General features: G+C 40.0%; 1 protein-coding gene across 1 annotated transcript; it reads right to left on the bottom strand.

Annotated features, from left to right (window-relative positions):
- Positions 1–24,641: 24,641 nt before the first annotated feature.
- TXLNB (taxilin beta) lies at positions 24,642–62,972 on the bottom strand (the record flags this gene model as incomplete). The annotated part of the gene is made up of 10 exons (XM_084257920.1): positions 62,852–62,972; positions 60,184–60,636; positions 56,845–56,936; positions 51,444–51,614; positions 36,653–36,847; positions 34,744–34,863; positions 33,045–33,119; positions 27,930–28,022; positions 26,629–26,724; positions 24,642–25,388 (listed from the first exon to the last, which is right to left on the bottom strand). The coding sequence occupies exons 2-10, from the start codon at positions 60,620–60,622 to the stop codon at positions 24,642–24,644; spliced, it is 2,028 nt and encodes a 675-aa protein (XP_084114046.1). The 5' UTR covers positions 60,623–60,636; positions 62,852–62,972.
- Positions 62,973–72,089: the final 9,117 nt, after the last annotated feature.

Raw genomic sequence — 72,089 nt, 5'->3', positions numbered from 1 at the left:
TAACATTAATGACTTTTTTAGTTGATGATACCTTATGAGCTTTCATTGGACTTAATACAGGATAATTTTTTTGAGTGATTTTGTTAGCTGACAGTACTAATTGGATTTTTGTAGAGTTACAGTGTAGTGGAGGGTGAACCTTGATTTTTTTACTTCTGGTTTATTTATTCAACTCATCAAAATTTCAGGAAGCCTCTAGAGTCACAGTTCTTGTAAATATACTTGATTGTTTAATACCAGCTGAGGATGGTTAACTGAGAACATTCAGAAAGTCAGCTTCTTAAAACTTTTAACCAAGTGTCAGTGTCTTTAGGAAGCCTAACTGATCACCCTGTTTAAATCGCAGACCTTCAGGTAATCCTTGAACTATTTTTAAAATAGCATTTAACATTCCTTACACTTTTTTTTTTTTAAAGATTTATTTATTTTACAAGCACTGGGATACAGGCCAGAGGCATAGGAGGGCGACAGAATTCACAGGAGACAGAGCAGGGAGCAGAACAGGCAGAAGGACCTAAGACACTGCCAAGGGGAGCAGCGGGTGAGACAGGAGAGGTCTGCTGCACCATGTGGGAATCTCCCTGGCCAGCTGGGAATTGAACCAGCGCTGCAGAGGCTGTGGACAGCTTCACAGCACTACACTCAACCCCCTGCGCCACTGGGGAGGCCCCTCCTTACACTTTTTTTCTTGCACTATTTTTAAATAACATTTATCACCTTCTATCTTATTTATTATACTGATTGTTTTATTGTATGTCTCTCCTCATGAACATCTAAGCACCGTAGGGGAGGTAGATCTCTATTTCGCATATATATATATATATATATAATATTCGCATATATCACACATAGTAGATACCGAGGAAATAGTTATGGAATGAATAGGTGACTATAATACATAGTGATCACTCTACGCTAGTGTGAAGTTCACTGGTGATGTCTATATATTAAAACAAGTAGTCCTCGTCATACTTAAATTGATAGCTTTTTTTTTTTTTTTTTTTAAATTTCAAAAGGACAGGGCTTCCCTGGTGGCCTAGGGGTTGAGTCTCAGGGCTATCACAGCTAAGAACTGTCTGATCCCTGGTCAGGGAGCGAATCCACTTGGCACAGCAGTCCTCTCCTGTCTCACCCGCTGCTCCCCTCAGCAGTGTATTCCGGTCAATCTGTCTGTGCTGCTTCCCACTGTTTCTGGTGAATCCTTTCACCCCCTGCACCTCTGGCCTGCACCCCAGTTCTTCCAAGCAGAAATTTTTTTTAAAAGGACAGGTTTATTAGGGAAAGAAGAAAGACACCTGCATAGTCATAGGTGGGTAGGACAGCTGCATTTTATTTTTTAAATTTTTTAAAGATTTATTTATACAAGAACTGGGGTACAGGCCAGATTCACAGGAGGGTGAGAGGATTCACCAGAGACAGAGCGGGGAACCAAACAGGCAGACCGATGAAATACACTGCTGAATTCCACTCCTAGGTATTTACCCAAAGGACACAGAAACATCAATTCCAAAGAACACCTGCACCCCTATGTTTATAGCAGCACTGTTTATAGCAGCTTAGCTATTGCTAAGCTTTGGAAACAACCCAAATGCCCAAAAATAGATGACTGGATCAAGAAGATGTGGTACATATATACCATGGAATATTACTCAGCATTCAAAAAAGATAAACACATGCAATTTGCAGCAACATGGATGGCGCTGGAAGGGATCATGCTCAGCGAAATAAGCCAAAAAGAAAAAGAAAAATACCGGATGGTCTCACTCATAGCAGGAATCTAGAAAACTTAAACAAGGGACCAGGAAAATGAATAACTATAAGAAAGTGAAAATCAAAATCAACAAAAAACTATGAACCAGAGACACTTTTAGGGGGGCGGGGGCGGGAGGGGAGGGATTGGGGTCAGAATGGGGGGGCTGCAATTGTATGGGGAATATAACAATAAAATTTATTAAAAAAAAAAAAAAAGAAATACACTGCTGAGGGGAGCAGCGGGTGAGACAGGAGAGGTCTGCTGCGCCATGTGGGACCCTTGCCAGCCGGCCGGGATTGAACCGGCGCTGCAGAGGCTGCGGACAGCTTCATAGCGCGTCGCTCAACCACCTGCGCCACCAGGGGAGGCCCGACAGCTGCATTTTAAATTGATAACGACATTTAATACAGTGATTACTCCCTCTTCCAGGACACCAACATGGTCCGGTTTTCCCTTGTGCCCTACTGACCAACTCCTTCCTACTCCCTCCTTCACTGCTCTTCAACTCCCCCAGCCTCTTAACAAAGGAGGACTCCCGTGCTCAGGAGTGAGGACGCCTAACATTAGATAAGTTTCAGGTGTCCATCGTTGAGAACGTGTGTATATAATACTACGTTCACTGTCGAAAGCCTAACTAGAGACTTCACTTCCATTCTCTTCCCTCCCCGCTATTTACCTTCCTCCTTCCCTACTGGTAATAACTGTTGGCCCGCCGGCGCTTGAGTTTATTTTTGTTTTATTTTGCTCATTGTAGGGTAAGGAAAAATGTCAGGCTTTTCTGCCCTCCCGCCATCAGGATAGATGATGGATCCTTGTGGTCCTGAATGCATGCCTGATGGCGGACACCTGGAGTAGGGTGTGGGCATAGGTAGATGGGATTCACCTGGGCGGAGACTGGGCTTTTAAGGGCGGCGTCACGAGGATGCCAGCAGAAGCCAAGAAGCCAAGAGAGAAGCAAAGAAGCAGAAGGAGAGAATGCCAGTGAGCCCAGATAGAATGAAGACCCCAGCACCCCTGCCTGCCGTGTACCTGGTAATCCCAATAAAAGCCTGCAAAACCACTGAGGACCCTGACTCCTCCTTTACCTAGTCTGCTGGATCCTGGAAAACCTGCTCAGTGCCCATTCCTGACCTCTACACTCATCTATTTGCTTTCTCTGTATACCACATACGAGTGAAAGCATACTGTTTGTCTTGCGCCGTCAGGCTTATTTCACCAAGCGTGATTCCCTCTGGGTTCACCCATGTTGTTGCAAATGGCAGGATTTCATCTTTTTCAAAATAGCTGAATCATATTCCATTGTGTTCATAGTCTACAACTCTCTTCTCATCATTTTTGTTCACACAGTGCACAGGGCTCCTTTTTCTCCACACTCCCCCTCACCCTTGTTTCTGGTCTCTTTGATCTGGGTCCTTTTCACTGGAGTGAGGTGGTATCTCATTATGGTTTTGATTTGTATTTCTCTGATGATGAGCAATTTTTTTTCTTGTGCCTTTGCCCATCTGTTCATCTTCTTTGGAGAGGTATCTATTAAGCATTTCTGCCCATTTTTTTTTTTTTTTTGATTGAGGTAGTTTTCTTTTCGTTAAACTGTATGAACCCTGTCTATATTTTGGATATTAGCCCCTTGTTAGATGTATGATGTACAAATGTTTTCTCCTACCCAGTAGAGTGTCTTGATTTTAGTGATAGTTTCTTTCACTCTGCAGAAGGCTTTCAGTCTGGTGTAGCGTGTAGATCCATTTGTTTATTTTTGCTTTTGCTTCCCTTGCCATTGCGTCTCCAAGACATCCCTGAAGGCAGTGTCATACTTAGGTTTTCTTCTGTGTGCTAATGATTTCAGGTCTGACATCCAAGTCTTATTCCACTTTGACTTAATTTTTGTATATGGCCTCAGAGAGTGGTCTACTTTCATTTCTGTGCATATGGCTGTCGCACTGACTTTGATCTTAACCATAGAATGGGAGACCAAGTGTTAAAGACGATTGGTCAGAAAGATAGGAGTCTAGGGGCCTTCCTGGTGGCTCAGGTGGTTGAGTGCAGCGCTGTGAGGCTGTCCTCAGCCTCTGCAGTGCCAGTTCAATCGCCACTGGCCTCGGAGCAACCCACATGGCGCAGCAGACCTCTCCTGTCTCACCCGCTGCTCCCCTCAGCAGTGTATTTCAGTCAGTCTGCCTGTTCTGTTCCCCACTCTGTCTCTGGTGAATCCTCTCGCCCTTCTGCACATCTGGCCTGTACCCTGGCTCTTGTATAAATAAAATAAAATCTTAATTAAAAAAAAAAAGAAAGATAGGAGTCTGGTTTCCAAGGATCACAGAACTGGCATCTCAGTCCTAAGGTGCTCCATCAACACTTGTGATAAAGTGAGATAAGTAAGCTTCTGTGCTGGTTATTTTCCTTTTGCAGCCCTCTCTCCAAGATCCATTTCTCCAGAGTCTTCTATGACCTGTGCTCCTGGAGGCTCCCTTACCCTCTGGCTTTCACTTGGGTTTGGCCAATGAGGATGTTGGCAGGGGATCAGTGTGGAAGATGAGGATGATTTTTTTTTCTGTTCTCTCCCTGCCTGCCTTGTTCAGGTTCTAGCAGAGGCTCCGTTCCCCTGTGACCATCGCTCCGGCCTGGTGACCCTTGTCCCTGGCTTCAACTCTTGATGGGCTCCACTAACATGTCCTTCCTCTGTCCTTCAACTTAAAAGTGGTGATATCTCCCCACTGTTACTGAGTCCTGGGCACTTCACCTCCTTTTATGGGCTTCCCTAACTCTTTCCATACCTATATAACAGTGACTTCCTAAAATTTTGCTTCAGTTAGACCCTTTTGAATGTGCCATCTGTTTCATGCTGGGATCACTGACTGGTGGAGTTTCATATTTAGGTTCCCTGTGCAGCTAAATTTCATCCTGACTAAAACACCCTGCAGGGGTCATGTTGTTTGAAAAATATCAGTATATATTTAGACCTAGAGTCACACTGAGTTCACCAAAATGATCACATTGTTAGCTTGAACTTCACCTTGATTTTTTTTTTTTTTTTGTAAAATACATGATTTCATTTGACTCTGTCCAAATCCTCCTGTTTTAGGTCTCTCACTAATTCATTTCTCCTAGCCTCAACCATATCTGGCACTCTAGGCCCATGACCACTCTGATTTCTTTTTTTTATTTTAATTTTTAAAAAAAATTTAAAAGATTTATTTATTACACTAGCACTGTGTACAGTCAGAAGTGCGGGAGGGTGAGAGAATTCACCAGAGCGGGGAACAGAACAGGCAGACTGACGAAGTACACTACTGAGGGGAGCAGCAGGCGTGGCAGGAGAGGTTTGCGTGCCATGTGGGATGCTCGGCCGGCAGCCAGGGATCGAACCGGCACTGCAGAGGCTGCTGGAAGCTTCGCGGCCCAGCGCTCAACCGCTGCGCCACCAGGGGAGGCCCACTCTGATTTCTTGCTAAGAGTTTTCTACCTGATCTCCTTTTACCAGTCCATCGGCCACACTGGCTTATTGACCTTCTTGTGAGCATCAGCCCTGAGTTAAGTCCTGGGGTCCAATGGTGAGCAAGACAGATGGGCCCATCTATCATGGAGCTGTCATCTGTCAGAGAGGCCAACATGAGATAGATGCTTACTCACGTGATCCGCCCTACATAGGAGAGGGATTGGCCCCTGCAGGAACTCACAGAGGAGAGATGACCCAGACTGGAGGATATTGACAGGGCAGTGGGAGATGACATTTAGGTAAGTACATAAGAAAAGATTGTGTAAAAACTTGGTGATGTAAAAGTAGAGAAGGGATGAGGAAGAGTAAGTACATGTGTCCCTGAAATTGAGAGAAGTCTGATATAGCTAGAAAAAAAAAGTGTTAGAGGTAAGACTGGAGTGGTTATTTTGGTGAATTATTAGAAGATGGCAGTTTGAACAAAAGGCAAGTTTAAGTGTTTAAGAAATAAATTTCTCTTTGTTGTGATCAATGGCGAGTATGGAAGATGAGTTAGGAGGGAAGGGAGGCTATTGGCCATATAGTGAGCAGGGAAGTGGAGAGAATGGATATTTAGGATGTAATGTCAATAGGGCATTGATTAGGTTTGGTGGGAAGAGATATAAATAACTATTGGGTTTTTAGTTTTCTTTCTTTTACTGTTAGAGGATTTACCAAGTGTCAGACACTGCAATCCAGCCTAGAACTCATGGCCTGGTGTTTCAATTTGGGTATTAGAAATATTCTCCTATTCCTTGTAAACTGTTTGACAAACCACAACTCACATGGCCTGCGCAACTGCTGGAGAACCCCCTTACCTGTGCATTTGGGGACATTTCACCTTCCTCCTGTCCATTCTATATCCAGAGATATGTTTTTGTTTTTTTTTTAAATCAGTTTCTTTCCTCTATTATTCATATCAGGTCTTATTTTTTTTTTAAACTTCCTCTCTATTCTTTTTAGACCTATCCCAAACATTCTTCCTCACTTGCTTCACAGGTGACAACCTTGCCTTTTACATCACATTGAAATTAAAAAATGAAAAAATCCTTTAACTTCTTGTCAATAAGTTACCTAACTTCACAGTATCTGTAACTTTCTCCCTTCTTTCCTATCATAACCTCTCAAATGTTATTAATTTTTCTACCTCTGTCTCAGAGAATCTGAGGCCTGATTCTTCCATAGTTCTGTCTATGGACTCCTCGGGGTTAATTTATTCATTAATTGGTTGGCCATGTGAAAGAAGAACTAGAAAACAGATGTATGACCCTCTTCTCAAACTGGCCAACTCACACTCCCTGAGATAAATCTTGCACAGCCACTGAAGGGAGGAGTGACACATGTGCTCCAGCATAAATCACCAGGGAAAAACAAATGTTTCCTACTCAGCCCAGCCATCCGCTTCCCACAGTTCCCACACCATAATCACTGTTTTTGCTCTCCCAATGGTGATACCTAGCCTTAATTTCATGATTGTCTTTGAATTGAAATGACAGGATATAAAATTACCACTTGTAAATTTCTCAATTGTATCTAGTTATACAGCTCGGTTTAGAAGCCCGTCCACTACCGACTTCAGCAGTAATGAAATTGGCAAAGGTCATATCCACATGTTTTGCGGTTATACAATTTTATTTTATTAAGCTAACCCAGGACCATTTCAGTCATGCAAATTGTGTTTAGCTGAAACAGCCCTGGATTGCTCCGTCACTTTTATGAAATCTTGCAAGTTGTAAAAATTGGACATTTTAGCAATTTCAAACCTCAAGTGACCATTTGGGTCCTTTCATACTTTGTTTTTACTTAGGTGAAAACAGTAGGACTTAAGCCAACGAATTCGGTTGTTCTTTTTTTTTTTAAGATTATTTTAAAATGTATGTGCGTATCTGGGCCTCCCCGGTGGCGCAGCGGTTGAGCGCTGGGTTGCGAAGCTGCCTGCAGCCTCTGCAGCCTGTTCGATCCCCGGCTGCTCCCCGGCCACCGGAGGAGGGTCCCACATGGCGCGCAGACCTCTCCTGCCGCCCGCTGCTCCCCTCAGCAGTGTACTTCGGTCCTTCTGCCTGCTCTGCTCCCCGCTCTGGCTCTGGTGAATTCTCTCACCCTCCCGCGCTTCTGACTGTACCCAGTGCATGTATAAACCAAACAAACAAATAATAAATAAATAAGACATGCCTCTAGAAAATTAAAAAAAAGAAAAAAAAATAAAATGTATGTGTGTATCTATATATAGGTCTTCAAGACTTAGAGTTTTCATTGAACTCCAGAATATGATCTTCATGTAGTATATAATAAAGGCTAGGCTGATTGCCTTGAGAGCTTTATACTGTTAATTTTAAATCTGAAGCATTCTTCCCTGGAATTTACATATACCATCAGTAAAGACCCTTTCTCCTTCTTTCACAGCATAATTCAAAAAATTGTTTGATTTGTCTGTCCTTACCACTCACCTAGCTCAACCTACTTCTATCCTTACCAATCCAAGAGGAAATTGTTCTAATGGAGAAAGCCAATGGCCCATTATTACTGAATTCAATAAAGGTTTTCATTCCTTAGCTTAACTTTCTCAGCAGCATTTGAGGAGGCTGCCCACTCCCTTTTTCTGGAAAGACTTTCTTTCCTTGGTTTCCATGACAATGCACACTTTTGATTTTATTTCTACCTCTCCTGATGCTTTGTACTCTTTCTTTACCCATCTCTTAAGTCTTTTACTACACACCCTCTCCTAGAGAGGAGTGAGAAATCGCACAGCAGTATGACAATGCTCTACAAAGACATTCTCACCCACCAATGTTACCTTTCTATATCATTCTAATTTTCTCAACGAAAGGCTAAAGGTGACTGACAGATTACTGACAGTGATGCAAGGTCATTTACTAAGAAAGTTCTGCAAAGATAGTCCAGTTCCACCTTTAGAATGGGGAGGTGCTTTGTTACTCATTATATCCATCTTGGGATTTTAATTGCAATTGATGCAAAGGCAAAAAATCTCATTTAACATCTTGTTAGACATATTTATCTTAAAAAATGTTCTCATTGAAGTCTTGCTTTTTATTACAAACTGTTCTTTGCTATAAACTTTATTTTTTAAAAAGATTTATTTATTTATTTATGCATACAAGGGCTGGGGTACAGGCCAGATGTGGGGGGGTGAGAGGATTCACCAGAGACAGAGTAGAGAGCAGAACAGGCAGATGTACTGAAATATACTGCTGAGGGGAGCAGTGGGCGAATCAGGAGAGGTCTGCTATGCCATGTGGGTAGCTCCCTGGCTGCCGGGGAGTGAACTTGTGCTGCAGTGGCTGCGGACAACTTCATAGGTTGTGTTTTAACCCCTTGCACCACCAGGAAGGCACTACTCTAAATTTTAAATGTATCTTTATCCCCTTTGACAAGTTAGAAAGCTTGGTGAAGCAATATTTTCATTCATGTCTTAGTTCTTACATTTTTCTTGATGGACATGGAAATATGTCTTTGACTGGGTACATTATTAAACAAGAAAGTAGTAATAGATATTTCCAGCATCAAGATGAATGAAAAAACAGATCAGGGTCAATTCACCTCATTATGTTTCTGAAATGGTTGTCAGACAGGTGGTTCAGGACTGTGTTTAAAGACATTGTGAATATTTGCTTCAACAAGAGATTTGACAAGGACTTTCATGAGACTCTTGTAAATGTGTTAAAAAATAATGTCTTGGATACTAAGACACTTGTGACTGAGTGATGGTGTGCAAAATGTAGATTAATAACTGGTGTCTAAATGGAAGGAGGTTTCCAGTGTTGTTCTGTGTGCATGTATATGCACTCACATATGTGTGTGTGTTTCCTCGGGTGTAAGGCAGTCTAGGCAATAGGTAAGTGTGGGCTGTGGAACTAGGTAGTCCTGGGTTTAGGTGAGAAGCTGTATACAGAGTCCCGGCATGCACAGCTATTGGGAGTAGTAATGTTAGCTATATTTAGTACTCTTACCTCACTATCTGTTTTTTAAACATATAGCCAGTATGCTTAGCCAAGTCATAGGTGACATGTTAAGCATTAAGAGATACTAAATTCTTTAAATGACAAAATCAGTTTGGGAATGATCTTAACAGACTGTAATGACATGAGGTGATATTTGCCAAACATCAGTGTGAAATGTGCTCAGTGGTCCCCAAAGCCAAATGCATAAGATTGAAACGACATATTTACAGAGACCATTCAACATGGATCAGGATGTGATAGAAATACAAGCTTCAAAAATGTATTCTGCACTATGTATCCACTAAAGATACATAGCTAAATAAAATGAAATTAAAGTTTAGAAAAACAATTTCTCAATTTCAGTAACCACATTCGCAACACTCCATAGTCAAAGGTACATGTGAGTAGGGCAGTGCCTGTATAGAACTTTCCATCACTGCAGAAAGGTGTGGGGGCAGTGCTGGTCCAACATGCAGATAGCAGTCATTTCTTTCTCCAGGGCACTGGTCACCCACACCAATGAAAGGGTTTAGTAAGATCTGGGTAGCACATTTCTGATGGACATAGACTAAATGATTATGTCAGATTAGAGAGCCTCGCGATCTAAAGAAATAGAACACCATCTCTTCTTATGAAATGAATTGAAGGACCTGGGTGATTAGGTAGAAGAGACAGTGCCTCCTCTATGCTAAACACCAAGGTTGTCATGCGGAAGAGTTAGATGCCCTTATGGCCCAAGGGGAAGGCCAGGACTAAATAGTGAAAGTTACAGGAAACAGGAGTTTTTATGTCAGGCAACCCCAACAATTTGGAGGGATCTGGAGTCAGATAGTGGTTAAATCCCGTGTTCCTTGTTAGGTGATCCTGGGAAGTTTACTGGATCTCTCTAAGCCTCATTTTCTTTATCTGTAGAACAGGATCAGATTAATATGTTCCTCACACATTACTGAAGTGAAAAAACAATATTATAGATGCAAAAATGGAGTATCTAACAAATGTCTGCTCTCATTATTGTGTTGTATTCTGGCTTGAACGAACTCCTTGGAGTTGGTAAGTTGCCATCACTAGAGGTGTTTAATGTGTTGACATTTTGGCTGGGAGTAGAGAGGGCTGATGTTCTAAGTGAGAGGTTAACTTAGAATTTTAAGCTTCCTTTTCATATAAGAACCAATGGTTTCATGTTTGTTGCTGCCAAGGCTATCTGAGCCTTGAACATTTTTGATTTGTTTAGGGTAAGTTAATGGTAATTTGTTAACATTGGGTGATGGAGTAGGGGGCAGAGACGAGGAGGGAAAGAGAGGTGAATGAAAGTTGGGGCTCTATTTCTGTATCCTGTCCAGTACTTAGTAGTGTATACATTTCAAGAAGAGCCATGAAGACTTTTTGACAAGACTGCAGATGTTTTGACAAGAATGAGGGTTGGAATGGTCTGAGTTTTGTGGGAGGTACTAAGAGGTGTCCAGGGTGCCTATTCTTCCAGCCACTCATCTAATGGCTAAATTTGTGGCAGCTGACTGCAACTCTAAGTGCCCTTCTACACTGAACTCAATGATGAAAGTTAAGGAATAAGGCAGGTAAGATAAGCCTGTCATGTCAGTAGTTGAATAATTGGATGAAAACATATTTTCAAAACTACTTTGTATAGAATCTTGCAAAAAGATAGGAGTGGGCATGGAGGGGAAACATGATAATTGAATATGAGTGAAAATATAAGCTAACATAAATAATATGTAACACTTAAGTTATTGCCCAACTGGACTGTATTGAAAAGTAAAATTATAGCAAAATACCAGAAACTTTAGCAGGGGCTCCCATATAATTTTCACAGTAGAAGGTTAAGAGATTTTAGTTTAGTTTGTAAGTATTGCATTCTGTCTTAAAGCCATGAATCCAACGCGGCACTTCTTTGTGTGTTTCCTGTCATTTGTGCTTACGTGGTTGCCTCAGAGGAGGAGGCCCACCTGGATGGCTCCTAGAATATGCACAATGTCCTCTGTGCATAGTAGCTGAAGCTCATGGTTACTCAGTAGGGAAGGGGCCCCCTTAGGTGCTCAGTTTCTTCTCCTCAGTGATGAAATCACTGCAAATATATGTTGAGATTTTACTTGATAGGGTGTTAACTTACTGACTTGCGTAAGAATGTCAGTACATATTTAAAATAAGATTTTCTCATGTCATTAGACAGTAAACTCATTGAAAAATGTGCTTTATTATTCACTGTCAGAAATGTGAGTTCATAAATACAGGGGAAGGAATGTGACACTTTGAGGGCTGATATGGTAAGATCGAGAGAGATATAAAGCAGATACTTAGGGCATCCACAAAGCAGTTCTTCTGAGAACAAAATTCCAAATATTTTTCAATTGGTGACTCAAAAAAAAATCCAACCAACTGAAGAAACAAAAAACCCAAACCCCATCAAAAATATCATCATGGCTTCTTTTTTTTTTAATTTTTTTTTATAGAAGCATGTTTTATTTATTTGTTTTTGTTTGTTTGTTTTGTTTATACATGCACTGGGTACAGTCAGAAGCGCAGGAGGTTGAGAGAATTCACCAAAGCCAGAGCGGGGAGCAGAGCAGGCAGAAGGACCGAAGCACACTGCTGAGGGGAGCAGCAGGGGCAGGAGAGGTCTGCGCGCCATGTGGGACCCTCCTCCGGTGGCGGGGGAGCAGCCGGGGATCGAACCGGCGCCGCAGAGGCCGCGGGCAGCTTCGCAACCCAGCGCTCAACCTCTGCGCCACCAGGGAGGACCCATCATGGCTTCTTAATCTGAGGTTAGTGGCAGCATTGCTAGGACCTAGCAAAATATGGGAAATCCTCAAATGCCTTTCTTTGAGACATGCTCCCTGTGGAATAAATTGTGGCTGAGTTTCTTGAGTGTGTTTTGTCAGCTGTGTAATACAGGTAGAGATTTATCATCTTTCTATTGTTTTCTAGAGCAGATCAGTCACTCTCACCTCCCAGTGCCTCACCCAGTGTCTTACTAACTGCATTCTGTGTTCAACTCTGCCTTTTCCTGGCTTGCCCAATTGTCCCTGAAGTGGATGACAGTCTGGATCCCAAATGCCATTCGGTTTCATTTGTTCAGAACAGGATAAACTTCCTTGAGACTTTTCCAGCCAATAACCAGAGTTGACAGAAGATGAGCCCTACTTAACAGCTGCACAAAGGTGGTTTTCAGTGGCATTGCTGGGTGACCAGCAGGCCGGGCTGGACTAGATGCCGGTCATGCCTCCAACGCTTCGGTAGGTGGCGCTCCTGTTCTCTCTGTGCTGGAGCCGGCAGCCGCGCAGAGATTGTGGGTTTGGACAGGCAGGAACGCATGCAGGCAATTCAAAGCCGCTTTTTTTGGGCAAGTGGCAGCAAAAACTCATTATCAGTGTGGTGGCAGCTGCTGCTGTCTGTCGGCTTGCAGAAGTTGCAATATAGTCCTTGGGAATCCGATTGTGAGACTGGACACGTCAAGAAGAGAAGCCGCTGTACTCAAATAAGCAGGTTAGGAGTGAGTTATCTGGTTCCCCACAGACGTGTCCCCAGCAGCTCCCAGGCTGAGATCAAGACACGGGGCAGGCCCTTCTCTCCTGTATCTCTGGTCTAGAAAAATCTCATCAAAGCGGGCCACTCTCTAAAGTTACATCTTGGAACGAACTTGTGAAAATCTACAGTATTTCGACCTGGTGATAGAATTATTTTAAGAAAAACCACACACCTATTTGTTGGCTTTTTTTTTCTGGTCAATTTTGTTTTCTAACGTTCTGTTTATTGCTGGTCTGAGAGCATTGACCTTTGATAGACGATGCAGCAGAAAAAATGTGGTTAAAATCACCCTTCATTTCTCAACCAGTGCTGTGGACTGAATGCTACTTTCCTTTAAAATTCATGTGTTGAAATTCTAATCCCCAACGTGATGGCATTATGAGGTGGGGCATTTGGGAAAGGATTTGGTCATGAGATGATTTATGAGTCCGGATGAGTGGTATTAATGTGCTTATAAAAGCCGCTCCAGAGAGCTTTCTTGCTGCTTCAGACACCTGAGGATACAGTGAGTTGTTGATCATCTAGCAACTGGAGGGCAGGCTCTTGCCAGACACTGAATCTGCATTGGTCTTGGACTTGCCAACCTCTAGTACTATGAGAAATTAATTTCTGTCTATAGGCCATCTACTCTATATTTTTTTGTGATAGCTGTCCCAATGGACCAAGCAGCACAATGCCCCCTCCTTCTAACTAATTTGAACATATAAACTCTTATACAAAATTATGGGAAGCCTCAAGCCACTGTGATTTGATTTTTGTTAATAATTTAGTTTATGGGATGAATAGCTGCTCTGTCAGTAAATCCTTGCTCTCCTTCAAGAGAGTAGAATTGGTAGATGTGTCTCTTTAAATTTTAGAAGGTTGGGAAGCAGTTCTGTAGAGAGATAATTCCATTCATGTCTGACAAATGCTTGGCATACACGCCACCACCACCCCTCTTTATAGGGTGAGTATTCTTAATTTATCACAGAACACTTTCCTGCTGGACTAGTTGTAACCTTAGACTCTGGCACAAGGGATAAAACTTGTTTATCTGGTTTCCACCATGGTTGATTTTTTTAAAAAAATATTTTCATTATATTAGATATAAACAAAGGTCAAAATATGCTAAAACAACTATACTGATCCTTCATAGTTCATGTTTTAAAAAAAAATAGACGCTTAAAGGAGCCAAAATTACAGGAAATCTTGTAGTTTTAGAGCTCAAAGGAAATCTCCAGATGATGAAGTTGATGTTCAGAAACCTGGGTGGAATCACTTGTTGTAGAGTAAACTTCCTTTCAAGAATGACTAGAAAAACTGAAGAAAATGCTACCATATCTGCTTGAAGGCCATTGAAGAACTTCCTAAACAGGAAAAACTTGAAGGTCCAAGGTTCTCAATAAAAGAAAACAAACAAACAAGAAAACAAAACAGAGAAATGAAATGTCAAACTAGTTACCCCTCGAGGCACTTACAAGCAATCAAATGGTGACGGAGAGGCTGATAAACTAAGCAGCTTTATGAACATCAGGAACAAAAATTAGAGTTTAGAGCTAGCTGATGATTTAGGGCCCTGGCCAACACTCTAGGCGTTTCGTTGGAACTCAACCAAAGAGATGGATCTTTAAAAGGTGGAAGCCCAATTTAAAAATCACCTCAATTTATGATTGGGTCAGATAACTGCTCTACCTTAACTGCCTGCTGGAAGCAAAAATAAACTCTCTTCAGGAAGATAACACTATCCAGAGCTTAAATTTTCTCAAAATTTTCTTTAATAACTTATGCCCTCCATTCAAACAAAAATAAACTATATGCCTCAAGGAAAAAATTCTGTAACCAAGGGGGGAAAATCCTTAAGAGATCCAGAAATTGCAATTGTCAAGAATTCATGTTAAAATGCTTGTGACTAGTAGGTTTGAGAATTTAAGTGAGATAGGGAATTGCGCTAAAAGCTATACCTGGAAACTGTATAAATCAAATAGTAATTTGAGTCATTCTTAGGTAGTTTTAAACAGATATGCTAGATAAAAATGAAAAGTTGGGGCCTCCCCGGTGGTGCAGCAGCTGAGTGCTGGGTTGCGAAGCTGTCTGCAGCCTCTGCAGTGCTAGTTCGATCCCCGGCCACCAGGCCAGGGTCCCACATGGCGCGCAGACCTCTCCTGCCGCCTGCTGCTCCCCTCAGCAGTGTACCTCGGTCCTTCTGCCTGCTCTGCTCCCCACTCTGGCTCTGGTGAATTCTCTCACCCTCCTGCGCTTCTGACTGTACCCAGTGCTTGTATAAATAAATAAATCTTTAAAAAAAAAATGAAAAGTTGAAAATCAGTGATCTAAGCATTTATCTTAAAAGACTGGAAAAAGAACAGCAAATTAAACATCAAGAAATTAACACAAATTAATATAACAGAAAATGAAATGTATAATAGAGCAAGTACAATTAAAATCCCAAAATTAATGGTTCTGTGAACAATTTAAAATAATTGACAGCACTCTAATAAAATTAATAAAAGATGTAGGGAGAAGGCATAAATTACTGCTATCAAAAGTGAAAAATACTAGTTATTTATTTTTTTTAAAGATTTATTTATACAAGAACTGGGGTACAGGCCAGATGTGCAGGAGGGTGAGAGGATTCACCAGAGACAGAGAGGGGAACAGAACAGGCAGACTGATAAAATATACTGCTGAGGGGAGCAGCGGGGGGAGACAGGAGAAGTCTGCTTGCCATGTGGGTTGCTCTGAGGCCGGCGGGGATCAGACCAGCACTACAGAGGCTGCGGACAGCTTCATAGCGCTGTGATCAACCATCTGCACCACCAGGGAGGCCCAATACTACGGTTATTAAATGCTATATTTTTCAAAAAATTAATCCATTGTGCCCAAATTTCCAAGTTTATTGGCACAAATTGTTCATAACATCTTAAATTTGATAAATTCTGTAGTATTTTTCACTTTTATGACAAAAGTCAAAAAGCCAACATAGTGTTCAGTGCTTATTTTGCAACAGCTGTTGCAGAGGCAGCCCACACCTGAGCTGTGAGGGGCACTGCTTCCCACCAACTACTTCAACGGGTGTGTACTTATTGTATTATTTCTGCTTTTATTATATCTTAGTGTGATTTTAGATTTTTATGTGCTATTTGGAATGATTCAGTAGATTATTTTTTTGGGAAATGCTAAAGAAATTTTCCATATAAATTAACTGTAATTGCTTCACTTTATGCCTTTTTAACTTAAAAAGTTTACATAGAAAGACTACTTTTGGATAGCAGGGGAATCCTGTACTATCAAATTATCCTTCAAAAGAATTCCTAGAGGGCCTCCCTGATGGTGCAGGGGTTAAGTCTCAGCACTATGAAGCTATCAGCAGCCACTGCAGCATGAGTTTGCTCAGGGAGCTACCCACATGGCACAGCAGACCTCTCCTGTCTCACCCGTTGCTCCCCTCAGCAGTGTATTTCAATAGATCTACCTGTTCTGCTCCTCACTCTGTCTCTGGTGAATCCTCTCACCCCCCTCACCTCTGGCCTGTACCCCAGTTCTTATATGCATAAATAAATCTTTAAAAACAAAACAAACAAAAACAAAGGAATTTCTGCAAAGGAACAAGAAAAAGATAGACAAACCAGTACTGCACCAACAGTTATGAGTATACCTATTTGCCCTTATCCTTACAAATATATGCTGTTATCAATATTTAAATTTTTGTCAATCTAAAATTGATTGATTGATGTGATAGTATCTCACTTTCCCCTCCTATTTGCCTGGTGTGCTGTGGTCATTGCAGTTTTTCTTCTATGAACTGCCTATCATATTCCAAGCAGGTGGCATACAAATGGGAGACAACTTTAATACAGGTGTTGTTCAGGATCTCTGTATGTGATGATAATAAAAAGACTAGTGTGCTAGTCTTTATTGCTATTTTGAAATTCTCTGTAAGTAATGCTCCCTGCCCCTGGTCCTCCGTGCCTGGGTGGGCTGCTCCCTACTTTATTTTGAGTTCTCTTTCTTTTTTACTCTATGGTTTTCGTTTGTTTTCTGGCCACTAATATTTCATTGTATTCATTGTGATTGTCTTCTCTCATTCTGTTCTTTTAGTTTTATTTATGCTTGATTGTTTTGTTCCCTTGAGCTTTTGAAGACCTTCAGTTAACTTGTATGGTAGGCAATTCATTTGTTATAAAGAGCTCTCTCTTTCCTTCCTTTGGGTATTGCTTTAAATTACTCACAGACTGAATTGGATGGCTTCTGGATCAGTTTCTAATAATGGCCAAAGGAGCAGTCAGATGTTCCAGCTATGATCGCAGAGCTAGTCAATACCAGATATTTTTGGGATAAATTGTATTACAGCAAAAAATTTCCTTGCACAAATTGTGAGTCATAGACTTCACTGATTGGCTGGGAGCATCTGTAATCAACTTGGATTTTTTGCTACCTCTGACTCATTGATTAAAGCATAAAGGGGTTGGAAATTTCTCTTTGGTTTCTAGCTGAGAGAACAATTTCTTGATATCAGGGACTTGGTTTTAACTGGATGATAGTTGAGCAGAGATAGAGAAGACTCTAATTCTCCCTCCAGGATGCCTCCTTTGTTAGAAATAGTGGCTGTGTGAGGAGCTGTGCTCACTTACAAAAGACCTGGGTTAAGTGTGCTACCACTTGTATTCCCTGTTCCAGCTGTGGCTAGTCTTCGTGAAGAGATACTGGGAATTTCTCAAGACATGTCCATCACCTCACATGAGGATGGGAGTTGAGACATGGGTGGCTGCCACCTTGGACTTGTGGATGTGAAATAATTTCATGAATCATTCCCACTCCATTTTCAGCCTCACCCAACTGCTTGTTTGCTCAGAAGGCAGATTGTCACTGTAAGCAAAAGAGGATTAGTTGTGCAAACACATCTGCAACAAGACATCATTCCACACAACTCAAACCACAACTGCAGGATTCTGGCCTTTCAGTTTCAGTCCCATCATGCTCTCACTGTATACCTGCACACAACTACACACACTTGCATAGACGCACGTCAGTATAGTCTGCATAAATACAGTCACACACAATTACAAACATTCACCTAGAACTACTTACATACAACATGCTCACAAAAACTATACACAGATACTGGCATGTATTAAACCTAAGGATGCGTGTGCACTCACACACGTATATGTCCACACACACAAACCACACAATTCATAATCTTCTCTACCAGGATCACAAAATCTCCACTAGGGGATGTGGTTATCATTTGTAATAAAAGTTCTTCTAGAGGTCTCCTTCCTGTTATTTGGCTGTTGAATGTTGTGGAGCAAGTGGGACTCTTTAGCATCTTTTGTAGCCCTTTCTTAGCTGCTGAGCCCCCAATGCAGGTGGTGAGGTGGGTCCTCAGTCCAAGTCAGGTGAGCAGGTGCCCTGATCCTGAGGTTATGGAATCTAGGTGTGGGTGGTCCTGAAATCTTTTGTTTCATCTGTAACCTCTGTCATCTCAGGGGCCAGCACTGAACCTCCCACTAAAAGACCTTTAATAATTGTTGAATAAATCAAGGAATTCTGATTTTACTATCAATCCTTCCATGGTCTTTTAAATTTAAATATAATTTAAAAAGTACTATCTTGTCCCTTTCGCTTACCTCAAGATCATAGAGTGCCCAAGGTCAAATGCAATTCTCTTAGAATGAATTCCTCCCTGGAGAGTGGAAAACCTTGCATAACTTCCTAAATTTCTTGAGGATTTGATCAGAGACACCAAAACCCTCAGTTATCATCTAGTCCAAGTTTCTCTTGTTATAGATGAGTGACCTGAAGTTCAGTGACATTAAATAATTTCTCTGAAGTCACCCAGCAGCATTGGAACTAGATACTCAGCCTGATTTCTGAACTGGTACTGTCCTTCATTTTTATCTTGATTAACTTGAGTGATTTTATTCAGGGAGTAACTAACTCCTTGATAAGAATGTTAAGAAAACAAGTGAATTGGACTTGAATTTTTTTTCCTCCCGCAGTATTACAACAATCCGGTTGGGTTGAGCATTTGCTGTATTTAATAAATCTAACCTAGGTTACCATGATATTCCCCTCAGCTGACATATGTTTAACTTCATGACTTTGGATGTGATGAAAGGCACCTGCTGTACAGATTCTATACATTTGAACTCTGACTTTGAAATTTTCTTAGTATAGGGATTTCTGAATCCTCCATAGCTGGTTGCATCTGTCTGGTAGACATATTAGAGCAATCTTAAGTTCAAATGATTTTTTGGCCTTGCCTCACTTAGTAGATGTGTTATTGCTAATACTGGTGACCATCATTTCACTATGGACCGCTAACTCATTAATTTTTAAGAGTTTTAGAACATTGACTGTTATGTAACCAGTGCTGTGATTTATGGTACTATATGCTTTCTGTCACTTCATAAATAAGAGTGAATTTTTCTGTTTTTTTTTTTTTTGTAGTTACTGCACTTGTGTTTCTCTAGAGTTGGTTTTTGATTTCTTTTTTTGAGCTGTGTTAAGTTTAGATATATCACTCTATCCATTCCAGTAGGTTTATTGGAAGTCTGTATATATGTGGTGGATGCTTAAATGCAATGCATGGCACAATAGTGTATCAATATGCTCTGTGTTTGTATTACATGGCCCATGTTTATCCTATAGATAATATAGCATGCTTCCATGCTGATATACTAAAGTCTAAAAATTTGAACATACAGTGTAAACTCTCAAATCTGGCAGTTATACATAGTTATTATTCTCACTTGTCTCCTAATGACAAATTGACATGATGTTAACTTAAAAAAGAGATAATGTAAAATTACTGTGCTCTTTGTGGTTAAGATAGAGTGATGAAGTTATGAGTCATTTTTCTCTGGTCTCTATTTCCTAAACGTTGGTAGTGTAATTTTATTATTTTCATATTGAAAGTCATTCATTTATCATTTTAAAAGAAAGGGGAGCAAGAAGGACAACAAAGCATGGACACCCTGTTGTAAAAATTCCCGAGGGGGAAGTTGTGCCGTGGAAGGAATCAGTGTAATTATGGCTCTTGCTCACCACTGCCATGTTGCTTTGCTTTCACAAGAGAATCCACCAATATATGTACCTCTCCCCTTGGTACCCTCAATAGTCTGTAAGTTTTATCTTTTTACTTTTTCTTTTATATAATAGCTATCAGATTGAATCTGATAAAGACCCACATCTCTTCTCTGTCCCTTTTCCTCTCTTAATGTAAAATCTTCTTGCTTGGCTTCTATGTTTTTCTGTGTTACTTGATATAACCTGCCATTAATTGACTGTCAACTCTGAAATGATGAGTTTTACACCTACGTGTGTTTTAATTATGACATGAGGCAGTTGGATATCACAGTAGTTCACTTCAAAAAAATTCAAAGTTGATAAATGTTGGTGTTTGTTAATAGAATCTGAAGCATTAAAATCCAGCAGGAAGAGAACTTGCACTTGGATTTAGTGAACGTAAAAGGACAGAATTAAATCCAGGTCAAATTTTATATGTGTGCGTGTGTTTGTGTGTGAATGTGTGTGCAATCACAACATGAAACAGCAACTAGCATTTGTAGAACTTCTATTAGAGTATTCCACCAATGAGACCGCTTCAGGTAATGAGGATACAGCTTAAGGTCTAGAAAAAACTTTTATTACCATAATTTATAAATACTTCTGTGAAATGCCCTCATGGTTCATACAACATTAACTTTAATGTTCAGTTTCTAAAAATGAGAAAAAATTTAACCTCTATGCCCTACTTGCCTCCTAAATCCTAATTGTCAGTTTATGATAGGAACAAATTTTAGGAACCAGAGTCATCATTTTTATTTCATATCTCCTTTTGTTAAATTCTTTACATTTTAAATGATTTTAATTTTCCCTAGATACTGGATTTAAGTACTGGTTAGAGGAGAAGGGACAGAGGCAATTTACTTAAATGATTTCTGTCCTGTAATTTTTTAGTCTTATTGAAAAGCAGCCTCGTTTTCCTTCCAATGAACACATATATGCTTTTGTTATAGATTATATATTTTTGTCATCTCAAAAAAAGACCCATTTAAAAGATGTATATAGATACACATTTTGCAAAGAGGAGTTAAAAAATCTTAAGAGCAGAGTTTGATCTTTTTCTCCACTTGAGATAAGCAATCCTCTTCTCAAAGCATGCTGGGAAATGGCTCATTCAAGGAGGTCCTCTGGGATCAATGTGGATGGGGAAGAGAGAATAACCAAGAGATCCAAGATACTGCAGGTCTTGTTAGAGAAAATTCTTGGAGCAGTTAATAGAAGTGGGTAGAGGAGAAATGAGCTGACATCTTCTACACTCCTCTTGACTCTACACCCCTTCAGAATATTCCAGAGAGGACACATGTCAGAGGAACCTGTGACAGCACAGTTTCCTGTGAGGCCAGCATGTTCGTAGGAGACCAGAGGTAGAGGGGACAGAGGGTCTGGGTTTTGCTCTTCTGTTAGCCCTGGACAGTCATATTCTCTCTATCCCTTTCTCCCTCCTTCTCTTACTCTCAAAATACAGACACACCCCCCTCCCCCAAGACTTTCAGTGTTTATTCCATGTATATTTTACTCAGAGACCAAGAATTCAATCAACAATAGAATAAAAAAATCACAATCTTTTAAAGTATTGTTGAGACATAGAAGTAATAAAAGTAAAAATAAATATGAATGAAAATAAAATAAAGCCACTACTAGAGCACTTGTGAAGAGGAGGGCCTTTTCAATAGAGGCACACATTTAGAATATAGCAACAGCTCTAGGGGTTCTGGAAAGTAAATTTGGCATCTCTAGAAAGAGTCCTATGAACTTGATAAAGAAGAGAAATTCTTGCTTCCTTCATATCTTCTGAGTTATAGTTATAATTAGTAAGCCTAAATATTAACACAAATGACTATATTAAAACATTCTTTGGATATTAAAATAATCCCCCCACAGCCTATATTAAGCTTTGCAAATTTCAGACAAATTCATGTATCTGAAACTCTGCCCAAGAGATCCATGGCAGTGAGTAATATGTTGCTATACGAGCTTTTTAGATGGGAAAAAAAAAAAAAACCCAAAGAACTTTGGGTGTTAAAATACTTGAATTATTGCATTTCGGCTCCTCTCCCATCTGTCTCGTTAAACATTCAGCCTGAACTACTGTGATTATCTGCTCTTCTTCCATTCTTGGAAGTTTGGCCTCTGTAAACAGGGGGAGAGGAGACCTTGCTGAATTGTTATGGTGACTATTTGGCTCTGAATTAAATGAATGTTTAAATCACTAAGATTGCCATTAATGTTGAATTTGGCTAGGAAGCCTGAAGTTATAATATTTTAAGCCTCCAAAAATATGTAGGTTCTCAAATAGTGATAGGGCACTTACCTATTTTTTTCCCATGGCTAGCATTTTTTATTACCCTGTCTCCTTCAAATTTGATGCAGTTTACAATTCTTGCAGCATATGGTTGCTGCCTACAAGCACTTTGTGTGCCCTGGCAGACAGCCACGTGCGGCACTGAAGAATGATTTTCTTGGGTGAGTGGTAGGGAATCTTGCTTTTATCCATTTTTCTACTTGGAGTTCGACTTTTAAGATAAGGCAGAGCCTTAGATCTTTTTTTCCTTCCTTCCCTTTTTCCTCCTTTTCTCCTTCCCTCCCGCTCCCTCCTTGTTTCTTTGTTGCATTTTTCCTTTCCCCAGATAGTCATTTATGCTGTCGGCATTACTAGAGCTTGTTGTCAAGCCATGATAATGTAATCATCATGTAGGCATCCCCAGGTGTTTCTAGCTTTTGCTTTCTGCATTCTCACCTATTTTTCAAGTCATTTTGAGTAGGGACCCATTAGTTCTTTGTTTTGTGCTTCTGGTTGTAGAGAATTCCTCAAAGCAGAAAATGTATTGCCTTGTAAGCCTCATCATTCATATTGAGACCCTGTGTGTATTTCTGTTTTGGAAAAATAATAGCTTTTACTAAGCAATAATTGAAACAATGGCTGGGTGTAATTCCAGTTACAAATGAGGGGTTTGGAAAGAAGGAACACTGAATACTCTGAGTGTGGGGGGAAGAGGAGGGGAGGCAGTGACTGCAGAGGTAGTGGGGAACACTCTGGAGAGTGTGGAAGGATCAGGGAGGGAACTGAGGAGCTGGCAGGGCCAGGCAATGCTGTCTCTGACCTGTAGCACAAGAGGCAGGGCCTATCACATGCCCTATCCTCCATCCGCTTGCTCCCTTTCCACTTCCCTGTAGGAAGCTATGGATAGGCTACTTCACTATTTGAGGGGTTGCAAGTGGGCTGAGTTTAGGGGGAGAAACAGTGGGAAGAAGTGAGCAGTCTACAGCTGTGACTCTTCCTTCTCCTGTTAGGGCCTTTTGTGGGCATCTTTGGGTCCCGGCTCTTTGCACAGACTTACAATGTAGCCCAACTTCTGTTCTCTCATTTGATCAATTGGTTTAATTTTATTGCTTTACCATTGAGTTACTTATTTTTGCCCAATATTTGTGGCCTAAATACTTGTATTCTGAACCAATTTCTGATTCACAGAGATTTAGTCTGCTATAATCCCAAGCATAAGAGATAACTTTCTGATTATTATCTAAATATTTTGCATAAAGAGAAACCTAAAGTGGTGTGGGAGAGAGTAGGCCACCCAAACTATACCACTTTGGCATGTAGATTGCTTTGAGCTGAAGGCAATTAGGACCTGCAGACTCAGGAAAGCTTTTCTCCACCTCTTCCTTAACTGTCTAAAATGATTTGGATCCCTGTAGCAGGAAGAGAGCAATCACAAATAATATGAGCTCGATGTGGTAGGCAATCACAAATAATATGAGCTTGATGTAGTAGATAGGGGGTGGGGGGGGAGTAACTTAACAAGGTCTGTTTGTTCAAAGTCCTTTCTGTGTCCCTTTGTCTCGGCAAGGCAAGGCAAACATTTGCTAATCAAATATTTGCTCTTCCTATCTTCCTGTAAATTGTCTTCCTCCTCTTGAAGCCACAGAACCCTATCTATTTCTCCCTGGCCCAGGATGGTATATGACACGTAGTCATATAGTATTAACATGTGCTTAACCACTTATATGTATATATTCACATGTATGTGTGTATACCCACACATAAGCACATATACCCATATGCACATATACATACACAGTTCTCCCTTTTCCACAGGGGGATATTTCTCAGACCGCCACTGGGTGCCTGAAACCAAAGAGTACCAAACTTTTTATATATTATGATTTTTTTATACATATGTATGTACCTATGATAAAGTTTAATTATAAATCAGGTACAATAAAATATTGACAATAATAGCAGAGGAATTATAACAATATAGTGTAATGAAAGTTTGTGAATGTGGTCTCTCAAACTATCTTATTGTACATCATATTTTCAGACAGTATTTGAAGTGGATTAACTAAAACTCTGGAAAGTGAAACAGCAGATAAGGAGTGACTACTGTATACATACACATATACACATATATGAATATATAGTGTATGTAAGACTTCAGTGGAATCTGGACATTCATTACTTACTATGAAACTTATTAAACTATATAGGGAAATAAATAGGACATCATGTTTTCAGTATTTATGTATTGTAGTGGAAGTCTTCAAACAGTAAATCTTAGTGTGCAGCAAGAAAATGAATTAAGTACTATCTTAATGGCAAATTAATATAAATTTGCTATCCATGTTTTGTTGCCATTTGGGAAAATTATACTATCAACTGGTGTTAATGAGAAAAGCTCCAAATCAGCTATAAATTGAGAATAAATAGCAAAGGCTGAATGTGCTCTGCATAACGTTTAAAATGTCTTGATTCTAATTTAGTCTCTTCCATTAGACATTCCTAGCCCTAAATGCCTCTTTCAGAGGACCATCTGTTGTGACGAAGAAGCAACTTCAGGAAGGGCAGCCTCCCAAGGTAGGCTGAGGCTTAGTCTACTTCCAGATGGGTGTCGACCACTTTGGGCAGTTGGGGAAGAGTTGAGGATGCTGTTGGTGGCCCCTCTGCTGCTGCTGGGGCTTGCCTATGGGGCTCACATCTAGGTACCCCACCTGGAATCTGCTCTCCTGCCAGGGGTTGTAGAACAGAACCATTGGCCTCCATCACCTGTTGGGGGGCCTTGGCTGGGGACTGTGGGGTTTGACTGGAAGCTTCTGCCCCTGGCTTTTGGGTCTGCTGATCACCCTGTGCTCCATGGATTTCTCCTTGGGACTCCTCTGGGGGCCTAGTGGCCTCATTGCCTCCTTGAGCCTCAGCCTGAGAAGTTGGGGGAGAGAGGGGGTCCTCTGAATGGCATGAAGGGCTCACAGGGGGTTGTTCCTGCTCCCTGACGGCAGAGTCACCACCCCTTAAAGGACTGCTGAGTTCCAGCTGGAGTCCTTTGGACTGGCCTGGGGTAGGCTCTGGAGACTGAATCACCATGAAGGCTGTGGCTAGACTTTTTACAGCATTGTGGACACTGCTGGCTTCCTTCATATCAACCTCTTCACCCATGGGAACTGTCGACTCTGCCTCTTCCTCGGAGGTAGGCTGACTTTGGTCGTCCTGTTCGGGCAATTTTGCTTCTCTAATTTTTTTGTAGAGTTCATTTCTCTCTTGTTGTAAAGCTCGGCAGAGGTTCTCTAACCTCCCAATTTTCATCACGAAGCACTCGTATTCTTTAGCTCTCAATGCTTTCTGTGATTTGAAAACACACAAACACACAGATAACACAACATGAGAAGCAAAATTGCCAGGATGCTCTCAGGAGACAAACAGAACCATTTGTTCAGGAATTTATCTACCAGGCTGTGGGCCTGGCCACAGAGGGGTGACTCATGTGTCAGGGACACCACTGCTTTTTTTCATTGTGTTCTTTACTCTGGTTAGAATTTTAATCATTCTGGTAGAATTTAGGAATGAAAAATGGCAAAGCTTCCCTCTGCTTCAGTCCAGGGCCTTTAAAATGTTAAAGTAGATGAATTTTCTGCTTCCAAGATTTAGAAGGCATAAGCAAAAGCTTGTGGCAAAATGAATGAGATGGCCTGGGACTTGGCTGTCAGTAATGCCTTATATTTTGTAGATTAACTGCCAGATGCTGATCCAGCAACCGTTTGATCTATGTTGATGAATAATAAGCACATCTCTTTGGAATATGTTGCAATTTGGGATGAATTATTAGAACAGTAATTATAAGCAGAGAAACTCACCGTGCACTAATTCATGATGCTGGCTGCTCACAATGCTCAATTCTCCTTTTTTCCCCCTCAAGAAATGGCAATGTGTTTGAGCGTGAAAACATTCCTATTTGTCTTCTTCCTTCACTTCCTGTCCCCCTCTGTGCTATGTCGTGCCCTTTAAGACTTTTTCCCATTTGTTTATGTGGAGAGAATTTCACCTGTCAGCTCTGCCTCCCATATCAAGGCTCATGTGTCTTTTTCTTCATACTCTCAAAATCTGGTCAGAGTCTGACATAATATCTGTATTTAAATGCCTCTGGGAGGAATTAAATGCTGTCTCTCACATCTGTAAGATAGAACATATCCTAGGAGGTTGGTGTCTTGGTGTCCTGGTGTCTTTTCTCAGGAGGTGCAAATCAACTACTTAATTTATCTTATAACTGTGATGTGCAAGTCAGACCCTTGTCCTTCCCTTAAGGAATTCACAGTCCAGCAGGCATGGAGCTGCTTTGGGGACAGCTTTGGAATCAACAAATAGACATGTGACATAGGGAAACAAAGTTCTTTATGAGCCTGCACTTGATTGTAAATGACTTTTTCCTTAATTATGTTTTTATTACAATTTCATCTATCACTTCCCAGAAAAATTCAGTTCTTTCTCAAAGGTAATCGTTTGTGCTTTTAAGTTAACATTATTTCCTAAATATGACTGCCTTGGCTAGACAGGGGAAAGGAAGCTAAGAGACAGGCTTTCTTACCTCCTCAATCATGTCCAGCAGAGCTTTGTTGCAGTTCTCAAATCGGGCTTTCCACATGGCCGTGTCCTTCTCCAGCTTCTTCATTTTTTTAGTTGTCTACAGAAATCAGAGTGTTCTAATGTTATTCCTGAAGAGTTACTATATCTAAGAAACTATTAGTTTCATTTGTGACATCAAGAAAAGTCTTGTGTTACCAGTTGCTGAAACAAACAAAAGTTCGATGTCAAGGAAAAAGACTGAGTGGGGAGACTCAAGATTTATTTCTGAATCATCTAGGTCAGTGGTGAACAGGCTGATCTACAGCAGAGCTATGCAGGAAAAAGGAAACTACTCATTGCCATGTTGCTTTGTCGTTGCTTTTTCCTTCATTTAGCATGAAAATGAACTTTATTGCCTCCCAAGAAGATAGTGTGCAATTTAGATTATTTACTTTATTGATAGAAGGCTAACAGTGAGAAAACTGGCCAGTCTTTTTAGCCATTAAAATGTTGATACTCTGGGCACATCTGAGAAGAAATCACACAAAGGCAGTTTCTGTTTTCTTGTTCTTCACATTTGTAGAGTGCAGTAGGGTTCATGAAATGTGATCACATATGTTATTCATTTCATCCTTGAAACAGTCCTGCAAGAAAGGTTCCATTTTCACCTCTACTTTATCAATGGGGGTACTGAGGTCAGAAAGGAGGAGTCACCTTTAGGCACTCTGTTTTGCTTCTGCTTTTTCCATTCCCATTGGAGGCGTCTATGTTCATGGGTTCTACCAACCTTTATATCAGTTCCCTGAATCCCAGAATGCAGAGCCCACATATAAGGAGGGTTGACCATAAATTGTATTTGGATTTTCAACCCTGTATATAGGAGGGCAGGCAGCTTTAACATCCGAGCTAGTCAGGGGTTGACTGTACATCATGCCACATATCTTTCCTTCTAAGGAACCTGTAAAATGGTATTTTCTACTCTGACATTCTACTTTTGCTTATTTGCATAAAGTTATCTAGATTAGATATTTTTTGATTTCAGTATAAACATGATGTTAAATTTTTTGGTTTGTTTAGAAAGAGTTATCCACACACTAGAAAGAAGAAAGTATTTTTCCTCTGAATAAGAATGTATCCTAGTGCTTTTGGACTCTTCCTAAGAACAATCTAACAGATACTTACCAATAAAAAAATACAGCCCAAATCTCATTTGCACCTATAATGTTTCATTACTTCATGAAGTGTACTGAAATATCTTAGAGAAAAATGAACCCAAAAGAGAATTGTCTATCAAAGTAGAAAATGTCAATATTTCATACTCACTTTATCCATTTCCTGTTTGAAAGTGGCAAACACCTCATTGCTTTTTGTCAGGGTGCCCTGGAATTCTTCAAACCTCCCAGAGTAGAGAGTAAGCTGTAAACAGGGAAACTTTTAGAAAGCTTCTGGAACAAAGCATTATGTCATTGTTCATCATTTGAGACGAAAAATGATTTAAGGGAATTCTCAATACAATGTTAATAATATTCACTGCTTTATTTACTATGAAATCAACCTAGGCCAGTGACTACTGTTTTCTCTCACACTATTATGCTGGCCTGAGGCACGGCTGACTCAGGTGTCATAGTTCCTCTCTCCTTCTGGAGCAGGAAGGGACCCAGGGGCCGTCCACAGTACCTCTCCTGCCAGGGGCAGAAATAGAAACAAACCATTCTAGGTTTAGTAATAACAATAATTGCCCCAACATGTCACTTTTAAAAGGATTGATCAACACACACACATTCTTTTGACTGAGCACTAAAATTTAATTGCCAACACTCAGCATATAGGAAACAGAAATGTGTCCGGAATTATCCGAGCAAACTTGTGAGGTTTGGTTGGGAACAAATTCAATTATAATAGTGGTTGCAGAGGAATCGCCTCTCATCCTGTATAAATAAGATGAGGACATCTACGTTTAAAGACTATGATTACCCATCGTTAACAATTTACTCACTGATATTTCCCCTTGGGCAGCATTTTATGTCTGCATTGTCAGAAATTGCTGACTTTCCATGTCTTCTATCATCTTCATCCTTATTGATCCAATGAACACTCTATTTGTAGTGACAATTGTATCCCATTGATCATCTCTGACATTTACTCTGTTGCCTTGGTTTGTATAATTGAAAGTCAGGCATCTCTCTCCTACGTGGGAATCAAGCCCCAAACTGGCAAGCTGTTGTTTTATTACTAAAAAGTGACTTCGATCTAGGGAAACATGACCTGTCCTTGACATTTCCCTTGCTGAGAACAAGAAATGGAGACTAGCATCTTCCTCTCCTCCCATAACTTTAAAGACATTGTAAAACCAAAGAAAATGTTTCCATGGTATACAAAATAATTTGTGATAGGCTAGTTTTCAAAGTTTAAAATTTAAAAAAATTATAATGTTGATACTTTCCAAGAGGAACTTGTTTAAACATTATTATATATGGGGATTTGAGGTGTTTCTATTATTCTGAGTGACCGATTATTAGATTTTGAAAGCACCTTGAAGACAACAAAGATAGACCAAGGAGGGTCATTGCAGAGAAAGCCTCATGTGACAGCAGGGCAATGGAGAAGGCAGTATTAATTCAGCTCAGGGCCATCCTTCTGTAGCTCTGGGAGTTCTCTGCATTCATGAACTAGAGCTGAACAGGATCTCAAGATCATCTTTTATAGTGGTCCTTAAATTCTTCTATAATTATACAGAAGACTATATATATTTAAGACTATAGACTATGCGTGTGTGTATGACTCCCTGTATCTTATATTTTGTGATATCAGTCATTACCTATGAAATAATATGGAACTTCCTTGACTAACGATAAGGTTATATTCTGATAAACCCACCTTAAGCTGAAAATACATTTAATACACCTAACCTATCAAACACACAGCTTTGCCTAGCCCACCTTCAAACAGGCTCATAAAACTTACATATTCTACAACTGGGCAAAATTCCCTAACACAGAACCTATTTTATAACAAAGTGTTGGCTATCTCATGTAATTTATTGAATGTTGTGCTGAAAGTGAAAACCAGAATGTTTTATGAGTTCTCATCATTAATGTAACAGTGGTAAGCACACCAAGCCTGAGGAATGTTGGAAGAATTGAACTGAGATTAATCGCTGGGGGGTGCATCACTGGTTTCTCTCTCTTTTGATGAGGCTAAAGTCCAGAAGGCTGTTTCCCTTCATGATTTCAAGGCTGACTCGAGCTGTGGCTCGCAACCACTGCCAGCATCATCAGAGATCACTCTACATAGCTTTAGCCCAGGAAAATATCAAAATTCAAATTTCTCTGTGCAATTTCTACTGAATGCACACCTCTTTTGCACCATTGCATAGTTGAAAATAGTTAATTGAACCATTATAAGTTGGGGGCCATATAAATTCATATTAGTTCATATGCTAATTAATTGTAAGAATTTTTATTAACATTATTGTTGTCACTAGACTGTGAGTTCAATTAGGCAGGAATTTTTGTGTCTTTTACTAATTGCTATATCTTCAACACTCAGAATCATGCTTAGCACTGAGTGGAGACTCCATAAATATTGGTTGAATTAATTATGGTTATTATGGACCAGGCACTGAGCTAAGTGCGTTGCATACCTAATTTGAAAACAAACTGCATTTATTACATATTCATTTTCCTTTTAAAAATTAAACAGGAATAATTACCATCCATAGTTGCTGAGTGAGAACTGGTATGTCAAAGTCCCCCTACATTTAGATTGTAACTCCTGCCTTATATGCTGCTATGATCTGGAAATGCTGGAAGGAAATGGGCTTGTCAAGGTTGGAGAACTTCAGCTTGGGATCATTGCTCCATCACAGAATTCTTATTTTATTAGCAAGGAAATTTAGGCCGAGGGAGGTGAAGGTGAACTGCACAGGGCCAGGCGGCTTCTCAGCAGAAGAGCCAGAACTCTGACCCTGACACCTGGGCAGATTCTAATATTGAGGGATAAAGGAGGAATGTTCGCAAATCTAGAAACCCTGGTAGTTGCTTTTTCCAGTTTGAGGGCCTAGAGGTGGGAACATTGCTCACACCTGTGTGTTTCTATTACACAGACCATTAAAGGCTTTGTGATGCTGACTGAATGAATCACTAATGATATTAATCTATTCTCAAGTTCATGATCTTCATTTATCATAGAGGGGTAGAGACTGATTGTAATGGATGATGTGAACAATGAATAGCTTCAAGTATTGTCTATTGTACCCCTCAAGATTCTGCTTTGTAAATTGGACAGAAACCAGAATCCCTGGCTTGATTCTCTGGACACCCCCAGTTAGGAGGCCATGCCTCTTTCTTCCCACCTCTGCCTTTGCTAGAAAAGCCACCTATCCAATGCTATGATGGGTTCTGTGATTGCCTAAAGAATGACCTTGAATCTATAACTCTAAAATTTAGTCTTGTCACTCTGGGTCCTTTGGTTCTATGAATAGTCAAAAACATTATGGTTTCAACTTCTATGTTGTTCATATTTTAAAACATTTAATATATCACTGGGGGGAAATAATCCATCACTGCAATCAGTACCCAGATCCAAACAGTATGCTTTAGAAAGCCTAAATATCCGTGTTATGTGTATTTTTGACTATGCAGTAGTATAATTTATGATTTTAAGTTTCTTATTTTTCTCTTCAATTTGTTTTACAATGAACAAATATTCACTGAATGTTTTCATTCATACATTTCATTCATACATTGAACATTTACAAGGAAATTACCCACATCTTAAGTTAATGCTGCCCAGCTTGGAAGCCTTCTGGTATTTTCACCTGCTCTGATTTTGCTTGATGTGACTCCCAGTTCCTTAGTGCTGGGGCCTTATTTGGGGAGGGGAGCTAGACCCCATCTGCAGCCCAGGGCAAGGTGGCTCTCCCGCAACTCACAGAATGCTTGTGGAGGGAGCAGAGGCCGTGGGGGCCTGGGAAAGATGTCTAGGTCTGACATCTCATTGCATGAGGCTTTCTTTTTGAGCTTGAAATGTGAATTTCTGTAGTCTAATCAGAACACACGTGACATTCTGAAGCCAAATCAAAATAGTTCCCAACTTGTCCACTATTTTAAGTAACTTGTCATCCTTTGAGAACATAAACACTTGGGGGCTGACACTATTTTCTAATTTCCTTTTATTATAAATAAATCAAGCAACAAAGGACATTTTTAGTATTTACAGTTTCAGACAATGCATCTGAACAGTTTAGCTTTGCTTTGACTTTGAGAAGGAGGACATGTGCACTGAGAGGAAGGGACCTGGGCACCAGCTTACTCAGGTTGACCATCTGGTGTCACCATTTGCATGTCAACAAACCTTTGACTGGATGTTGTTGATGCAGAGTGTAGGGTAAGGTAAAAAGTATCAGTTTTTCTGCCTGAATGCATGCCTGATGGTGGGTACCTGAAGCAGGGCATGGGCATATGTAGATGTGATACACTTGGGCTGAGACTGGGTTTATAAGGGTGGTGTGATGGGGATGCCAGGAAAAGAGAGCAGAGAGAGCCGAACCAGGCCAGAATGGAACAGCAGAGCAAAAGAGAATGGGAAGAGAGAAGCAAGGCCATCAGAGAAGGCCGAAGAGCCCAGGAAGAGTGAAGACTGGCTGGGGGCTGGGTGGCCTGCCAGCCTCCCGCGCCCTCTCTCCCCCCACCTCTGCCTGCCATGTACCCGGTACGAGGGCTCCAGGACGCCTCCTTCACCCCTCTGCTTGGGTCATAGAGATCCTGCTCTGTCCCTTCTTGCACAGAGCAATTCTTTTTCTTAGATATAACACTGTGCTTATTTTTCACATGAAAATAATGGAATTTATTCTTTCATTTCCTACCCTGTTGTAGGGTAAGGTAAAAGTATCAGGCTTTTCTGCCCTCCCACCATTAGGATAGATGACGGAACCCTGCTTTCCTGAATGCATGCCTGATGGCGGCCACCTGGAGTGGGGTGTGGGCATATGTAGATGGGATTCACCTGGGCTAAGACTGGGCTTTTTTTAAGGGCGGCGTTACGGAGATGCCAGCAGAAACAGAGAAGCAGAACGAATGGGAGAGAAGAGAGCAGAACCACGAGAGAAGCAGAGACCACCAGAGAACGCTGGAGAGCCCAGACAGTGAAGACTTGCTGGGGCTGGCAGGCCTCCCAGCTGCCCAGTACCCCTGCCCAGTGTACCTGGTGAATCCCAATAAATGCCTGCAAAAGCCACTGAGGGCTCCAGGACTCTCTCCCTCCTTTATCCCATCTGCTGGATCAGAAAATCTGCTCTGTCTTCCTGCCCCTTACACCTGTTCCCCTTCCCCTCATGGAAGACCCTAAGCAAACTACTTTGGTTCACAGTCTCTTTCCTTGGAAACAGTGAGGACAGCCCCCCCATGCATTGCTGCCCCCCACCCTCCCCTACTGCACCTGAGTCTGCAGGATTGTCTCTTGTTCCTTTAGCACCTGGGCCTGTAGTTTCCATTCTGCTGCCTGGCTCAGCAGCTGTGAGAAGACAGAATGCATGGAAAGACAGTCAAATTGTCTTTTTTTTTTTTTAATTAATTTTATCTCTTGAGTTTTATTTCAAAAGACTAAATGCTAAAAACAAAAGCAAACCTGACCATTACATGTGGCTTGCATATATGCGATGTTTTATAAATTAGAAGAATTCTACCACTATTTCCAACCCCTCCAGTTTAGACTGCATTGGCAGAAAACTTGGAAAGAAAGAACTAAAAAAAATTCATCTGACAATATTGGAAAATACAATGTACAAGTTGACAAAAAGGGAAGATTTTAGAAAGTTGACTAATATGTGAAGATTGTATAGCAACAAATTGTCTGTTTAAAAGATATTTAAGATTTGATTGTAATGTGTATACAACTTAATAACTTGCTAATTAACTTAAGTAATGTTTGGAAACTGTGTAAAGAATCTAAGAAAGCCAAGAGAAGTAGTCTAAAAGTTGGTCCTAATGGACCAACTTCTAGAAGCTTACTGGCAATCCTGCCCAAACATCATTTGGCCTCTGAGGACAGAGCAAGTCTTTGAACATCTCCAGGCATCCCACCTGTTGTCACTGCAGTGCCTTACTATTAGACCCAAAGCTTTTTGTACCAGACCACTATTCTCCAGGGTGGCATGGACTGGAATTTCCAGGGAGCACATTGGAAGGCACTGCCCTCTTCAAGAACATGAGGTAGGAAGCACAGGTAGGTTGATTTAACAGATTGATCATAAGCCTACAAAGTCACGCAATTTGGGCCTTCCTTACCTCCCCAACTTCAGTTTGAACCCTTCTCCCACTGGGTCAATATCCTCATGCTTCCCTAGCTTTCTCCTATTTTTTTTCAAAGATTTATTTATTTTTATACAAGAGCTGGGCTACAGGCCAGAAGCACAGGAGGGTGAGAGAATTCACCAGAGACAGAGCAGGCTGACTGAAGAAATATACTGCTGAGGGGAGCAGTGGGCGTGACAGGAGAGGTCTGCCACACCATGTGGGATTCTCGCCAGCCAGCGGGGATCGAACCCTCACTACAGAGGCTGTGGAGAGCTTCACAGCGCGGCGCTCAACCCGCTGCGCCACTGGGGAGGCCCCTCTCCTATTTTTGGAAGACAGTAGGCCAGTCCCAGAATCAGGACCTCTGTCACTGCTGCAGACCTCCTCCCTGCCTCCTTCTTATGAGGCGGGCTGGGCCCCAGCATCCAGGGTAAAGAAGCTCCCCTCCCTCTCTCCCTTCCTTGCTCATTTCCCTGGTAGTACTTTATATTAACCAAAGTTATCCTTTCTCAACTTGTTTGCTTGTTTATAGCCTGTCTCCTCCCAGTTGGGCCTCCGTGCTGCCGCATGGCCTTCCTGGTCTTGTTCACTGCTGTTCCCAGCACCTGGGATCACATGCAGCATGTGACAGGCACTTAGAAAGGTTTGTCGATGAATAAGTAGGCTCTGTAAACAATGGGTGGGTACAGTGCCTCCTACTGGGTTGGCCAATTTAGTTTTCCAGGGAAGCTCAGGGTCTCTCTTTACCAGTCTAATGCTCTGTGACCTTAATCAAAACAACTTTCCCAGGGCTCTCTGACCCTGTGGCAGACAGAAAGCACACCGACTCAAAGGATAAGTACATATTCCTTTTCGCGTGCGTGTCGTTCCTCAGCTTCTTTCATCATTTCTTGCGCCTCCTCAAGTTTTGCATCCACTAGCTTCTGCTGCAGTTCTCTGTGCTTAAATATTTTGTCCAGATGCTAAGGGAAAATAAAGTACAGACATCAAGTTTGATATAGTACTGGTGCTAAAAATGGAAAATAAAAAGGTAATATTCACATAAACACATTCTCTGGGTTTTAAGATGTTAAAAAAGCAGGGAATAAATCCATTGGCTTCCCTTATATTAAATGTGTACAATTTTTAACATGTAATAATATTTATATAAAATAATTATTTTATATTATTTCATTTAAAAATATGTAAAAACTGTAAATTCCTAAAGTTGTTGCATTTTATACAAGACAAACATAGCTGGAAAAGGTGAAGAGGCCAGTGTTCAGCAATGTCCTTACCAAAGGTCCCAAAGTTATTTTTCTAAATTTGGTAACTATTAGACCTGATGGTACTTATATGCAAGACAGGACAGGCAGTGATGTATATTGCAAGGGCTACAGTACTACCACTCGGTATTTTAGGTCTTTCTATAAATATAAAACCACTTTTAATCACATTAAGGCAGTTGCTCATGAGGAATGTCCCTCCCTTCTTGCCTCAAGGGTTGTGAGGAAGCACTTGGGTACCCCTGTGACCTGAATCTAGGACCGAGGCAGGAGCCCCCTGACTTCATTTCTGTTGCTCAGGTGGGCAGGTCAAGGCCAAGGGTCATAGATAAATCAATATGCAAATGTTTGACTGCCTCCACCGTGTCTTTGGATCTCTCTACTCTTAGTGCCTCAGTATGGAGAGTTTCTTGTTCAACGGGAGGACGCTGGGCAAGATGGTGTGGTGAACTCTACCCTGAAGGCTTATCCTAAGAATATAAAATTAGTGTATGAGACCATTACTACCTGAGATCTCTCTGGAGAATATGGACGTTTTCTTTTTGCTCTTTCCCTTTTAGCTTGAAGCTCCACATAGGAACAGGATTTTTCTTTGTGACAAGATACAGTGGTAGCCTGCCATTCTGGCTCATGTGAGGCATTTCTCAATTCACCTAGCAGCTGCAACCATGTACAACTGGCTCAGCCTTTTTCCTGATCAAATCTCCTCTTGATCAAATCTTATCAACAGAACTACTTTGACTGTGTTTAGTTACATTTGAAGGTAGAGATTGAGAGGGCATCTGGAGTCTTAAAAACATATTAAATATGAAAATATAATTTTGGAAAAAAATCAAAGACCTTTATAGTTCACCTCGTTTAAACAATTGGAAGTGAAACTCCATTGACTTTTGCGATTGTGGGTAAGTGATTTAATGTCATTTCCCCTACTTTCCACCTACATAGTGGGAATAATATTATTATCAAGTGCATAAGATCGCTGAGACAATTAAATGACATACTATGTAAAAGTACAGTACTTAGCACATTCTACAAACCAAGCACTGAATAAATCATTCCATTAATATCATAACACTATCAATTGCTATTAATATTGCCTTGTAGTGTATATAAAATATAGACCCTAATTAAGATGACAGGGTGAGTCGTAAGAGGAAGTGTGTGAGATATTTTCTGGCTATTAAGACAGGGTTTTTAAAAAGCTTAGAAAGGCTATTTTCAAGGATAACTCCTTGGAACCTGTGACTTTCTGTGTCCTGCCTTTGCTTTGTAGTGATTCTAGTTCTGAAGAAATCCCGTATGACTTTCAGCCAGGTATTTTGCAATCCCATCTGTTTCTGTTTGGCAAGTTAAAAGAAATCCAAACTAAATATTAATCAATGGAGAGGGCTGATCATAACTTTCCTATTAACCAAGTTTCCCACCTTTGCCACCCAGACCTGGGTCTCTCAGACCCTACTTCTGAGTTGTTTGATGTGATTCTTACCTCCTCCCTGAGCTCGTACTGATCGATGATGCTCTTCAGTTTCTCTGCGAGTTCTGTGTTCTCCTGACACAGCTTCATGTTGCGCTCACTCTGCTGCTCAATCTGGGCCTGGATATCTGTCAGGGTGTTCTGGAAATGACTTGTGATCTCCTTCCTCTTCTCTTCCTCCTCACGTGCCCGCTGAAGGGTTTCCTCCTGTCATTAAGAGCAAAATATTTTGCTAAGCTGGTATATATGCCCCTGGGGTTAGAGAACTCAGGTGAGTCAATCAAAGGAGATGAGTGAGCAGGGTAAGTAGGATATATTTTTTTCTCAGTCTTCTAGTGCTAATGTTGCTCAGCCCCATATAAATGTATGAGCAAAGGTTTCAGTGTGAATACGTGGTCACTCAGAGCAGGTGCAGTGCAGGCCTTGAATTTCAGAGTCTGTCGGGTTTCCTGCTAAATGAACAAACTGTAGTGATCTCTAACAAAAATGTAGTCATATAGATCTAATCTCTTGGCCATGGCCTGAAAAATCACCACTAGATTTTACTAATGGATGAGACAGATCATGTGTTCCTTTGATTTGATACAGAAAGAAGAACACTATACCTTATATTTCTCTATTTAGAAGTTTGGCCAATTAACCATATAATTGCATTGCCAGTTTTATAAATATAAGTGATCACAATGTAAATTTTCTTTTAGTAAGAAAAACTTATTAAAAAGCTTTAAAAATTAACTAAAATAGTTATAGATTGATTTCAGCAATTCAGAATATAAAAGGAAATATTTGAAAATATGCTGGATATTTTATTTCCGAAAAAACAATCATCCCATGTGTCACATAGGATAATTGAACTGTTCAATGTAAATTTTAAATCTGAAAGCATATTAAGTTTCAAATCTACTTTAACTGGAAAACAAAACATCTTAATTTCCCCTTCTTTTGCTTTGTTAACATTTAAGAATTGGAAATTAACTTTTATATCATTTCTTTTCTCCATGCTACTAAATCAAAACTCTTCCTTCATTGCTAACTTCTAACAATGTGCCCAAATTTCCTCCATATTTATATAGAGACTTGTTTGCTTTGTGATTATTCCTCTCATTATTTTAGAATAAAAGGATTTAATCTTGCTACATCATACCAAAGATAGAAACACTGCTGACAAGTGATACAGACATTTTCGGATTCCTTTCATTTCTGATTAATTGTTATTATGAAAGCTTGCCTCACTGTTGGCAAGTAAAATTACACTGCCTTTGGTTGCCTACCACGATCAAATTATGTAACAGGGTTTTATAAAAGAAACAGTGATTTAAAAAGAAGTAATTTTGCAGATCTTTATTATGATGGTAGAATAATGTGATCAAAATAAAAACTGATGCTGAAAATATATGTTCTGAAAATGTTTCAATTTATCATTAGAAATCCTCTTTCTGCTATAATATTAGCATATTTCCTGTTATCTAACTCTTGATATCAGAATCATAGTTTATTCATGGTATAAATAATTATTGAACAACAACTTCTTAGAGATATTGTAGAAGATATCTGTACTTCCTAATCTGAAGAAATGTTCAGAATCATTTAGATATGATATTGTTTCCCTGAACTTTGCTAACACTATCTGTACTTCACTAAAAATGACTATTGCCATTTGTTAAAAGTAAATGAAATTCATATAATAGTGATTACCTCTTATTGTTTCTGATTGGCTTAGAAGTCAACAAGGTTCCAGTCAAAGAATCAAATACCATGATTTGAATACCATTTGTCTTTATTCCATCCATGAATGAATAATAAAGGAAAGAAATATCGCATGCTTCTCGGCAAGTTTATTTTTTTACTGGCATCTGACTATGGAAGGAAGGTGTAGATGTTGGGATGGCATTAAACACATGTCAAACAATCATAATACCCAAAGCACCCAATCCTGGCCCCAAAATGGCATTTTATATTATTTTCAATGAGAGAAAAATAAATCTATGAAAATTTTATAAATTTTGAGTCCTTTGACAATGAATTTACAATCATTTGAATAGTGTTAGAAATAAATACATTCCTTATTGAGCCCATTATTCAAATTTTTAACAATGCAAATAAGATTGAGGGACAGCATCTAATATAACAAGAGAACAAATTTTGTGAGCATCTGTGCATCTTAGAAGTGGTGCTGTATCTGGCATATAACCCACAGGTATTTAATGAAAGTTTATTTAAATAATCAATGTGTTATTAATTTATATACAGACATGAGGAGCTTGGCCAAGATGATTTATATAGTCCTTTCCACATTAAAATTCTGTGATATTATAGCAAATGCTACTTATTCCTTTACTAAAATTGTTTTTCCTGAGACACTTATTCATCTCCTTCTGGACAGTTCTTTGTTAATATAGTTTGAAGTTGGTATTTATTGCTTCAGATATATGTAGTATTTTGTTGAAATAAACCCATGTCTCATACCTTTATTGGACTTTTCTAAGTTATCCTAAATTGTGAGGTTTTGTGAAACTTTTTATACCTTGAAGGATGAGTTTTGATACAGAATAGTAAAAGTTAAAATTTATGATGCTGGAAAGAACATAAATACCCATTCTCTTCTGTATTTTCCCAAGCTCCAAGCCCATAGCTTTTTAGGTTCAGACATACTTAAGGTGTTTCACAAATACCTGAGTGAGTGTTTTACACTCACTCTTTTACACATTACAACTATAGACTCTGGACAATATGCAAGAAATAACCAGAGACATTGGAGGGTAAACAAAATCAGGAAGATTCTGGAGGGAAATTGATACCTATAAAAAAAGGAATGGTATATTGTGGTTTCCTATTTTTTACAGCTTTTGCTTCGAGGGAAGACTATACCAGGAATGGAAGGAAGGTACATGGGGTGGGTTAAACTGTAATAGAAAACCTAACCTGAAGGTTAGGCCTTTCTGGCCTGAAGCATAATAGTACAGGGTTCTAAACAACCACAGCATTTGAAAAGTGAAGAAATATTCCAAAGAAAGAGAAAGTCAAAAAGAAGGAGCCCTAAATTTTGCGAGCAAGTTTTGCCCAAATCTTGACTTGACATATGAAGAATCAAGAAACTGTGATCCGTTCTCAAAGAATAGGAAGAGACCTATTACATAACCACTAGATGGACAAATAGCAGACAAAATTGTTAAAACAGATATTGTATCTGTGCTCAGTTATATAAAGGAAAATATTATCTCTATGAATGAAAAAATAGGAACTCTCTGGAAAAAGTAATTTAAAAGGATCAAATGGAAGTGCTGGTATTAAGTATTACAAACTCAAAATTTAATAATCACTTGGAGCAGAATGGAGATGACAAGAAAGAGTTAGTGAACATGAAGGTAAACTAATATAATCTAATGTAAAGAGAAAAAACTCCAGTGAAGAACAAGAAAGCCACTCAAACACCTGGGGGACAATATCAAAAGGCCTAACATGCATGGACTTAGAATCTGAGAGGGAAATGGGAGAGAGAAAGGGGCAGAAAAAATATTTGAAGACATAGTGGCTGAAACTTTCCCAATTTGCTGAAAGATAAAAATTACAGGTATAAGAAGCATGCCAAATCCCAGATAGGTTAATTATTAAGAAAATTATGTTTGTGTAGCAAGCAATCAAAGTTCTGAAAAACAAAGATCAATAGAAAAACCTTAAAGGTAACCAGAGTTAAATGACATATCTGATACAGAGAGAAAACAATTCAAATTATTGTTCATTTTCACCAGAAATTATGGAGGCCAGAATACAGAATCTATAAAAGGCTGAGAAAAAGAATGAAAAAATTCCTTGTCAACCCAGAATTCTATATCATTGTATCCCCTACAATGATAAAAGCAAAATAAAGATATCTTAAGATGAAAAAATGAGTAAAAGAACTGATTTCCAGCAGACCTGTACTGTAAGAAATACTAAAGGAAGTTTTTCTGGTTGAAGTGAATGACATCACACAGAAACTTTGAAGGTGCAGAAGGAAAACAATCCACCAAAAATGTTAAATAAAAAATACATAGCTTTTCATTTAATTTTAAAAGAATAAAGGTGATTATTTCAGGTAAAAATCATTGCCTCGTGGGTTTTATAAGTATATGTAAATTAATACATATAACAATTACAGTTTTAAGTTAGAGGGGAGTAAATGGATCTATTTTGTTTCACATATTATGTACAATGGTATAGTTCTAATTCCAGACAGACTATGAAAAGTTAAGAAATGCATATTATAATCTAGACCAACCACTAAAAATGCAGTTATAATTAAAAAAGAAATAAAACAGAATTTAAAAAAGCATTCAAATCTAAAAAGAACAAATGAGCAGAAAACATGTGATACATAGTGAATAAATGACAAAATGATAAACATATATCTGACTACATCAATAATTACATTATTTAGTAATGTACTCTATAAGGCAGATATTGTAAGAATGAAAAGAATCAAGGTCCAACTGTATACTGTCTAGAACAGATGCACTTTAATATGTAAAGACCCAGGTTTAAATAAGTAGATGGAAAGAGATGTACAGATATTCCTGCTTTTCACAGGTTTGCGTTTTGCCACTTCACTTTTATGAAAAACCTTTTTAGTCTGTACCTGTTTGCAGTATCCACAAGTAATCCAAAAAGGATTATTAGCTTTCATAACAAAAGGCAAAATGCAAACATGACTTCAGCATTTGTTTTGCAGTAGCTGCTATAGAGACAGCACTCAGCAGTGAGAGTGGCCCCGATAAGCTCCTTCCCACTGGAACTATAGTAAGCATTTTCAGTATCAAGTGGAAGTTGATGAAGATGATGCTGAGGAGGCCTTAGCATCCCATGACCAAGAACTGATGGATAAAGAGATGATGCAATTGCAAGGGGAAAGGATATGAATCAAAACTGAACTCAATAGTCAACTGTCTGAAAGTGAAGTTATCCAGGAACTGAGCCTGAAGCCCTTGCATGAGATTTTCACTACAACAGACAGTGTACAATGACTGCAGAAAAGTATGACTTTGGTTTTGAAAAGGCATGTAGGTTTCAGGCAGGTTTGTAGGATGTTTTGAGTGCCTATAAAGAACTATATGGTATAAAGATGTGTGAGGATAAGCAGTCAAACATACTGTCATATTTTATACTAATAATAGCAGATGACAAATCTGACCTGCAACATTGAGGGGGGCAGCTAGAAAAGAAGGGGTAGGTGTCAGCTACTGCTGACCCTGATGGATTCAGACAAAGATGAGATGTTAATATCTGACCCGCTTCCTGTCCTTCCTGCACCCTCGTCTCTTTGCCCTCCCACCATCCCAACCTACAAAGACTTAACCTAACACTTCATCACACCTGTCAGCTTTCCAATGTGTTTGCTGTCTTCCTACTTTAGGCAAGAGAAACTATACTGTACATACATTATTTCTACTTTCTACAGACTGTATGTATCACATCATTCCTGCTTTTACTATATGCTAGTTATTTTAGGTTTTATGTATGATTTGGTAGGTTAGTTTTTGCATATGGGAATGCTAAAATTTTTTCCATATAAATTAATGGTAATTTCATCTTCTCTTTATGCTATCTGGGCTTAAATAAGGTTTCACAGGAACTGTCTACTTTTGGATTACAGGGAATCTTGCACAGTGGAAGTAAAAGTAAGAGAATAATTATAGTGATATCAGATAATATAGAAATAAAGATAAAAAGTATTACTGATGGACATTTCATAGTCAGTCAATTCATCAAGAAGACATAATAATTATAAATGTGTACACAACTAATATCAAAGCTTCAAACTATGTGAAGCAAAAATTGACATAATTAAAAAGAGAAGCAGACAATTTTCAATCAACTAGGGTATTTTTAGCATCTGTTCCTCAACAATTGATGAGACAAAAATTATATAAATGATGTAGTTTTTACTCACACAAAATTATTCCTAACATGGGAAAAACAGGCATTCTTTCTAAATGCACACTGTGTGTTCATCAGGATAAAAAAAATACAATGAAAAAAATTGAGCAGCACTTCTAAATAATCCATATGCAAAAACAATCAGAAGGGAAATTAGAAAATATTTTGAATTTGCATCCTGATTTTCATACACAAAGTATGGGTGACCTTGGATGACTGGTTTGGATTGTGAGTCTCGCTTTCATTTTTTTTTTTATAAATAATAAATTTTATTTTTATATTCCCCATACAATTGCAGCCCCCGCATTCTGACCCCAATCCCTCCCCTCCCGCCCCCGCCCCCCTAAAAGTGTTTCTGGTTCATAGTTTTTTGTTGATTTTGATTTTCACTTTCTTATAGTTAATCATTTTCCTGGTCCCTTATTTAAGTTTTCTAGATTCCTGCTATGAGTGAGACCATCCGGTATTTTTCTTTTTCTTTCTGGCTTATTTCGCTGAGCATGATCCCTTCCAGCGCCATCCATGTTGCTGCAAATTGCATGTGTTTATCTTTTTTGAATGCTGAGTAATATTCCATGGTATATATGGACCACATCTTCTTGATCCAGTCATCTATTTTTGGGCATTTGGGTTGTTTCCAAAGCTTAGCTATTGTAAACAGTGCTGCTATAAATATAGGGGTGCAGGTGCTCTTTGGAATTGATGTTTCTGTGTCCTTTGGGTAAATACCTAGGAGTGGAATTGCTGGATCATATGGAAGCTCTATGTTTAGTAGGTCCAGAAATCTCCACACAGCTCTCCACAGTGGTTGGATCAGTTTGCACTCCCACCAACAGTGTAGAAGAGTTCCTTTTTCTCCACACCCTCGCCAACATTTGTTGTTGCTAGTTTTTTTAATATGTGCCATTCTCACTGGTGTAAGATGGTATCTCATGGAAGTTTTGATTTGCATTTCCCTGATGACAAGTGATGTTGAACATTTTTTCATATGCCTGTTGGCCATTTGCATTTCCTCTTCAGAGAAGTTTCTTTTTAGCTCTTCTGCCCATTTTTTGACTGGATAATTTCCTTTGTTGTTGTTGAGTCTCATCAGCTCTTTGCAGATTTTTGTGATCAGTCCTTTATCATTAGTGTTGGGTGCAAAAATGTTCTCCCAGTTGGTGGGGTTTCTCTTTGTTTTTGTTATTGTCTCTTTTGCTGTGCAGAAGCTCTTTAATTTGATGTAGTCCCAGCTGTTTATCTTTGCCTTCACTATCACTGCTTTGGGTGATGTGTCTGTAAAGATGTCTTTGATGTGCAAATCACGTAGTGTTTCGCCTATATTTCCTTCTATATATTTTATGGTTTCAGGTATTATGTCAAGTTCTTTAATCCATTTTGAGTTGATTTTTGTGTATGGTGTGAGGTAGTGGTCAAGCTTCATTCTTTTGCATGTAGCGACCCAGTTTTCCCAGCACCATTTATTGAACAAACTTTCTTTGCTCCAATGCATAGTCTTTGCTCCTTTGTCAAAGATTAGTTGACCATAAATCTGTGGGTTTATTTCTGGATTTTCTATTCGATTCCATTGGTCTGTATGTCTGTTCTTGTTCCAATACCATGCAGTTTTGATGATTATGGCTTTGTAGTATAGTTTGAAGTCTGGGAGTGTGATGCCTCCATTTCCTTCTTTTTTTTTCAGGAGAGCTTTGGCTATTCGGGGTTTTTGGTGATTCCATATGAATTTCATCAATAATTGTTCTATTTCTTTGAAGAATGACATTGAAATTTTGATTGGAATAGCATTGAATCGGTATATTGCTTTTGGTAGGATGGCCATTTTAATAATGTTTATTCTTCCAATCCATGAGCAGGGGATGTCTTTCCATTTCTTTGTGTCTTCTTCTATTTCTTTTAACAGTGTTTTATAATTTTCTTTGTATAGGTCCTTTACCTCTTTTGTTAGATTTATTCCCAAATATTTGATTTTTTTTGTTTCGATAATAAAAGGGATTTTTTTTAAATTTCTTCTTCTTCAGATTTATTGTTTGTGTATAGGAAGGCTAGTGACTTTTGTGTGTTGATTTTGTATCCTGCCACTTTACTGAATTGATTGATAAGTTGAATTAGTTTTTCTGTGGAGTTTTTGGGGTTCTCTATGTATATTATCATATCATCTGCAAATAGTGATAGTTTGACTTCTTCTTTTCCTATTTGGATTCCTTGGATGTCTTTCTCTTGTCTTATTGCTCTGGCTAGGACTTCCAGTATTATATTGAAAAGCAGTGGTGAGAGTGGACATCCTTGTCTTGTTCCAGATCTTAATGGAATTGCTTTCAGCTTTTCACCATTGAGGATGATATTGGCTGTTGGCTTGTCATAGATGGCCTTTATGATGTTGAGGTATGTTCCTTGTATCCCAAGAATTTCAAGGGCTTTTATCATGAATGGGTGTTGCACTTTGTCGAAAGCTTTCTCAGCATCTATTGATATTATCATATGGTTTTTATATTTCTTTTTGTTGATGTGTTGGATAACGTTGATTGATTTTCTGATGTTAAACCATCCTTGTGTCCCTGGAATGAATCCTACTTGGTCGTGGTGAATTATCTTATGGATACATTGTTGGATTCTGATAGCTAAAATTTTATTGAGGATTTTTGCATCAGTGTTCATTAGGGAGATTGGCCTGTAGTTTTCCTTTTTTGTGTTGTCCTTATTCGGTTTTGGTATTAGTGTAATGTTGGCTTCATAGAACGTGTTTGGTATTGTCCCTTCCTTCTCAATTTTTTGGAAGAGTTTGTGAAGGATAGGCACTAATTCGTCTCTGAATCTTTGGTAGAATTCATTTGTAAATCCATCAGGTCCTGGGCTTTTGTTTTTGGGAAGGTTTTTGATTACCATTTCAATTTCGCTGCTTGTAATTGGTCTGTTTAGGTGTTCTATTTCTTCTTGATCTAGCTTTGGGTGATTGTAGAGTTGTAGGAATTTGTCCATCTCCTCTAGATTGTTGAACTTGTTTCCATATAACTGTTCATAGTAGTTACTGATTATTCTTTTGATTTCTGCTGTGTCCGTTGTGATTTCTCCTCTTTCATTTATGATCCTGTTTATTTGTGCTTTCTCCCTTTTTTCCTTTGTGAGCCTGGCTAGGGGTTTGTCTATTTTATTGATTTTTTCAAAGAACCAGCTCTTGGTTTCATTGATCTTTTGGATTGTTTTTTTAGTTTCAATTTCATTTATTTCTGCTTTGGTTTTTATTATTTCTTTTCTTCTACTGGTTTTGGGGTTTTTTTGTTGTTCTTTTTCTAGATCTCTGAGCTTCGAGATTAGGTTGTTTCTTTGAGTTCTTTCTTGTTTTTTGATGTGAGCTTCTATTGCTATATATTTTCCTCTTATTACTGCTTTTGCTGCCTCCCATACATTTAGGATATTAGTGTCCTCCTTGTCATTCAAGTCAAAGAATTTTTTAATTTCTTCTTTGATCTCCTCATTAGTCCAGTGGTCTTCCAGTAGTTTGGTTTTTAATCTCCATGAGGTAGAATAGTTCCTTGCCTTCTTTTTATGGTTTATTTCTAGTTTGATGCCTTCATGGTCAGAAAAAATGGTTGGTATTATTTCAATCTTGGTGTATCTGTTGATGTTTGTCTTGTGCCCCAGTATGTGATCGATCCTGGAGAATGATCCATGTGCGCTTGAGAAAAATGTGTACTCCGTTTTTTTTTGGGTTTAGTGTTCTATAGATGTCTGTTAAGCCCAAATGCTCTAGGTCCTTATTTAGAGCTTTAGTTTCTTTACTTATTTTTTGTCTTGTTGATCTATCCATTGTTGATAGTGGTGTGTTGAAGTCTCCCACTACGTGTGTGTTTTCTCTGATGTCTGTTTTCAGAGAGGACAACAGTTGTCTGATATATTTTGGTGCTCCTTCGTTTGGTGAGTATATGTTAATGAGTGTTATTTCTTCTTGAAGTATTGTCCCCTTGATCATAATGTAGTGACCACTGGGGTCTCTATTTTTTTGAGTTTGAAGTCTGTTTTATCTGATATAAGTATAGCTGTTCCTGCTTTCTTTTTTGGTCCATTTGCTTGTAGGATTGTTTTCCATCCTTTAACTTTAAGCCTATTTTTATCTTTTGTAGCTAAATGTGTTTCCTGGAGACAGCAAAAGGTTGGGTTTTGTTTCTTAATCCAGGCTGCAACTCTGTGTCTTTTTATTGAAGAGGTTAGTCCATTTACATTTAGAGTTAATATTGATATGTTAGCATCTGTATTTGCCATTGTGATTTTCTTTCCTTTGATTTTATTTATTCTTTTAATAACTTTTTTTTTTTGGCCTTCTTTCATTGTTATTCGTCCCTCTGAGGTTCTGGCTTTAGGACTCCTTGTAGTATTTTTTGGAGTGGGGGTTTAGTTGTAATGAAATTCCGGAGTTTCTGTTTGTCTGGGAAGGTCCATATTCTTTCTTCAAAGAGGAAGGAGAGCTTTGCGGGATAGAGTATTCTTGGTTGGCATCTGTTTTCTTGGAGTCTGTTGACTATGTCCCTCCACTCTCTCCTTGCCCGTAGTGTTTCTTCGGAGAAGTCTGATGTCAGCCTGATTGGCTTTCCTTTGAATGTTATCTGTTTCTTCCCTCTTGCCAGCTTCATTATTTTTTCCTTGTCCTGGATTCTTGGGAGCTTTACTATTATGTGTCTTGCTGTATTTTTCCTTTTGTCGTGGAAGTTTGGTGTTCTTCTTGCTTCTTGTATATCAATTTTCAGCTCCTTCTTCACATTTGGGAAGTTCTCTTCAATTATCTCTTTGAATATTTTCTCTGTTCCTACATCTCTCTCCTCTCCTTCTGGTATTCCTATAACTCTTATATTTCCTTACCTCATGGAGTCAGATAGTTCCCGAAGTCTTTCTTCATTCTTTTTCCTTCGTACTTCTCTTTCCTTTTCTGTTTTGGTTCTTTTTATTTCTGTGTCTTCAAGATTACTTATTCGTTCTTCCATTTCATCTATTCTGCTTTCATTGCTTTTCCCAGAATTCTTTAGTTCTTCCATTAATTCTTTGATCTCCTGCATTTCTTTTTTTACTTCCCTCTTTAGGGACTCAATTTCATTCTTCTGACCATTGTTTTCCCTCTCTAGGGACTCGATTGCATTCTTCTGATCGTTGATTATTTTTCCCTTATCATTGTTTTCCTTTATGACTTCTGTCAGTTTTTTAATCACGGCAATTTTAAATTCTCTTTCTGGAAGGCTCAGAAGTTCTTCCAAGTTACTGTCGTTGCAATCTGGGGGCTGGTTTTCTTTTTGTGGTGTGCTTTTTCCCTGGGGAGTTGCTAGGTTGCGTGTGGTTCTTCTACTCCCTACTGTCTGTTTTCTAATTTGCCGTATGCGTTGGGACAGTGTGTTGTTGGGACTGGCCGACATCTTGGGCGAGCTTCTCTGCTCCCCTCTGGTTCCTCCTGGAGCCATATGTCAGTTTCAAGCAGTCTTTACTGGAGAAAGGTCCCTGTTCTAAAATGCCGATGTGAGGACACACTCCCCTGTGCACCTGGTCTGCCCCGGCGGTGGGTTCCTGCTCCCCCTCTGGGCTTGGACTGCAGGCCAGAGGGGGTCTGGCGTGGGCGAACTTCCCCCGCTCACCTCTGGCTCCTGAGGAAGCCATCTTTACTGAAGAAATGTAGTCTTTACTGAAGAAATGTCCCTGTTCTAAAATGGTGATGTGGGACACACTCCCTGCGCGTCCGGTGTCAGGCACACTCTTCTGCGCGCCTGGTCTGCCCCGGCTGTGGGTGCTCGCTCCCCCTGTGGGCTCAGACTACTGGTCGGAAGGGGCCCGGCGTGGGCTAACTCCCCAGCCACTGGCTCCTCCAGGAGCCTCTGCTGGCTTCAAGTCGCTAGGTGGCGCCAGAGATCTCTCCTAGAGCCCTTGGGGAGCTGATTTTCCACCCCGTGGGACTGGGAACAGAGCGGGAATGGTAGGGTAAACCTCAACGGCTTTGGGGTGCTGTGTCTGCCTTGTGCCCCACCGTCGTGGGGAACCCACGCCCCTAATTTCGTGCCCCGGGTCTCAGTTCCAAAGCTCTCAGTTCCAGGACGCGGGCTGTAGCCCAGTTCAGTGGCGCGGGAATGGCGCCTTTTGAATCCGGCTCCCGTGCCTGGGCGCCTGGTTCCTGCTCACTCAGGGAGGGCCTCCGCGCGTCTCCCCGCAAGCCTAGGTCGCAGGCGCGGGGACCTGCGCTTGCTTTTCAACCGCACTGCTTTTCCACCCGATCCTGATTCTGGTCTGCGCCGCTTTTCCGCGCAATCCCGATCTCGATCCGCGTCTGGTTTTCCAGCGCGCCGCTTTTCCGTGCAAGCTTACCGGGCGGCCGGGGCTGTGTGCTGGTGCTGGCCTCCTCCTGGGGGGCGGGGCTCTCTTTAATGGCACCCGGAGCTCACTGCCATGGCGGATCCTGCAGGATTCTCCACAGCTCCCGTTCACGGGGTGTGGTGGCTGAAATAGTTCCTTTCCACTCACAGTCCCGCTTGCTGCGTAGTTTGTTCTTGTTGGTCCTTTTAGTTTGTTGTTTCCCTCCTCTCTGCCGGTCGGAGAGTGCCGCCTCTGTGGGCAGGGGAGGGGAGCAGGGTTCTGCGCTTTCCTCCCTTCTGGTCCTCTTTTATGGCCACTTTCTTTTTCGGGCAGTTTGCTGGAGTCACCCGTTTATCTTCCGTGTCCCGGTTCTCACTGGGACCTGCCGCTTTTCCTCCCTATTAACTTTTTTTAATGGGAGATCTTACTCGCAGTGTCTCCTCGCCGCCATGTTGCTCCGCCCATCTCCGAGTCTCGCTTTCTTCATCAGTAAAATGTGTAGGTGTAATTACAGAATCTCCTACCACTTGTATTATTCTGACTTTGAGTGCAACCCAAAGAGACTAAGCCAAAACATTCCACTCTTTAAATTTCTTTGTTAATAAATCATCCAACTATACTTAAGTATTATCTACTTACTATATAACACCTCTGAAAGCCAGATTTATGGAAGCTTAGAGAGCTATTATTGGCACACACATCTTGAGTTGGGGTGATCTAACCTGGGTTTCTGATGGCCCCCAGTGCAACTATTGAAGAAATCCCAGAAGCCCATGACTTGTTTGTGTAATCCAAGAGGGCGAGTTGATCACATTGGCCTTCCATTTCTCACACATCATAACACAGTTTGGCATTTGAAGAGCCATCATGCTCTTCTATTTTTCTGCCTGACTCCAATGAACAAGCCAAGCAATGATTGTCATCTATTTCTTAAAGAATCTTCTCTTAAACATGTGTAATCACAATAATCACTGGTGCCTAATTTATTATTGTCTAAAGCTTTAGGATCTTCAGCTGGAAGAGGGACTGTGAGTACATGCAGTATTATGTTGGAGAGTCCTGAGTCTTGCTTCACTGAATGGTGCTAGTGTCTGAGAAAGCACATTTATCCACACAGTTAGAGGTTTATGTTGTAATTAATGAAGCCCATGCAGACTGAATGAAGTGATCAGTCTATTATTTTTAGATTGAATAACTAAGTCTGAAGAACTTCAGTGTTTTTTCAAATAGCTTTTTTCTTCGATGACTATTGACATTTTTGCACTTAATCTTACTTTATTGTGTCAATGAGCTTTGTGTCAGTTTATGTGATGCTATGTACATTTCACTATAATGCTAAAAAATACTGAATTTTTTTCAATTTGCATTTTGAAGAGTAGAAGGAAAGCCTAGCTTAAAAAACAGAAATGAACTTGGCATAATAAAAAGTAAGGGGAAGGGCCCATGTTTCGCTAAGGATCCGTTTTGTGTCAGGCACCTTACATAGGTTACCTCATTTAATTTTCCCCCAACCACACAATAAAGTATGTATAATCCCCATTTTACAGATGAGGACACAGGCCAGGCAGGTACAATAATTTATGGAAGGTCACAAGCAAGCACGTGGCAGACTAGCCTTTATATATGTCTTTATATATATAAATATATATATTTATATCATTGTTCATTTATAAGATTTATTTTTTTTATTTATGCATACAAGAGATGGGGTACAGGCCAAAGATGCAGGGGGTGAGAGGATTCACCAGAGACAGAGTGGGGAACAGAACAGGCAGACTGACCGAAATACACTGCTGAGGGGAGCAGCGGGTGAGGCAGGAGAGGTCTGCTGCGCCATGTGGGTTGCTCCCTGGGTGGGGGTGAGGAGGGATAGAACTTGTGCTGCAAAGACTGCCAATTGCTTCATAGGGCGGTGCTTAACCCCTTGTTTCACCAGGGAGGCCCCCATTGTCCTTTTTTTTTTTTGTGGGACCCTCCCCGGTGGTGGGGAACAAACTGGTGCTGCAGGGGCTGCGGGCAGCCTCAAAGTCCAGCTCAATCAATCGCTCAACCCCTGCGCCACCAGGTGAGGCCCCTATTGTTCATTTTTAAACCATGTTTACTTTTTTTATCCCCTCCCCCGCCCCAGGTATATACTCCATGGAATTTCCTTCACCAATTCACCTGTGCACCATCTCACAGTCCCCTATGCTCCTCTCTCTCTCCCTCTGATCCCTCTCCCTCCTCCTCCCCTGCAAATCAAAAACATTGAGATCCCACCTTACCTCAGTAACAACAGCACATATCAAAAACAAACAAACAAACAAAAAACTAGCAGCAACAAATGTTGGTGAGGAGGTGGTGAAAAAGGAACTCTCCTACACTGCTGGTGGGAGTGCAAACTGGTCCAACCACCATGGAAAGCTGTGTGGAGATTCCTCAGTCTACTAAAATGGAGCTACCATATGACCCAGCAGGCTAGCCTTTGAATCCCTTTCTCTGCTAAAACACACTTTTTCCGGGAAGAGGGAAGCCTGGGGCCAGGCGGCATGCAAGGGAGTGTGTGACTCTTGACCTTTGAGCCTCCTACCTTCAGGGTCTTATTGTGCCTTTGCAGCTCCCGGCACAGACTCTCCAGCTTGCTCCGAGCCAGGACAGCTCTGCTGTGTTCACTTTGTAACTGGTCTTTTTCTTTTTGGATTTGTACCTGTCTCTTCTGGAGGAGTTTTAGCTTCTTTTGCTCAGTGCGATGTTCATCCAGCTAGACGTGAGGGTGCAAATGTGGGGAAAAAAAGTGGGAGAAATGTCTTTTAAGTTAGAATAGGAGCAAAAAAGGAAAGTCCTAAAGATCATTCTTTGTTTGGAAACATTTTTTTATGCTATTATCATGATCTCTGGAAAATAAACTTCACAAATATTGCTTTGGCAGTACTTGTAGATACAGCTTTTAGAGCTGTATTAATAGATTTTTTCCTTGTTAATAGATTTTTTCTTATTAATGGAGTTTTCCTTATTAGTAGTAGTCTTGATCTTTTCTTTTTCTGATCTTCTTGGAGGATGGGGGTGGTAGAAAGAGCTTTATTTTTCTCAAGTCTATCTAATGATGCTGGTCAATGATGCTGGTCTCAGAATCTGTAACCTGCCAGAATTTGTGATTATCCATCCATCAACAGTTTGTCTGCTTGGTTTACATTTAATTCTCATAATTCTTTCTCAAAACATGCTTATAGCAACTATTTTTTAAAAATGGGGAAAAGAAAAGCAGTCTCCTGGTTACAGATGATGAAATCAGTGGGTTGTAGGAAAAGGGGAGCAAGTACCCCTTAATTACTTAAGCCTGGATGACTTGACACTGAAGTTTCAGAAATGGCTGTAGCACAAGGCCAAGGCACTGAGGAATGCTCAAGCTCTGGGTAGGTAGGGTAAGATGCAGAACAGCAAAACATAGGACACTCAGTTAAATTTGAATTTTAAATAATTTTTTAGTAAAAGTATATCCAAAGTATTATATAGGACATGCTTTTAGGGGAAGAAATGTGTTTGTTTCCTAAAATTCAAGTATCACTGGGTAGTGTGTCCTGTTATTTGTGAAATTTGGCAACATATTTATGGAATTCGAGTCCAGGTAGGGGGAGTTTGAGGATCAGCCTCCCGGGTTGATCCTGAAGCCACCAGCAGTGAGCCCACTCTAGGAGTGTGGGTCTCAGACTGACAAGCAGTGGGGCCATAGCTCTCTGGAGGCACTTCCTCTCTGTACTCAGTGCCTGAAGGTGCTTTAGCCAGGGAGGTCCTCATCCTAGTAATGGCCTTGTTGGCAGGGAGCTCATGGGGCTTCCGGACCCCATTCATTCCTGTTGTTTCACAGAGCCTGATGCAAGTGGATACATACACCGCAGAAGTCGGCTGTGTGCCTCAGTTTCCCTCTCTTGAAAAAAACCACCTTTATTTTCTCTGAATTAGATGGGCAGGACTGTTGTACTTCCTTTAATTTACATCTTATTTTACTCTTTTCCGCCCTCCCTCCTGTCACATTGAAATGCAACATAAACCCTTGCCAGATTAAACTGGGAATAGTCGCACTTGATATTTAATCTTCATACCATGAACACTTTTTACTTATTAGTAAGAATTAGCGTCAGAAAAAATCTAGGCCCATATTACTATAAATATCAGTTGAAATGAATATCCTTTTTGAGGTTCAATTGGAAAATTGTACTTTAGGTTTTTTACTCTAATCTGCTATCCATAGGACAGATTGGGTCCTGTCATTTTGCACCATTTCATAGCTAGAAGTAAAACTTCTCATGCTCATATTTAGACTTTAAATGACCTATTGCCTCTTCTTGGAAGCTGTATTCTGTTGTTGTTGCTATTATGATTTAGACTTTACCTTCTGAAACATATTAAAGCATATGTCAGGTAGCTCAACTTTAGTACTATTGACATGTTGGGTCAGGGGAGTCTTTGTAGAAGGTCTGTCCTGTGCATTGTAGGCTGTTTGGCAGCATCTCTGGTCTCTAGTAATATCCCCCAATTTTTGCATCTAAAATATCTCCAGAGAGACATTACCTATGGTCCCATATTGGCAAAACTGGCCTGTTTGGGGAGCACTGCACTAGGTGGCTTTTTCTGAGTGCCTGGAGGGTGATTCCCTACATGGATTTCATAAATTGGAAGAGATGATTTGTGTTTGCTCAATGACCAGTCAATGTTTTAGTTTTATTGCAAGACCATACACATTTAAAATTTAGCTAGGTCTGTCTTGGTTGGCTCTAAATAAAAATGCTAACTCTCTGACAATTTTTTTCAGAGTGTGGCTAATTTTGTTAAATACTTCAGACTTCTGTGAATGCATATGGGGTTTCCTAATGAATGTAAGCAAACATATTGCCACTGAGTCAACTGCAGCCAAATGTTGGCGTTGTGGTTTAATAATGTACCCAGACACTGTTCTTCTGTACAATTATAACAGGCATATAGGATTTTTATCTGCAATTTCTATAGTTCTTGCTCTCTCTTTTACTGTTATGTTAAAAAAGTGAAATTAATGCCAAGCACTAAATTAGTACAGTTGTAGCGATGGTCTAACTACATTAAAATTTAGAAAATTTGAAAAAACTTTCTTCCCTGGCTATTTTTTCATTTTAGTCATAAAGTAGCCTTACTTATTAATTAACTTATCCTTGTTTATTAATGAATACACTGGTAGATAATATTACAGAATTTAGAATCTTTAAATATGAGTAAGCTAGAGTGGTAATTTGATTCACAGAGTTGAATTTGATGATTTATTTTATGTTAACGCATATTTTAGGTACTGTCTACACTAATATCCAAATCAGTAAGCATGGAAATGGGTGTTGGTCTCCAAGTGAAAGACTGAAATTCTTCATAATTTTTCCTTTCTGAAAAGGAAATGTAATAGGTTTTGGAGGGGGTGGTGGTCAATTTTCTCCTATTTAATTTTTTTAGAACAATCTTTTGGGCTTTCAAGTTTACTATAGGCCAAAGTATAGCAAGAAGGCTTGAACTGAGTGGGACCTAGGTAAAAATAACCTCTGTGGGTCTTGCTTGATGAGGAGAATGAGTGGGTGCAGAAAGTTTCTTGAGACCAGGAGGAACAGTTCTGACTTGTGAAGAAAATCTCAAAAGTGGAGAAGTGATTCTCCCCTGGGGTATTGCTGTGAGGCTGAAACACTGTCTAGAAATGGCTTCCCGCGTTGGTCTGAATGCTTCCCAGCCCCACCAAGTACAGAACATGTGCTAGAATCTGAACATGAATGACCTTGGTGTGAGTAGGTAAATTGAAAGGCAAAGGGAAAATAATGAAAATAGCAGTGATGGACAGCTGAGAATAGGGGCCAAATTTTGGGGGGAAATATTATTTTTGACAGCTAATATTTTGTGGTATGGAAATTATTCATAGATTGTTAATAGCCAAGGATAAATAAGTTGTAGGAAAATGGGCGTATTAAATTTTGCTTTCAAATTTTACTATTCCTTTGGAAAGCAATATGGGCATTTAAAAAAAAAGCATTCATGCTGTTTGATTTAGTGATCCCATTTTGGAACTTTCCCTAAGATCATAAAAAAGCATAAGCAACAAATCTAATGCACGATGATGTTCATTGCATCAGTGTTTGGTAAAATAGATAGTGGGAGGAATGGAAATGTTTCCAAATTAGAGTACTAGTAGATAAGGCCATTTAATAGAAAGTGACATAACTTTTACAAAATGTAATTATGAAGACTAAAAATTACATTAGCAAATGTCTCTTACATGAGCCCCCCCCCCAAAAAAAAAAGAAAAACAAAAAGCAAAATACCAGACACTGAATTGTTATATGTGTTTTGTGGTGGTTAATATAATAAAATGTAGCTCTGTATTCCTAGCAGAACTGGAAAGGCAGATGGATTAAAAAAAAAGTTTGTGCTTTAGATGATGGAAGTAGATTTTTTTTTTGTTTGTTGTATTCAGCATTCTTATATCATCATGACGTGTTTATGTGATTAAAAATTAATTAAAAAACATTGTTGGCAGAGTTAAGCGATTCGTCACTCAAGATTTCAGAGTTTTTCTGGGCATGTTGCAGGGACAATGCAGTATAACAGGGTGCCTCAAAGTAAAAGGAAGAAAGGAAAGAATAAATGGGGGTTAAAGAATTAAGCTTAGAGGGCCTCCCCTGGTGGCGCAGTGTTTGAGTGCTGGGTTGCGAGGCTGCCCGTGGCCTCTGCAGCACCAGTTTGATCCCCGGCCACCGGTGAGTGTCCCACAAAAAAATAAAATTAAATAAATAAATAAATAAAATACCAGGGATCAAATGAAATGTTTAAAAAAAAAATTAAGCTTAGAGCAGAAAAACAAAGAAAACAAATTACTCATGAAGCTCTACTCCATCAAGACGGAGATGCCACCGCGAAATTGAAGGGTTTCAGGGCCTGCAGCATATTCAGTGTTGGAGAACCTCTTTAAGGAAACAGTTAAGAGAATGAAGTTCAGGGTCTGGGAGGCACCCCAGACAGTGAGAGACAGTGACTCGTGAACTTCTTCAGCTGCACGGTAAGTCCTTGGGGGCAGTTTAACCTGTCCCCTGTATGTGTGTTTGTGTACTTAAGTTTCATTTTCCTGTCACTGCATCTTCAAAGGAAATAAGCAAATAAAATGTTTAAAGAAAAAAAGCAGAAATGAAAGAGCAGTGATAAGCTTCATTGGAGAGGATGCTGTGTCTCGGCTGCCGGTCTCAGCCACTTGCCCACGACTGAGAGGTCGCTCTTTTAGCAAGTGCTGTGAGGCCCCTGGACAGGGATGCTGCCTCATTGAGCTCTCCCTTTTTTCCCCCCAACTGGCTAATTCTAGGACTACCAGCAAGGGGCCAATCCCATTCATGGATTCTCCGCTGTCTGGGAATGGCTTCCCTTTTGCCTAGAGGCTCTAATTTACTGGGGGACTGTATGGGGAGGACCCAGCACTGAGCACAAAAGCAAACCACATCAGGCATGCTGCAACCAAGTGGAGGGGAGAAGACTGTGGATCAAAGAGAATGAATAAATCAATGATAAATAAGTCAACCAGACCATATTAGAGTGTGCCATGAAGTGAGGGGGGAGAACTCAACCCTCTGCTTTCTCCAGGGGACCCCTCAGCAATTCTGGAAGAGGAACTGAATGAGAGCTTGCTTTCTATTAAGTGTATTTCTGTTTAATCTCATAGCCAAAAAGAACTTTAAAATGTCTACAATTGTCAATTATCTATAATTTCTCTCCCGCCCCCCGCCAAATTGTGAAGATGGAATAAACTCCAACTCTTTCTTCTTTTTGCTGATATTTCTCAGCTTTTCTATTTCCTTTTAAAAATTTTACTGTTATGAATTCTAGTTTTGGCCTGTCTCAGGTAACCAGTCATGGCCCGTAATGATGTACCTGAAAAACGAACAGCCTCTAATCACAGTCTGAAGCTCCCTGAAAAAAAGATAGCTAATCAAATAGCTTACCAATTCAGCGTACTTCTTGAATAAAAAGTCAAGCTTTTCTTCAGGTGTTTGCAACTTGCTCAGATTTTGCATTAGCAGGTTGGCTTCTTTGCCTTAAAGAAAAACAATCACAACGATATTTTAAAAATAAGTGTTGAACTTGACACCAGATGATAAAGATTGGAATCTCAGATTGTCTACTTGCTATTATTCCGACTTGATCTAACCACTTAACCCACCTGAACCTCAGATATAATTTATTTTCCATAAGAAGGGATGGCCCTACCTGACAGAGTAAGTGAGGATTAGCCCATGATAGATTCTCAGTAAGTATCCACTAAGAGTAATCCTCAAATTTGCAGGCTAAAAGTCCATTTTTAGTACTCTTCTAAATAGTTTAAGTATTCCAATATTTTTCATATATTTTAGAAATGCTCAAAAGAATCAAAAACCGTGACTGAAAGAATAAACCATCCACTTCCAAAAATCGATCAGTTTCTGACTACAATGAAACAGCCAACATTGACACATGAAGTTGCTAGATTCTCAGCCTAAAGCAAAGAAACTTGACAGTTTAGTCTGCCTGTTGGGAAGGGGTGATTGCTGTACTTCCAGTATCTTTTATCTTGATTTGGGGACCAATTCTGTTATTTTCGTGCATGAGTTCATTCTATAAGATTTGGGTGGAAATAAATCCAATCATATTTCCTACTAAGCACAGAATAAAATCAATAGAGAGAAAACACACCAACCAAGGAAGGCTTTTCCACAGGCCTTCCATGAGGCAGCTCAGACTTCCCTGGCCTTCCTTGCTCCCACCCAGGCCTTAGTCTCTGTGGCAGTTTCATTTTCTATTCAGTTGGAGTTGGTGTTACGTTTTAAAACTCATCTGCTCGTGGTTATTTAAAGGTGAACATCAGATACTTTCTTTCCCCATTGCACTTCCTTTTGTCTTTTCCAGCTCAAACAGCCCAGTTTGGTACCTAGAACCCTTGTCTTTGAGTGGCAATTGGGTTGAGTGCGCAGAGGGGAGAGTAGGGCCTTGAGGCCTGTGAGTACGCTGACTGCTGACTGCACCTTTTCACACAGTCTGATCAAGACAGAACGGTTTTCCAATCCTTACCTGTCTGTATTACTCACTCTGTCTAATTAAGTAGGAAGGTCAAGCCACATAGTACATCCTTTTTCCCAATAAAAATCTAATTAGGAATACTAACTTTCACAAAACAGGCATTTCTCCTGTTCTGGAATATTTACTTTTCATCCTGGAGAGGCAGCTATATCATGCAATTAGGGTTCCAGATGAAATGCAAGACCGGGACACACTTGTACTAGAGAATTGTGCACTGTTCAACTAAATTCAAATTTCCCTGGCCACCCTGAGTTTTTATTTGCTAAATCTGATCATTCTAGTGGCATCAAGGAATTTTGTTTAGAAGGAACTTCAAAGGCTATCCAAATGGTTAATTTTATAGATGAAGAATCTAAGGCTCAGGGAAGTCTGAAGGTACATAATTTGCACTGGCGGAGCCACAGCTTGTATCCAAGATTTGTCTACTTATTCTAAATCACTAAATCCCATGTGGAATTTTGGTGCCAGGGAAACCTCGAGAAATAAAAGACTTTTTTTGAAAAAAAAGAAAAAGAGTGACCTCATTCCTAACAGCTGGTTTTGTCCTTTGCCCACTGAGTCAACTCAGATTAGAGGCTTGGTCTCATTTAGGGGAGAAGATAGGAGTGTGTGGTTCCCTCCAATTACCATCTGTTATAACTGCTGTCTCTGATCCGCTAATCACTGAGGCCCACGCCCCCGGACAGGTGCTGTGTGTTACTTCTCCAGCAGCTGGGCTGCATCAATCAGGACATCCCTCTCCCCTGGCTCCAGTCTGCCCAGTCTGCTGGAGGTATCCACAGGAAGACTACCATTCTGAGTAAGTGTCTTGATCAGATTTGGCTCAGGAACCAAAAGATTTGGCCCTTGGTGGATGGTTAAGAAAGGTCAGTAATAAGGGAACAAAACCAAACCACATGTGTGTTAGTATCATGAAAAGCAAATGAGCACTGTCCTGAAGACAAGTTTGCGATCAACTGACAGGTCTGACTTGCACCTGTGACACTTAGCGTATCCAAGGTGCCTCTTAGGGAGAGCACGCACATGCAAAACCGCTGCACGGCTCATGTTGGGGAGCTAGAAATGCTTGAGTGGGTCCAAGGGGTCACTTTTTTTTTACCCACATAGAGTATCTTCTCTTCCTTTTTTTAATCAGTTTTTTTAAATCATCATACTCACTGAAATCTCTTCCTGCTCTAATATTTTGTTATTTGTACAGCAGGTTAACAGTTAGTATATTTTTGATTTTTTCCTTGTACTACAAAACACTGAATGCCTTGGAGACAGACCTATGCACGTGTGGACTCCATACCTGTGAGGCATCAGAGAGCTCAAGTGTCAGATCATGGCTTCCACAATCTGATTGTGTCAAAATTACCCAGAATGCCTAGCCCCTTCCAGACTTACCAGTTTCGAATCTGTACATATAAAACCATCCCTATATTAGTGTTTTTAAAATACAGATTCCACTATCTCTGCTTTGAACAATTTCCCTTTCATTCAATGATTCATCCTTATAAAAGATACTTATTGAGGACCTAGCTTGTGTCATCTGTTGTTCTAGGCACTTTGTTTCTAATGATGGTTAAATACAGAGATAAAAAGATACCTTTAACAAAAGAGCTAATGGGAGAGATAAACATCATCAAATAATCAGAGATATAAATTTATCCTCTCAAATGATGATAAATGCCAGAAAGGAAAGATATATGGTACCATAGAAACACAACAGACTTCATCAAAGGTGGGGTTAAGAATATACTACTTGAGTAGTATATTAAGTGAGTTAGGATGAGTTAAGTGTCCTAGGGCTGAGATGGGAATGAGTAGGGGTGTTTAGGTAGAGGAGATCAGAATGACAGGCCATTAGGCAGCAGTGGTGGTGATGACCGGGGAGACTGCTCATTCACGAAGAGGATATTGTGGTGTACAGTGACAGGCGATAAAGCAGGAGAAACTGGTTTGGTTAGACGATTGGCGCCTGAAAAACTGGTATTAAGAATTTTTGTCTTTGTCCTAAGAGCAATGGGAAACACTGAGTTCAGAGGGTAGGTGGGCAATGTGTTAATAAGTTCACTTTAGCACTTCTGAGAGGCAGCAACTAAGACAAGTATAACAAAAGATAATCTAGGCAAACCTAAAGGAATCTGTTGCAATAATCCAAACGTGAGATGTGGCTTCTGGTGAAGGAGGATGTGCTTCTCTTAAGCACCAAGAAAAATCATATATATTAGAACAAAGCTACTTGCCTAATCCTTTTAGGACTTTCTTCTCCAATTTTTGCTCTTTATTGCTGGCAGGCTCTTTGGCTGTGGGGGACTCTCCAGAAGCCATGGGTTCTCTCTCGCTCTCTTCAGCAATCTCCTCACAGTCCCTGTCCTCATTGTCCAGCGGGTCTGGGTGCTCAGGCTGCTCCTTGGGCTCGGTGCAGACCTGCCCTGCTGTGCTGGCAGCTGACCCATATGTGCTGATGATGTCCTCCAGACGTCGATCCAACTCCTCAGAGACGTCACAAGCTGCCTGTTCAGGCTGCATTCCTGCCTCCTTTTCTGGTGGCTGCCCAGGGGTGGAGGGATCCCGACCATTGTGCTTCTCCAGACCATTTTGACAGGGTGATGAGGAACTGTCCTCTGGAGGAGGTGTTGACTGTGCTTCCCCCGAGAGCTGGACAGAGTGATTGTTCTCCATACTGGGAGCAGTATCTAGTGGTAAACACAGGTTTCCTGTCATTAGCTCAAATACTGTAAATGATAGGGATATTCCCAAGTACCACTGAGTTATTACAGCTTGTAACAGAATGAATATACTATCACAAACCACTGATATTACAATTAGGTAAGTAGGGATGGTAGATAGCTATTTTTTCAAATCAAGTGACACTGTTTGCCTATATTTGATTTTGGTCTCTAAATCAGGATAATATCTGCTATTATTGACAATAACAGAGTAATTCAAGATGTTTGTCAAAATGCTAGTCATTTTGCTTAGAATAGTCCATTTTTGTTACTATTTTTCTCTAATTCTATGTAGATTTATACTCATTGGAAGTGCATGTATGTATACATTTGGTATATTTCAATGTAAAAGTGTTAGTTTTTTGCAAATATTTAATGCAAAAAAATTTAACACAAGAACCATTGAACTTACTAAAAGTATTCATGGCCAAATATTAAACTATTTTACTCTGTAGATCAAGATTTAATTAATATAAATACATTGATGCAAATGAATTATTATATTGGGTAGAGGAGATACTTTCTTGCTTTTTTGGTATTTCCCTTTTCCAAGATGAGTACCACATGATTACTAATTAGCAAAACTTTTTTCTGAGGTTCAAATTAGCATCATTTTTGAAATGAGACAAAGAATGAGTGAAGCATAAAGTAGTAAATGAAGCATAGTGATGCTCTTAATGATAATTCCTTGAATTTCTATAATACATTTTTGCTCTTGTATAAAAACCTACTTTCTTAGAAACAGATAGTTTTCTTAGTCAAGAAAGTGTACAATAACTTACTCATTTTTAAGAAATAGCAATATTTCATGATCAGGGAGGGAATGAACTAAGAAAAAAATCCAGATGTAGTATCATTCTGGGAAATATGGAATGAGGAATAAGTGGCATCAAGACTCCAGGGTTTCTAGCTATGACCATTTCTAGGGTGGAAATAGATTTGGCTGAAGCCTTTAAGTTATGGTACAGTTTCTTTGTAAATGAGTTTTACTGGAACTGCTGTGTTGTGTAGCTAAAAAACATGGCAGGCTACTAATAACACATAAGGTTTGCTGGTGTGGAGATGTTGAAAGTGAAAACAAAAATAGACTCCTCCATGCACTGCACAGCTTCCTCCTCCCATTCTTGTGGCAGGCAGAATTGAGTGCTAGAATGTCACTGAGAATGGAAAATTCAGCACACAGACCTTGCCACCCACTTGTGTTCCTCACCAAGTACTCGTTAACTTTGAAGGAAGCCCTTTTTCTCTTACCCATTTTAATTCACCAAGTTTATTATCAAATGAAGCAGTAAACAGCTTCATTGTCTTTTTCATTGGCTGGAATTTCTTTATCCTGACCTCTACTTGTTGGGCACACTCATCTATATATATCTGACGCCCCTCCATGAACTCTGAGAAAGACACATGACACCTGCTGTCCAGCCAGAAGTTATTTTAAGCTCTTCTAAAAGGAGCCATGGCATTTAGCGCTTCATCCTTGAAAATCAAGGGAAGAGAATACTTTTTAAATCAAATTGAAAACACTGGTTTAAATTCATCTGTGGGTTTTAAAGTGTCAGGTAGGTTTCTTAGGTTGAACTGAAATCAAAAGTAAACCAAACTTCAAAGCAATGAATATAAAACTGTCCCTAGGAGTTTTAGTGTGGTTAGTTCAAAGCAAGTGTTTTGTTTGTATTTGATTTCATTTTCATTCATCAGAAGCCATAATTAATGATGTTTTTTATGTTAATTGTATGGCTGTCCTTTAAACTCATGTTCCATATTTACTTTAAAACAGTATAACACTGTCATTGTAAACCACAGGACAGCTGAATTCCAAAAGTAACCTTAAGATAAATCAACAAGAAGAACAAAACAAAGTCCAAGAACTCTATCATTTTGAGATTGTCCTTTTCTATATTAAATAATTTTACAACAAGAAATTATTTCTAAATTGTATCTTCTAGAAAATCTAATGCCTATTTTTCTCTTCCTCTAAGAGAGAATTTTTCACTTGGATTGGCAGTCCCACTGGGTTATCACACACACATCTCCCTTCCTGAGCAACACATTTTAATTATAAATAAAACAATGGGAAGTTCTTCAAGAGCTCACTGGCAATCCCAAAGTTGCTAGTTTTGAACACTACAAACCGCACCCTGCATCCCCTCACTGGGCTTCGGGGAGTGTTTGTCATACTTACCAGAAGGCAAGGAGCTAAGCAGAAAAAGAAAGGAGAGGAAAGAAGCAGCAAAAAAAGCTATTCAGAGCTGCAGCGACAACAGGAGACAGGCAGGCGACTGTGTTCTTACCAGGGAGAGAGAAACTAAACACACACACACACACACACACACACACACACACATGCACCCCGGCAGCAGGAGGGGGGGAGGAAAAGGAACATCCTATGACATAGCAAGGGAGAAACTCAAGCTTCAGTGCTGGCTCCTAGCAAATGACTTAGAGAGAAGAGAAGCAGCAGCTCCATCTTACCAGACCGGCCTGCCTGCCTTCCTCTCTCCTTCCTTCTTTTCTTCTCTTTTCAAATACATTTTTTATTGAACTGCTATTATTTTATTTTTTTTAAGATTTATTTATTTATACATACAAGAATTGGGATACAGGCCAGATGTGTGGGAGGGTGCGAGGATTCACCAGAGACAGAGCGGGGAACAGAACAGGCAGACCGACGAAATACACTGCTGAGGGGAGCAACAGGCGGGCGAGGCAGAAGAGGTCTGCTGCACCATGTGGGTATCTCCCTGTCCAGTGGGGATCAAACCTGTGCTGCAGTGGCTGCGGACAGCTTCACAGCGCGGTACTCAACCGCCTGTGCTACCGGGGAGGCCCTGAATTGCCATTATTTTACATCCTTGTTTATTTTTTTTTTTACCACAAAGACTTCTCCCCTCAGATATGTTCACCCCAGTTCTCCCACCACGAAATCACCCATCATCCTCCACCACAGTCCCTTGGGCTTACCCCCCACTTTTTCTCCCTTCCCCTTCTCACTGCCCTCGGCTCCTGCATGCTTCAGATCTATGGCCAACTTTCAAGTATTGGTTTTAAGGTTTGTCTTTGATCCTTTGTTTGGTTTTTTTATACACAAAATATAAGTGCAATCATCTGGTATTTATCTTTGTCCTTCTGGATTATTTTACTTAGGATAAAGGATTATCAGACTCTTGATTTGTCCTTTAAAAAATTTTAAATTCTCATTACATGGTCCCTTTGCTAGAGGAAATTTTCATGATTGTTGTATGGGGGCAGAAATCAGCTTTTCTGATTTCTTAGTTTATTTCCAGTGTATTCTACGATTCATCTTCTCCCCGTCCCCCTAAGGCTAGCCTGATTAGTATCAGGTTTCTTTTTTTTTTTTTTTTTTTTTTTTTTTTTTTTTTTTTTTTTTTTATAAATTTTATTGTTATATTCCCCGTACAATTGCAGCCCCCCATTCTGACCCCAATCCCTCCCCTCCCGCCCCCGCCCCCCTAAAAGTGTCTCTGGTTCATAGTTTTTTGTTGATTTTGATTTTCACTTTCTTATAGTTATTCATTTTCCTGGTCCCTTATTTAAGTTTTCTAGATTCCTGCTATGAGTGAGACCATCCGGTATTTTTCTTTTTCTTTTTGGCTTATTTCGCTGAGCATGATCCCTTCCAGCGCCATCCATGTTGCAGCAAATTGCATGTGTTTATCTTTTTTGAATGCTGAGTAATATTCCATGGTATATATGTACCACATCTTCTTGATCCAGTCATCTATTTTTGGGCATTTGGGTTGTTTCCAAAGCTTAGCTACTGTAAACAGTGCTGCTATAAACATAGGGGTGCAGGTGCTCTTTGGAATTGATGTTTCTGTGTCCTTTGGGTAAATACCTAGGAGTGGAGTTGCTGGGTCATATGGAAGCTCTATGTTTAGTAGGTCCAGAAATCTCCACACAGCTTTCCACAGTGGTTGGACCAGTTTGCACTCCCACCAACAGTGCAGAAGAGTTCCTTTTTCTCCACACCCTCGCCAACATTTGTTATTGCTAGTTTTTTTAATATGTGCCATTCTCACTGGTGTAAGATGGTATCTCATGGTAGTTTTGATTTGCATTTCCCTGATGACAAGTGATGTTGAACATTTTTTCATATGCCTGTTGGCCATTTGCATTTCCTCTTCAGAGAAGTTTCTTTTTAGCTCTTCTGCCCATTTTTTGACTGGATTATTTTCTTTGTTGTTGTTGAGACTCATCAGCTCTTTGCAGATTTTTGTGATCAGTCCTTTATCATTAGTGTTGGGTAGTATCAGGTTTCTTATAGGAATCTTGGAACAAGACAAACAATGACATACCAAAAAGAAGATAGTAGAACCACTTCAACTCTGATGTCATTGTTTGGTTTATTCATAGAATTTGAACTAAAGATGTTGAGAGCTCTTTATCTTGGGGTTAGTGCTGTCTTCGTGGGACTTCACACCACCTGCATGTTCACAGTGATTGGTGTGATCTCAGACCCCACGTCTTACTCAGGTAGCAGTACTAGCGTCCCAGGTAAGCCCTTGGGGAAGGAGCCTACTTTTCTTAGAGGCTTAGGAGGCTTTCTTACCTTCCATCGCAGCTTTCCCAAGTCTTTTCCATTTTTCTCAAGCCCTCAACCTGTCCCTAAATTCTTCTATGAAAAAGATTTACCTCCTCTCCATTCACCATGAAATGCTGCTTTCTCTTAACTACATCACTCCCCTTTTCTTTCTGTTTCCAGAGAACGTATTTACACATTTTCCCATGGCAGTCCTCTATCAGAGTTTCTGCTCTTGGGACTGGCTGGGCATTGTGACTCCCCTCTGATAGGCAGAATACTCTCACTCAAAAGACTATATGAATCAGAGACATTCTGCAGGGGAGGATGAGGGAGAAGGATCAGGACAGGGGTGGAAGAGCATAACCGACTATGGTGATGGTGCATGGGTGAATTGGTGGTGGGAATTTTATGGACTACATCTGAGAGGAGAAAGCATACCTTGGACAAAAATGAAGACTGTTGTAAAAAATATCCAATAAAAAAGAGAAATCCATACCCTGCTCTAGGAACCTTGAATATATTACTTTACATGGTGAATGGGACTTTGCAGATGTGATTAAATAAAAGATCTTAAGATGGGGATGAGAATTACCCAGAATTGTTCACATGGCCCCAATGTAATCACAAGGGTTCTCCTAAAGAAAAGAGGGAGGCAGGAGGATCAGAGTCAGAAAAGGAAATTTGATGATCTAAGCAGAGTTCAGAGTAAGGAGAGGCTGTAAGCTAAGCAATGTCAGAAGTCTTTAGAAGCTGGGAAAAGCAAAGAGATTAATGCTAGTTTTCTAGATCCTCCAGAAGGAATGCAGTTCTACTGACATCTGGGTCAGTGAAACTCATTTTGCATTTCTAACCTCCAGAACTATAAAATAATAAATTGTTTTAGGCCACTAGATATTTGGCAAATTATTATAACAGCAAGGGGAAATTAAGAGATCCCATTCCCAAACTTATTGCTAACAAAAAGTCTGTGCTTCTCCAATTTCAGTCATGTACAGATTCTACAAACAGGTTAGTTCAATGTTGAAATTAATTTAAAGGGAAAAAAAGAACTTGCCATAACTGAACTAAACGATTACATTATTATTTGTATCATTATCTACTAATATAAAAATTATAAACTTCTAATACTTATAGTTATTATGTGATACAAATTAAGAAATACATTATTTTAAAAACACTACAAACTGACAAATACAATTCAAATTAACAACATTGCTTTGATGTGACAAATGATATTTTGTTGAACCCAAATTGCTACCTGCAACATGAAAATGGCACTGATTGCCAATCCTTTTGAGTTGATGACATTCTTCTACAATGTGCTTTGTGAAATGACTCAATTTTTTCAACACTTGATTCATTCAATTATTAGATAATTTTCTTTCATGTGACCTGCCATAATTTCAACTGATCTTCCTCTGAAACCAGTGTATCATCTGCTGTTCTTTCTAGCTTTCCTGCATTTATTAAAGGAGTGTCACTAACAGCTAACTTTACTGGATACACACATAATAATGAATGTATCAAAATGATACTAACTGGGTGGCAACAAAGTGACTGCTACCCAGCTGATCCAGAATAGGCAATACATTTTCAGATACAATTGAAGTTAATACAAACCCACAAACTTGTGGCTCCCAAGAATCCTTCTATGACCTCTTAGAGAACCAATAATGGAGTAGGCCAGTAAAGAAAGACAACAGAGCTCAGTGTTCTATTATAAAGTCAACTTTTGAGCTATTGTAAGAAATATATTTTCTGAAAATGAAATTTTAATTTTTATGAAAATATTATAAGAAAATAGTTTTAAAATCAAATGATGCTAACAAGCTCATTAAAAGAAACAAGGAGGGGCCTCCCTCGTGGCACAGGCGGTTGAACACAGCACTGTGTAGATGTCCGCAGCCTCTGCAGTGCCGGTTCGATCCCTGCCAGCCTCGGAGCAACCCACATGGCAAGCAGACCTCTCCTGTCTTGCCTGCTGCTCCCCTCAGCAGTGTATTTCATCAGTCTGCCTGTTCTGTTCCCCGCTCTGTCTCTGGTGAATCCTCTCACCCTCCCACGCATCTGGCCTGTACCCTGGTTCTTGTATAACTAAAAATAAATCTTTAAACAACAACAACAAAAAAGAAACAAAGATCCTCTATCTTTCCCCTGCCTCATCCTCCACCCTTGTCATGCTCCCCAGAAGTAATAATATTAAACTTCTGCAAATATTTCTTCATGACTTACTTTTTAACTTATCAATAAAATGTCTGTATTGCTGTATATTAACTCATCAATTTTTAATATTACCTATGGTCTTCCCATAATGATGGATGAAGTTTTTTCACTATGCCTTTCTTCTACTCTCCTCATTTTCTCAATAAAATTACACCTCGATATTAAATTCACATTCTATGATTTCATTATTGAAATGATGTTCATGACTCAAACAGGTAGAGCATTGTGATTCTAGTTTCATTCTTTTGTAACTTTCTATTTTTGCTGGAGTTAATGATTACCTCCCCTCGTCTCCCTTCCTCCATTTGCTTAGTACTGAGAATATTTTGTCTCCTCATACCATGCAATAACTCTGTAAAATGCCTCTCCATGCAATTTTGCCCAAGATCAAATCTTTCAGATAACTTATACATTTTAGTATTTTCTTGGAGCTCTTGCTCCCACACACAAACTGAACCTTGGCTTCCTGTCTGGTCTGGCTTGCTGGCTTCCATGGCCTGCTGCACAGCTGTGGGCCTAACATTTCCCCTGCTGTCATCCTGGGAATTCCCATTACCTCCCTCCTGTTTCCTGATCCCTATTCTTCCTCTTTTTTTTTCTGCTTTACTTCTTCATTTAGTGAAACATGTTGTCCACTGACTTCCTGAGAAAGCATTTATTGAAGACTTTGTATGTCTGAAAGACCTTTTGCTACCCTTATAAGTTACTTGATTGAATGGAAACTTTGAGGTTGGAAATACTTTTTTCTTTATGATTGAACAGTGAATTTTTTTTTTTTTACTGAGGTAACAGTAGTTTACAAGTGCATGATTCAGAGGCATGGGTTCACATCTCTTCATGTGCATGTTGTCACACCACACCCACCACCAAATCACCTATAAATAGTTCACCATAGTCCATTGCACCACTACCCAAGGGGGAAACATTTGAAAAATAATTTTTATCAAAAAATTTAATACATTTATTCCTTATGTTTTAGTTTTGTTTTTCTTAAATGTGCAAGATTATTCCTATTCCTAATTCTAGGGTATAATTCTTTTTTCCTTTCTGGAAACTTACAGGATCTTCTCTTTATCTCTGATAATCCTAAAGTTTCACAGTGGTTAAATTTGATATGAGTCTTTTTTAATGGGCTGTATTGAATGGCTAACAGGTTTTTAAATCTGGAGAGGCATGCTTTGACCTCTGCTTTGTCATTGTCCCTCACCCTTTTTTTTCTCTGAGCCTCCAGGGGTTTTCTGGTTAAACTTCTCCAGAGAACAGTCCTCAGGTATCCAGAAAGGGTGGAAAGAAGTTACTTGACCTTGTGAGGTGGGGTTGGGGAATCTGAGTTCTGTTTGTTCTCTTAATTAACAAATAAACACCAGCCACCAAGTGATCCTTCTATTTATAGCCCCTGGTCTGAGTATCACTGTTGACAGTACCCCTGAGCTTTTAACCTCAAAAGAATGATGTCTTTTTCTGAGAAGTCCACCAGGGAAAATCAGCTTCCCACTGCTGTTCCTACTGCTATTCAATCCCATTTCTGTCCAGCATGTTTCTTTCTGCTGGATCATTTACTGTTACATTGTTCTAATACTCATTTATCTTGATGTGGGGTTTATGGATTCAGTTCTCTTGGTTTCATTGATATTAGAGTTTCTTTCTGTTTCTTGTTCTTGTTTGATAGTGACTCTATAAGAGAAAGAAGTCAAAACGATTACAAACCACCTTGGAGTCACGATGATTATAATAGATCACTAATGAAATGAACTATTCCCCAAACAAGAAGCTTTACTCTGGTGATTATTTATTTATTTATTTATTTTAAAGATTTATTTATTTATGCATACAAGAACTGGGGTGCGTGCCGGTGATGAGAGGATGCACCAGTGACAGAACGGGCAGATTGACTGAAATACACTGCTAAGGGGAGCAGTGGGTGAGTCAGGCAAGGTCTGCTGCGCCTTGTGGGATGCTCCCTGGCCGGGGATCGAACTCATGCTGCGGTGGCTGCGGTTAGCTTCATAGGTTGCGTCTTAACCCCTTGCACCACCAGGGAGGCCCTATTTATTTTTTTAAAAAAGATTTATTTATTTATACAAGCACTGGGTACAGTCAGAAGTGCGGGAGGGTGAGAGAATTCACCAGAGCCAGAGCGGGGAGCAGAGCAGGCAGAAGGACCAAAGTACACTGCTGAGGGGAGCAGCGGGCGGCAGGAGAGGTCTGCGCGCCATGTGGGATCCTCCTCCGGTGGCCGGGGAACAGCCAGGGATCAAACTGGCGCTGCAGAGGCTGCAGGCAGCTTCGCAGCCCAGCGCTCAACCGCTGTGCCGCCAGGGAGGCCCTATCTATTTTTTTAAGGTTACCAAAGAAGAAATTTCTGTGTGGGAAAGATTAGATTAAATAAATAACTTGAGCTCTCTTTTGAATAAAAGAGTTTATGAATTCCATCTTTTATACTCTGAGTTTAAGGAGAGCAGATATCATATAATAAAAATTGTGAGACTATTTAAATCAAACAACCTCCATATAAATTCCAGATCTGTCTTTTACTTGGTTTATATGTTAATTTCTTTAGCACCAATATCCTACTCCCTGAAACGTGGCCTAGACATGGTTGTTATAAGGCTAATACAGTAAATGTATTAGTATTAGTAAATGTATTTTAAGCTCTATACACACACACACATATATATAATGAATGTATAATCTGTGTTAACTTATTCTAGTAATGGTATATTTAAGTTAAGCTTGTGAAGTGGGAATTGATATTTTCTACACTAATAATGTTTTGATCCTCTCTTTAACGTTTGGCATTTTAAGTGTGAACTCTTGAGTTCTTATTTGGTACACTGCACTTCCTGTACCTGAATGTCTTTTTCTTTCCCCAGACTGGAGAAATTGGCCATTATTTCCTCAAATAATTTTCTGGCCCTTTCTCTCTTCTAGGATCCCTACAGTGTAAATATTATTCCTTTTGATTCCTCCCCTGCCCCCAGAGGTAGCTTATTGTATCTTCACTCCTTTTAATTTTTTTTTTTTTCACTTTGCTGCTCTGTCTCTGTGAGATCTATTGCTTTGTCTTCCAACTTAGTTATCTGCTTCATTCAGTCTGCTGCTGGGCTCTTCTATCATATTTTTCTCAGTTCTGTCATAATATTGTATAGCTCTGTAATTTCTGTTTGGCTCTATTAAAACTTTTCTAGTTCATCTGTTCTTCTCCCAGGTGTAGTGAGCCTCTTTATAATCATTATTGTGAATTTTTCATCAGGTTGTTTATCTCCATTTCTTCAAAGTCACTTTCTGGGGTTTAGTCTTGCTCTTTTGGGGGGGGCTGGTTATTGCTTTGCCTCCCACTTCTACCTGATTCTCCGTGTTTACCCCTGTGTATCAGGTAACTCTGCTACCTCTTCTAGTCTTGAAGGACTGGGCCTGTGCAGATAATGTCCTGTGGCATTCAGGGGCACAGTACCCTTAGGTCACCTGAGCTAGGTACTCAAGATGTGTGCCCTGTGTGTGCCCTGTGTGTGCCCTCTGTATGCCCTGTGTGTGCTTGCTGTGTTGGGGCAGCGTAGTATGTGGGGTTGTTGACCCAGCTCAGTTATGGTGCACTTGACTTTTCCCTGGAAAGTAGTAAGAGGAATGTGCTCTGCTTCAGGTACCCAACCTCTTCAACTTATAGCCATGTGGTCCTGAGTAGGCAGTGCTGCAGGCTGAGCAGCCTCAGCCTACTGTTGTTGCTCAGATGGATTTTTTTAAAGCTCTTTCAGATAAAAGAGTTTATAAAGCCCATCTTTTATACCCCAAATTTAAGGATATTTGTTGGCCCAGCACAGAACAGTGGGGGTCTCGGTGACAGGAAATTGGGGGCTTGCCACCCAGAGGCAGGTGGCCCAGTATGGAGTTGTGACATGATGCTCAGGCACAGAGCTGCAATGTGCTGTTAGTTACAGGGGTCAGTGGAGTCCATGGACCGGCCCACAGGCACTGGCTTATTGGGGGAAGTGCACCAAAATGGTGCCTGGTATGAGCAAGTTTGCAAGAGGCTGCCAAGATGGTGTCCCCCAGTTTCTGACCCAAGGATTGTCCCTAAATCTTCCTGCTTCTTAGCCACATGTTGTAAGATGATAAGTGGAATTCTTTTATCTATGATTATGCACTTTTTGGACCAGAGTTCCTGTGCCTGGCCCCAGGGTGAGTAAGTATATGTGTGGGCCCTTGTAAGGTGGATTCTCTGTTCACAAATTGTTTCTTCTGGGTGTATCTCCCTCCAACCCTCAGTACGGGGGCTCTGAGGGCTTGCCTTCAAGGATGAGATTAAGGGGTTGGGGTGCCTAATGCAGAGTATAACCTTCTTCCCACACCCCAGGGAAAATTTTCATACCTTTGGAAATCCTCATCACTTCAAATCAGTGCACCCAGGAAAGGCTTTCATCCATGGAGAGCGCATATCTCTGTTTCTCCTCACAGTTTCAGGCCTTTTATCCTTTGTTGTGAAAGCTTCACTCACCTGACCTTTAGGCCTTCTTCCATGTAAATAATTTCATTTGTAGTTGAAGATTTGCCATGTCAATGGGAGGAGCTGAATCCAGCCATTTCCTGTGCCACAACTGGAACTGGAACTAATAATAGCCGTTTGAAATTGCTGCTTTCCAGAGTCAAGTTTAGGTCT

This window comes from Talpa europaea (assembly GCF_964194135.1).
Source record: "Talpa europaea genome assembly, chromosome: 2".
Lineage (NCBI taxonomy): Eukaryota > Metazoa > Chordata > Mammalia > Eulipotyphla > Talpidae > Talpa > Talpa europaea.
This window is presented reverse-complemented; position numbering and strand designations above follow the sequence as displayed.